Below are 72089 nucleotides of genomic sequence, written 5' to 3'. Positions count from 1 at the left end.
GTACAAACCCAGCAGTGCTATAGCTGGATCAAAGGGCAGACAGTCTTTTAGTGCCCTTGGGGCATAGTTCCAAATTGCCCTCCAGAATGGTTGGATCAATTCACAACTACACCTGCAATGAATTAACGTCCCCACTTTGCCACATCCCCTCCAACATTCTTTACTTTCTTTTGCTATCATGTTAGACAATCTGCTAGGTGTTAGATGATACCTCAGAGTTGTTTTGATTTGCATCTCTCTGATTATAAGAGATTTAGGACACTTTTTCATGTGCTTATTAATAGTTTTGCTTTCTTTGGCTGAAAACTGCCTATTCATGTCCCTTGCCCATTTATCAATTGGAGAATGGCTTGATTTTTTGTACAATTGATTTCGCTCTTTATAGATTTGAGTAATTAGACCTGTGTCAGAGGTTTTTGTTATGAAGAGTGTTTCCCAATTTGTTGCTTCCCTTCTAATTTTGGTTACATTGGTTTTGTTTGTACAAAATTAATTTGATGTAATCGAAATTGTTTATTTTACATTTTGTGACTCTTTCTATGTCTTGCTTGGTTTTAAAATCTTTCCCTTCCCACAGGTCTGACATGTATACTATACTGTGTTCACTTAATTTACTTATATTTTCCTTCTTTATGGTCAAGTCATTCACCCATTCTGAGTTTATCTTGGTGTAGGGTGTAAAGTGTTGATCCAAACCTAATCTCACCCACACTGTATTCTAGTTTTCCCAGCAGTTTTTGTCAAATAGTGAATTTTTGTCCCAAAAGCTGGGGTCTTTGGGTTTGTCATAGACTGTCTTTCTGGGGTCACTTACCCCAAGTCTATTCCACAGGTTCTCCTTTCTGTCTCTTAGCCAGTACCAAATTGTTTTGATGACCACTACTTTATAGTATATTTTGAGATATGGGACTGCAAGGCCACCTTCCATTGTGTTTTTTTCATTATTTCCCTGGATAACCTTGATAATTTGTTCTTCCAAATGAACTTTGTTATGTTTTTTTCTAATTCATTAAATTTTTTTTTTAATTTCAATGTGTATGGCACTAAATAGATAGAGAAGTTTGGGTAGGATGGTCATTTTTATTAGGTAGGCTCTTCTTACCCATGAGCAGTTAATGTTTTTCCAATTGCTCAAGTCTAGTTTTAGTTGTGTGGAGAGTGTTTTGTAGTTGTGTTCATATAGTTCCTGTGTTTGTCTCGGCAGATAGATTCCTAAGTATTTTATTTTGTATAAGGTGATTTTGAATGGGATTTATCTTTCTAATTCTTACTGCTGAGCTGTGTTGGAAATATATAGAAATGCTGTTGACTTATGTGGGTTTATTTTGTAACCTGCAACTTTGCTAAAGTTGTTGATTACTTCAACTAGCTTTTTCGTTGATTCTCTAGGATTTTTTAAGTAGACCATCATATCATCCTCAAAGAGTGATAACTTGGTCTCCTCATTGCTTATTTTAATGCCTTCAATTTCTTTTTCTTCTCTAATTGCTACTGCTAGTGTTTCTAGTACAATGATAAATAATAGAGGTGATAATGGGCATCCTTGTTTCACTCCTGATTTTATTGGGAATGCATCTAGTTTATCCCCATTGCAGATGATGTTAGCTGATGGTTTTAGATATATACTGTTTATTATTTTTAGAAACAGCCCTTCTATTCCTATGCTTTCTAGTGTTTTTAATAGGAATGGGTGTTGTATTTTATCAAAGGCTTTTTCTGCGTCTATTGAGATAATCATGTGATTTTTGCTGGTTTGCTTGTTGATATGGTCAATTATATGGATGGTTTTCCTAACATTGAACTAGCCCTGCATTCCTGGTATAAATCCTACTTGATCATAGAATGACCTTCCTGATCATTTGCTGAAGTCTTTTTGCTAGTATCCTGTTTAAGATTTTGGCATCTATGTTTATTAGGGAGATTGGTCTATAGTTTTCTTTCTCTGTTTTTGACCTGTCTGGCTTTGGAATCAATACCATATTTGTGTCATAAAAGGAATTTGGTAGAACTCCCTCTTTGCTTATTATGTCAAATAGTTTGTATAGTATTGGGATTAGCCGTTCTTTGAAAGTTTGATAGAATTCACTTGTGAATCCATCTGGCCCTGGCGATTTTTTCTTAGGGAGTTCTTTGATGGCCTGTTGGATTTCTCTTTCTGATATGGAATTATTTAAGAATTCTATTTCTTCTTCTGTTAGTCTAGGCAATTTGTATTTATGTAAGTATTCATCCATATTGCCTAGATTGGCATATTTATTGCCATATAATTGGGAAAAATAGTTTTTAATGATTGCCTTAATTTCCTCTTCATTGAAGGTAAGGTCCCCCTTTTCATCTATGATACTGCTAACTTGCTTTTCTTCTCACCTTTTTTTAATTAGATTGATCAGCACTTTGTCTATTTTGTTTGTTTTTTCAAAGTACCAGCTTCTTGTCTTATTTATTAATTAGTTCAATAGTTCTATCACTTTCAATTTTATTAATTTCTCCCTTAATTTTTAGGATTTCTAATTTGGTTTTCTTCTGGGGGGTTTTAATTTGTTCACTTTCAAGTTTTTTGATTTGCATTTCCAATTCATTGATCTCTGCCCTCCCTAATTTGTTAATATGTGCACTCAGGGATATGAATTTTCCTCTGAGCACTGCTTTGGCTGCATCCCATAAGGTTTGAAAGGATGTCTCACCATTGTTATTTTCTTCAATGAAATTATTGTTTCTATGATTTGTTCTCTAACAGATTTTGAAGCATATTATTTAATTTCCAATTGAATTTTGATTTTGCTCTCCATGTACACTTACTGATCATTATTTTTATTGCCTTATGATCTGAAAAGGTTGCATTAATTAATTCTGCTTTTCTGCATTTGCATGCCATGTTTTTATAACCTAGTGTATGGTCAATCTTTGTGAATGTGCCGTGTGCTGCTGAAAAGAAGATGTATTCCTTTTTGTACCTTTTTATTTTTCTCCATATATGTATTAACTCTAATTTTTCTAAGATTTCATTCACCTCTTTGACCTCTTTTTAATTTATTTTTTGATTTGATTTATCTAAATTTGATAGTGGTTGGTTCTGATCTCCCACTATTATAGTTTTATTATCTATTTCCTCCTTCAACTCTAGTAGTTTCTCCATTAGAAATTTGCATGCTATACCATTTGGTGCATACATGTTGATTAGTGAAATCTCCTCATTGTCTATACTCCCTTTTATCAGGATGTATTTACCTTCCCTATCCCTTTTAATAAGTCTATTTTTGCTTTGGCTTTGTCAGATATCATGATTGCTACTCCTGCCTTCTTACTGTTAATTGAGGCCCAATACGTCTTACTCCAACCTTTAATTCTGACCTTGTGAGTATCTACCTTCCTCATGTGTTTCTTGAAGACAACATATGATAGGGTTTGGGATTCTAATCCATTCTGCTATTTGTCTACTTTTTATGGGTGAGTTCATCCCATTCACGTTCAATGTTATGATTGTTATTTATGAATTCCCCAGCATTTTGATATCCTCCCCTAATTCTGACCTTTCTTCTTTTACTATAACCTCTTAAACCAGTGATTTACTTTAAATCAGTCCCCCTGGTCCCCTCCCTTGTTATGCTTCCCTCTCTGGCCCCTCCCTTTTTGTTCCCTTCCCCTCCCCCCTCTCCTTTTCTCCCTTTTTGTACACCTTCCTCCCAGACCCCATTAGTTTCCCCTCTCCCTTGCCCTGTTAGATATGATAAAATTCAAGATCCCAATGGATCTTGATGCTCTTCCCTCTCAGAGTTGATTTCACTGAGAGTAAGGTTTAAGTAATGCTAATTAGCACTCTTTTCCTCTCCTTCTTATAAGAGAATTCTTCCCCTCCCCTTCCCATGTGTATCTTTGTGTGACAAAGATTATTCTATTTAATTTATTTCTATTTCTTCAAGTATATCTTAGTACCCTCATTGATTCCCCAACTTTATCTTTCTTTTTGTTTTTCCTCCCCTCCAAATCATGTTAATACCCCGATCTTTCCCTATGAGTGATTCTTCTGTTTACTCTATTATTGCTTACAATTTTTGAATGTTACACATGACATTTCCCCCATATATTAGTATATATAATTTGTTCTAATTGTAGCCCTTATAGAAGAGAGTTTGAATAAAAGAAAAAAAAAAACACTTTTCTCCTTTTCCCTTTCTTTCATATTTACCTTTTCATGTTTCTCTTGCTCTTTGTGTTTGGATGTCAAAGTTTCCACTGAGTTCTGGTCTTTTCTTTGCAAATACTTGGAAATCTTCTATTTTGTTGAATGCCCATACTTTCCCCTGGAAGCATATAGTCAGTTTTGATCGATAGCTGATTCTTGGTTGAAGACCCAGTTCTCTTGCCTTTCTGAATATCATGTTCCAGGCTTTGTGGTCTCTTAGCATGTTTGCTGCAAGGTCTTTTGTAATTCTTATTGGTGCTCCTCTGTATCTGAAGTTCCTCTTTTTAGCTTCTTGTAAGATTTTTTCCTTGGCTTGGAAGCTCTTGAATTTGGCGATTACATTCCTGGGGGTTGTCTTTTGGGGATTTAGTATAGAGGGTGTTCTATGAACCCTTTCTATTTCTATTTTTCCCCCTTGTTTGAGAATATCAGGGCAATTCTCTTCAATGATTTCTTGTAGTATGGCAGCAAGATTTTTGTTAATCTCTGGCTTTTCAGGTAAACCAATGATTCTCAGATTGTCTCTCCTTCCTCTGTTTCCCTGGTCTGTCACCTTGTCAGTGAGATATTTTATGTTTTCTTCGAATTCATTAATTTTTTGACTTTGCTTTATTAATTCTTGCTGTTTCGCAAGATCATTGGTTTCCAGTTGCTCAATTCTGGTCCTTAAGGCCTGGTTTTCTGCTTTAATCTTTTGGCATTCAGCTGTAATTTTTTGGTTCTCTAATATAATTTGTTGGTTTTCTTTTGAACAATTCCCCACTTCTCTTTCCAGAGGGCTTCCATCTTTCTGATGATAAGCTCCATTTGAGACTCTTCCAGGGCTTGTGGACAATTTTCTTTTTTTTTTCCTTTCTTTTTTTGGGGGGGGAGGTTTGCCTTTGTTTGACTTTTGTCTAGTATTTCTTCTGTAGCCCGAGTTTTTCCTCCATAAAAATTTTTGAGGGTGACAGTTTTCTTTTTTGATTTCTTGGTGAGATTTTGAGGCTCCTGTGCACAGTTAGCCATTTTTTTCTGGATGTTTTCAGTTCCCTCTTTAGTCTGAAATCAGAAATCAGAGTCTTCTGAGCAGGTTTGTGTGTGTGTGTGTGTGTGTGTGTGTGTGTGTGTGTATGTGTGTATGGAGTTAGTGAGCAGGCTCTCGATTTTCCTCAGTCCTTTCTCCAGGTACCTTCCTCCAGGGGCCACTCAGTGTCCACACTCTCTTGCCCGCCTGGTTTTCCGGTTTAGTTACTTTTGGGTGTGGGTCCCCAGCACACCTGGTTAATTTCCAAGGACCCAAAAAATGCTCCCTGTTTGTTCCAGCGGGACTCCTGTCTTACTCCCTGGCTCCGGCGGGCGCGCTGGCTCTGGACACCTGAAGTCTGCTCTCTCTCACATCTTGATTTTTTCTGCCTAGCTACCTTGGGGGGGTCCCCCTGCTCTCCTAGTCATCTCAGAAAGGCACAGAAGTGCCCTCTCCTCACTTCAGAGGTGCCCCTTGCTCATTCATCTCAGTGTGTGTTAGCCCCGGCTCTGGCTCTATAGGTGGGGGTGGGGCAGGCTGGATCCACTCGTGTTTGAGTTTGGGTGGAAGCCCTTTCCCCCTCTTATAGGCTGGTAAAGCCTAGATTCTATGCACCTTCACTGCTGGTCCCCATTCTACAGCTCCTCTGCTCCTCTGATACAGATTCTTAAGGCCTTTTGGGGTGATCCTTATGGGTGTATGTCGGTGTGTGTTGGGGAGAGTGAGTAAGCCATGTTTAGCTGGTCGCCAAGCTTACCCAGAAGATTTAAGTTTATTCTTATTGATGGAAAGGGTTGGTTGTTACCATAGTCTTCACAGATCTTTTGCATTTTTTTTGGCTTGCTATCCACAAAAGGATTTCACAAAAATTAATTTCTCTTTAGACTGCTTATTGCTTGACTACTAAACCTTTTGATAACTAGTCTAGACTTAGGTAGGATACCTAATGATAAAAGAGACTACAGATTTATATGTGGTTATTTCTTTACTGTACGGTGAATAATGACAAAGAACACAATGTGGCAAGTTTTTCCTTTATGTTTATTTATATGTAACATTCTTGTTTAAATCTTTGCCTAGTTGCTATCTCAGGTACTAACTAATAACATCACCCTATTTTCTCTAATAGGGTGTTTCCTCAGAAAGCTGACAATAATAGTTCTTTTCCTTCAATGATCTCAAAGTGCTATATTACGAAGAACAAAGACATAGACTCTTTAAAAAAACCCACTTAGTAGTGTCATTAATTTAGCTTATATGTAGAGGTGGTGCTGACGTAACTTTCTGTAGTAGGCTGCCTCCTCAGTCCCTGAGCAGACTATAACATTAAACATTGCATGTAAGGAGACTACAAGCTTCTGTTTGGATTCAGTTCCTCACCTTAGGGTTTAACATTTTTATCTTGCCATTGTAAGTAGCTGGTTGAATGTTGATAAGGTCTTTTGCTCTCTTTCTTTTTGGCACTATTTCTTTCCCTTTGAATGCCAAAGGAAGTATAGTGCTTACCAAAATATGTTTCAGACCACAGGGCTTATGTTTTATAACATTCTTTCAAAAGGAGAGAAGGACAACAGTTTTTGTGCAAAGTTAGTAAGGAAAAAGGGAGAGACTAAACAAAGCCATGTATGTAGTTTTAAAGATGCAGTTAGAGCTGCCTGGCAATTCTGAACCTTTGGTGCTTTCTGTCATAGCATATACTTTCGCTCTATGTGTGATCTGGAATATTTACTACTAGAATTAAAGACACATGTGAAAAAGGCAAAGTAGTTCAACATTTTCTAGCGTGAAAGGAGAGGTCTTCCCCCCTCCCCCTTTAATTTAATGAGCTAGTCTCAAAATGAAGTTACTGCAGAAGAGTAAATTAAGTAATCTGGAAAATGGTATTAATTCTTCCAGGCCACCAAGGCATTGCCCCAGAGCTTTCCTATAACATTGACTCAGGCCCTCTCCACAGGGATATAGACCTACTTCACATCAAATCAGGGTCACTCATACACTTATCAGAAGAGCTATAATGAGACTAAGGCTACCAGGATTATGAGTTTGTGTAGGAATATTAGAGATAAATTCTCCTCTCCTCTCTACTCAGGGCTTAAGAAGCCCATGAAATGCATATCAGTACTGGTAAATGCAAAAAGAGCATTTTATAAACCCAAGTTGAGGAATGAAGGGAAACTCCTCAAGTTAGGTATCGGTCCCTCCACATTTAGCATGGGGATGTTGTGTGGCTGGAAGGAAGATTAGATATCTGTAGTCTAGACGTCCCACCTTTCTCCAGGTGAGACTTCCATTCCTGCCAAGAGGAAGAGCAGAATGTTGGGACAGGAGGCTAATTTGTGCTCTCATCAGAGAGAAGTGGTCCCAGACTTGAACTATTTCTAACTGCTTCTTTAATTATTATTAATCTGGGGGATATGATCAGGTTCAATATAACTTCATCAGTAGGGGAAAAGGAACCCCAAGCTCCATAATCCAAGCCTTGACCCCTTCCCACTAAATGCCAGTTCCTTAATGCATACACCTAGCACATAGCCAAGAAAACTCATTTATCCTAATCAAATAGTAAAAAAGAAATCGAAGAAATTATACATAGGAGAAAGTATACCAGATAATATGGAATAAAGAACCTCTTTATCTGGGAGTGTTCTCAAAGTCTCTATTGTAGCTAGCTGGGAACAGAGACATTGATAAAGACTACCAGCTCCTTTTATGTCTTCCCAGAGACTTTTCATTCAGCAACATGAAGTGAGGTTGGTCTCTTCCATCTTCCCCCTTGAAACTGGAAGCCAGAAGTACCTGAAATGACTCAAAACTTTAATAGTCCTTAAGAGAACTGGATGAGAACTAAAACTCTCTTGCTTTCATTTACTCCATCCCTCCTTTCAACTAGGTCAGGACAGTCATCTCTACAAGTGAGGAGAGTACCACACCAATAGGGTTTGGGACAGGAGTTATACTTAAAACCTGAGAGTTGTACCTCAGGTTATAACTAAATTCATTTTCTCACTTTGAGAGATTTATAATTGGGGAGTTTCAAAATATACTTTGATATTGCTTCTTTAATAAATCTTTGATCTCTGAGATATTTCTCCCTTCTCTTTATTTTTTTTTAAAGTTTATTTGCTTGTTACATTAAAATTCCTAATATCTCCCACCCTCCCTATCATCCCTATACTAGAAAAAGTATCATTTAACTAAGAGATGCATATATATAAACCTATGTCTTGCTATGATTCTATATCAGTTCTTTCTCTGGAGGTCGACATACATACCAGAGAATTATCCAGAAGACTGAGAGACTTAATCACTTTGCTAGAATCACACACAACCAGTATGTGTCAGAAACAAGGCTTGAACCCATATCCTCTTGGCTTAGGGACTAGTTCTTAATCTATCTCCTGCAATAGTCTGTGGACCATATTTTGCCAACCCATGGCCTCTGATGTACTACTTCATTTCAAGCCTAGATAACTTGGGATTTTATATTATTGATAAAAATAGAAAACTCATGAAGAGGAAGCCTGTTTTGTAGGAAGATGAGGATGAAAGAGATATTTAGTAAATCATAGTTTCTTTGAAAGAATTGGACCTAGAAAATACAATTAGTTGTTTAGAATATGCAATAGAAAAGCAAGTTTCATGTCCATCTCACACATCTTACTTTATCTGCAAGGCAATCAGTCATGCCTTTTATTCAATATGTCATAACAAATGAGGTGACTTAATAGTGCACTTTGTAAATCTTGAAGTATTATACAAATGTCCAACTACCATTGGAAGCTAGTTTGTATTGCCAGCTTCTCCTAGGGACCAAACTGTCCACTGGAAATGTTAAGCATTTCAGGACCCTTCAATCACTCAAGTTACTTTTGAATATCTTAACAACCAAGTATTTGGACAGACATTTGCATGTTTCCATAATGGTGCTCCCCCATGGAAATATTTGGCCATCCTAACGGTTTAATGAAAAAATGTTTGCTTTAGCTACAGTGATTGAAACACTGGCTTCCTGGAGTAGCAAATATTTTCTTTTGGAACAAAAAAGTTTGTCTGTTAAAGTAATACCACAAGGCTTCTACCAATGTATTCTTTCCCCCTGGATTTGGCCTTTAGAAAAATCTGGAGAAATATGTAAATTTTACTCCTGACTATTTCACAAATTTTCTCAGTTAGTTTTGTATTTATCAAATCTCTGAGAATAAAAACTAAAATGAATTTAATAGGAAGATGAGAAAAAATCCTATAATACAAAGAAAACTGTCCACTTTAGGAAACAGATAATTTTGATTGTCCTATGTATATTCCAGATTGAGTCTACAATGAAATTAATTGGATTGAAAAGATAAGATACTTATTAGGTCAGTGATTTAGTGGTGAAAGGCTTCAATGCAACTAGCAATTTAGGAGAGAATTATGTGAAAGTGAATCAATAACTTCTGTATATTTTTGATATTCACTTATCTGTGTATATGTGGTTTTTGTCCAGAAGATGCTTCCTGAGGGCAGGATTACTTGACTTTTGACTTCATATCACCAGAATTTAGCATAGTAACTGATACCACAGAGCATGTCCTTAATAAATCTTTGTTGAATAGAACTGAAATTTAGTCATTAAAGGAAAAAATTTTAAATATTATTTTGGATCCACTGCTATTAGACTCCTTTCTCACCTATCCCAACCTATTTGATAGCTAGTTGTGGCTATGAAACTCTGCTGAAGTCACTTAATCTCTCCTGGCCTTAGTTTCCTCTTCCTCTTCCTGAGTAAAATAAGAATATCTATTTTCTCTTCTGCATCGTTTATGGATACAATTCAACATTTATAAATCATAAAGTACTTAAAGTACTATATAAAGTATAAATATTATTATTGCTACCTATGTTTAAGTTTCACATATGCCACTTACTAGCTGTATAACCATGGGCTATACAGGGGCTATACATACGTATAAATATATAAATTGCACACATATATGTATGCACATCTAAATGTGTATACATATATATTGTGTATAAATATAAATACATATGGTTGATTGTAATTATTTTCTGACATCTTGATATTCATTGCAATTTTTATCATTAGCCAAATGAGCTTAATAAGACTGCCCTTACATATATCATGGGGTTGTTGTGAAGATCTAAGAAGACAATATATGTGAAAATGTTTTATGACTGTAAAACATTATATAAATGTAAATTCTATAGACAGCACAATTTTAATACTTCATCCTGAGGCAGAGAAGATCTTGGTTTCATAATAACCTTCTCTGGAAAGTTCTATTCAACATGGAAATCTTCATGCATAATTCTAGTGATCTATTAAGCTCGCCACCTAGAGATTAACCTAACTAAATACCTAGTTTCATCCCCAGGGATTTGGCCACTACACAATGTATTCTTTGGTTCTAGCATCCCACAAAACAAAGAAAAATACCTGCTATGTGGCTAGGGACTCTCTACATTGGGCTCTCAGATCATCTGGGTCTGGGTCCACTCTTAGATTTGGAGATCAGTTTTCCTCTCTGTCTTTGCTCCTATCTGTACTTAAAATGGAACAAAATCTCTAAAAATTTTTGCATGGCTCATATCTATAGTTCCAAATGTGGAATATAAGGTCTCCCTCCTACAGTGGTGTTCATTGTATTATATGGATATTTGGTATGGGGTAGCTTTTTATTTCCTCCATTACAGAAACCACATATGACTCAAAGGACTCAAAGGCATTCACAAACAGATACAGGAAACATAAAACCCTCAAGTAGCCCTTTGCACTCATTATGCTTTGCCTGGAAGGTAAAGACGCTTTGTGGGAATGTTTAACAGATATTTTGCATTCACTTCAGTTTTGTCCTATTTGAATAATTTATATTTTTTCATGGATTTTCATGGATGGTTGGAAAGTCCAGATTTCATGGTCATCTACAATATGGCTTTAGTTTTATACCTGCACATTGTTATTTTTGACAATCTTCTTCTTTAAGAAGGGAAAACTATTATATAAATTGTCTCCCTCTAAATAACTGTCTGACTCTCAAATTTAGGAGCTCTAGACCCAGCAAGGTAACTCCTCTCATTTGAAAATATTCATCTCTCATGATTGCTATTCATTGACTTATGATCCAAGAAGGAAAAATAAAAGACTTAAAAATGGCATCTAGGGGATGGGAAGTTTAGGGACTCAAGTTACAGGCTCTCCTGGGCAAACTTGTGTAATACCACGTATTTCTGCTGTAAATTGCCATTGCTTCTGAGGGTTTTGGTCATGAAGAAATGTCCTCCCATTTCTCTTGTTACTGGAAGCTTAAGGAGAAAGAAAATGACCCCCAAAAGAGGGATTAATTTCAATCAGTTACTCTTACAGGACACATGGAATGGATAGAATTCTTCCTGACAAGTCTGTCTCCTTTGATTACCTGTTGTCAATTTTCTATGCAGACTCTAGTCATTGGAGAACAATGAAGAACTCCCAGTGACATCTCAGGAAGGGGACAACATTCATATCTACATTGCCATTTACTTTTCTGAGCACGAGTAAGCAACAAATGATACTGAGAGACAGACATTTCCAATATAGAGGCCCAAGAGATGGGAAACTGAAAAAGAATCTTAAGGATGGATTACTCCTCAAGACTCCAGAGGAAACAGCTAATCCTGATAAGTATTATCAGGACTTCATTAGATCTTCTCAGTAAAGGCCATTGGGTATGTTCCATGGCAAGTGGCCATGAGGCATGCAAGTCTGCTCAATTTATGACAAAGATCCATGTACCATATTCTTATCAAGTGGATTGGGAGTGTTATGTTTGATCAGATATTCTGTTTATCAGACATATTCCAATATCTCAGCTTTGCACCCCCCAACACTATGCAGTGACTAGTAGAAAAGGGGACAGAGGGTGATAAAAATTATAATTTTTAGATTGTTTATTAGCATTAACAACTACCATTTGCTCTAAATGTGAGATTTTTTTGTCTTAAAACCAAGGAGTTACATATTATAGAAGAACTGGACCATATCAACATTAACATTCTTGAGATAAATGAAACCAGAAGACAAAGGGAAGTTGCAGCATGAAAGATAAGAAGATAGAGGAGGTATCAAAGATAACATCCTGCTCAATTCCTCCTTCTTCCACAAAGACTTTTGGATGAGTTAAGCATATATTTATTTTTCCCTTCTCTGAACTCCCAAAGCATTTTATAGTCTGAGCCACACAATTTGATGTTTGATTCTATCTGATGTAGCCAACAATGTCCCCTACCCCAAATCTGAAGACAGATCAGAATCAGGAGCTGAGATGGAGTATAGGTTACATTTTATCCCCAGTAGTTAGTTTTTGGGGGAAGGGTTTTCTCATATAGCACTTAACAGAGTACCCTGCTCTGAGTAAGCACACAATAGACATTTCTGCACAGTTATAAGAGGAGATCTGTTTGCCTTCAAAAAAATAATCAATCACCTTCCTTCTCCACTGTGATCAACTGAGGGAGGCTCTATCCCAGACTTGGGATTTGCAGAAGCACTTATTCACTATTATATTTAAAACCATAGACTTGGTGCTCTCTATGCTTGTGGTCTAAACATTTCTACAGCCTCCTTCTTCTCTAATCTCTGTAATTCAGAACCATTTTCTGCCTATAAGTCTGTACAAAATCCTTTCCCCTTTGTCTCTTCCTGTGCTCATCCCTATCCAGATTAGCTCTAGTTTTTCCCAGACTTTATTTTCCTCCTTACTCCCTTTTCACTGTACCTGTGGTATCCTTTATTGGCAAGCTCCCATTTATCTTAGATCCCTCCCACTTACATGTCTTCTATATTCTGGTGCTCACTGAAACCTAGATTTCTTTGCCATATTTCTGGGCAAGGCCTTTTAAGGATAACCTCTTCTTCTCATACACCTACTGATGTAAAATGCCAGGAGGAAGAGTTGACATATTCTGGCTTCTTATAGTCACTTTTACATCCTTCCTCTAAAACCATCACTCAGTAGCCTCTTTTCTTCCTTTAGAGTTCTCTCTATCTTGCCCAGACTCATGTTGCTTTGATATCTGGACCTTCAGTGATATCTCAGAGGTATTAATGGATATTATTACAGAGAAGTAGTTTTCTATGACCAATGGAAACCCTAATTTTATAAATGAATTTAATCAAAGTCACAGTCAAGACAACTGGATCTGAGTAGACACTAACTGGTCAATGGGTATAAGAGGGAAAGAAAATTAAATGAGGATATAAGTGTGATAAGAAGGAAGAGAAGCAGTTTGAAATTAACAGTTTCGCAAATGGGGATAAGTATGAACACTAGGGGTTTTATAAAGTTCTAGTGGTTGGCCATGGGCAATGGGCACCCAGTTACAATGGTGAGAGGAGCCTAGTGGTCAGTTTATCATGTTCCTGTTGGCAGACACAGGACTGACTTTTGGCTCAGAGAAGATGCTTAGCCAATCCCATGCAAGGAAACATACCAAGTGGCAAATAAAGCTGACTGATATTCAGAACATTAAAGCTTTCTGATTATTTTAGTCTCATCCCCTCTTCTACCCCAGACCCCCTGATTACAAGAAAGACAGTAATGGTAATTGAATAATTAATAATCACAACTAATCTGTTTAGAAATTCCCATCAGATAAAAGGTCACTTGAAGATTGAAGACCTGAGTCTAAACTCAGTTTCTTTATCTATAAAATTAATGGAATGAACTAGATTATGTTTTTTAAAAACACTTGTAAAATAGAAGGGGAAATGTATGAAAGATACAAAGGGTGGATCCATCTTATTGAAAATGGCATTCACCCATGTGGATTTCTAATCAAATTGGTTTCCATGAGCATTTTGATAATTTGGATATTAGAGGTTGAAGTCTCTTATAATTTGCTTCAAGATCAAGAAGTTAATTCTCTAGAAATTTTTAAGGAAAAAGTATAAATATAGTAAAAATGAATTTTTTGCAATTAAAAAAATAAAATTAAGATTCATTTTCTTTTGGCTGATACTTCACAAAAAACCTAACAGGAAACAGTCCACATTGCCAGAGAGTTGCCAGAAATTGTTCACCACCCTAGCACTTAACTATCTAGTCAGATCTTTTTAATTCCTATTACCTGAAGATCTTCAGATGAAGATTGCTGAGGATTGGCTTTCAGAGTAATGAGAAAGGAAGAAGGGAAACTGAGGCTGCCTCAGAGTTAGCATCCATTCTTGCTGTCCTAAATTAGTTGTTCTTCTCTCTCTAGCCTTTTCTCCATTGTTATTTTATAGTTGGCTGATTGGACTTCTGGTTGCCTGCTTTGGGTAGAAAATTAAGCTGCGAATATTGCAGTTCTTACACTTTCTTACTTTGAATGGAAATTGAACTTCCAATTTTGTTATATCCTATGATATTAGTTCTATTCCCCTATCCCCCACCCCACACAAAGAGACAGCTGCCTCAATCTCTTTATTTGTAAAATGGAGATAATAGCATCTACATTCCAAAGTTGTATATTAAATGAGATAACATATGTGAAACACATGACAAATCTTAATGCATTATATAAATGCTATTTGTTATTACTTTTTTCCTTATTATTCCCTTGGTTTCTGGTCCATCGCTTCTCTAGTATTTTTATGCCTTGCTTAGATGATTCTATTCCTTCTTCTTTCCTAGCTGCTAACTACTCTAACACTCATGGAACTTGTGACTAATAGATACCTTAACAAGGATTTTCTTTACAATGAATTTTGATAGAAAATTATAACACTTTGAATGTTCAACTTGGTTGAAATTGCTCCAGACAATGTGCTTGGTGTCTACTCATGTTTTAGATCTTTGTCCATAAATGACAATAAATGACATCGGAGTGGAAGGTAAATGTTTCAATTAAGACTTTGGTTGACTGGAAATAAAATCATAGGATTCTGTGGCTAGAAAAGTCCATCTGCTCAGGCTACAGGCAGGTCTTTCCCTTAACTATATCTTAAAAAAGTTAATAATTTACCCTTTCCCTTAGAAGGAAGGAAACCTTTTCATTGAAGGAAACTACTAAGGCTACCCCTGGTAACACATCCTTTGGTTTTGTTTATCATCAGGAATGACTAGCTTCCTAATGTCTTATGTAAGAGTCTACTATGTTCAAACCAACAAAGTAGAATTCCTAGACAAATCTGAAAAGCCTAGAAATCTTGATTGTTCCATCTTTTTCCCCCTTTACAATAACAAGTTAAATAAACCATGTTGTCATAGTGGAAAGAACTTTAGTTGTATACTCAGAATTTTGTTTGAATTCCTATTCTGCTGGTTATTTGAGACAAATAACAACCTCATTTTCCCTGTCATAGGATTGCATTCAAGTCTCAGTTCTTAATTATAGGTTAAACTAGATAGCTGCTGAGACCTTTTCAAATAGGAAATTCTATGAAATTGTAGAAAAGGTCTACCTTTTTAGAAGGGAAGAGGTATGAGGAAGAAAACTATATTTTTAAAATCATTGAAATAATGATAATAACAATCAATTTTCAGGGGTTAATTAACCTCCTTCAATATCTCTTTATGTGAAAACCTTTTTTGTTTGTTTGCTGGATGGTTAGTGGATTTCTGTTTTAAAGCATTTAATCAAAAATATGCAGACTTTTCCTTCATAACATTTTGAAGATTGTGCACTTTGTCTTTTAGGTCCTCAGATGCCCTTTGTTTCTGTATTTTTCCAAAACCCCAATTGTACCCCTTTGGGCAAAAAGGGACCTTCTCTAGAGGTGGAAGATTGGTTTCCCACCTTGTTCATTTTCATGTCCTTTGAGACAGAGAAGGATCAGTTTCAGTCATTTATATTCACAGAATTGATCTGCTGCTGAAATTTAGCTATCAAGCATTTTCATTTTATTTCTAATTATAAAATAAAAGGCTTTTTCTTTTGTTAAAGAAATTTCCACTATCAGAAAGTAGATGGGATCTTATTGCAAGTTTCCTCTAGGTCTCCTCAAATGCTATTAAACATACTCATTGGCCCAGAATATATTTAATATTTTTAAAGTTACTAGGGGAGAGGAGCACAGAATTGATTTCATTTTGCCCCTTCTAAAATGGATAAATACCCTATACACACATATCCACCCCCTATACCCCAGCTCCCACAGTCATCCTGCATCCTGCATCTCTGAATTTTATTTGAATACTCTTCATGAAAGTCTGGTCCTAAATACTATTGGTGGAAAAGCAAAGCAAAACAATAAAAAAAAAAATTCCAACCAAACCAAATCTAAAAATCCTGTTTCTCACTGACTTCTCCCAGGACCTGGAACCCACCTCGCCTTGAATAAGTCTATCATTAGACTCTCTTACCCCCTTGGTGCCTGAACATTACAGTCTCCTCCTTCACTGCCTCTAACCTTAACCCAACTCCTGCCCTGCCCTCCCTCTTCCCTCAAACTCCCATATACATTTTGTGGTTTCTGGCACATTTGACACTATTTTAGTTATTAGTTAATTATTTTTCTTACCATAACTCCCCTTATCTGATGTTCTGGAATGTAGTCCTATGCCTCTTGTGTTATTTCTGTCTCTGATTATAAAATTTCTGACAAAGAAGCCTGTCTTTGGAATGCATCCTCTTTGTTAAGAGAGGTATTAGCATATTTCTCTGAAATATAAATGCCATTAACTGCCTATGACACATTGGCTCAGGAGTTTTCCTATCCTTCTCATTTGATCTTTGTGACTATTTGTTAATTTCCTTATTTTTCTAAGAGTCAGATGTTCAGGAACATTTCCCGAGGGGTTAGGAGTAGGAGTAAAAACTTTAAAAAAATACTTGTATAAACCACTTATAAATCTTGACATAAATTCTGTTGAAAGGCAGTGAAATGAATACCTAGTAATATCCTACTGAATTGTAAGCTAATGATGGAAGACAGGAAGTGTCTAAATCAAAGCAATTTCTTAAATGCTTTTATTTTTAATGACTCACTTTTCCCCCAAGGAAATCTTCAGTATTTTTTTTCTAAGTTTGGATCTCCCAAATCCTTGCTCCCAGAATAGGAAGGGTTTATCCAATGGTGTGGACCTACTCTCATCAGTAGAGGAGCTTGGCATATTTGGTCATCTGGGTCAATTCGTCCTCTTTAGGTAGCCTATTGATGCCCCCCCCCCCATCTAGTAGCTCATCATATTAATGCCAAATTTAGTGAGGCTCCTCAGTTACATGGCATATTCTATGCAATTTTAGGACTCCTGAGTCCAAGAGATATACTAGCCTTAGCCTTAGCCTCAGTCTCCCCAGTAGCAAGGATTATAAGCCTGCACCATCAAACATTACCATTGTATTTTGGCCTCCAGCATTATTTTTACAGCACAGAGAATATCCCAAGTTAGGATGAACTATTAATGCCTTGAGATAACTTTTTCTGAAATTACCTGAAACATAGATATTAAAGATAAAAAGGGTACTAGGGGCTAAAATTGGTAGATATGCATGGAATTGAATTATTTGGGACTAGTGATCTATATTTCATTTCTATGAGAAGTTCCTGGTGGGAATGTGGTTTCCTCAAATCTCTTTAGACCTGTTCATTGTCTCTACATGTAAAATGCAGTTGGGAAAAGTGGAATTAAAAGCTTGATGTAGAGAATTTCAGAGTAGAAACGTGGTGACAATCAATCATTCATTTAGTATTATAATAAGATTCTCCTTTATAAGAACATAATAATTCCACCAAACTCTGTAGTTTAACAATTTAATTCAATAAATATTTATTGTGCCTATTATGTGCAGGGCATTCTGCTGTCTGCTAGATTTACAAAAATAACAACAAACCACCAAGGAGTTTACATTCTAAGTAAAGTACTTCGTAATCTCAGTCTGTTCTCAAAGACTCTCAATGAGGAAGAAACTACCAACAGACTCAAATACACACTCAAAGAATAACTTTTGGATAGTTTCAATTTATTATGGAATTTTCCCCTATATTGAGCCCAAGTTGGCCTGTTTGCAGTGTCAACCAGTTATTCCTAGTTGTGCACTGTGGGACCAAACCAAACAAGATGGTGGATTTTCCCTAAATATTGCTTTAGGTTACTGACTTGTAATTGACCAGAGCATCATAGAGAGGATAGTTAGTTGATAGAGTCTGCCATGATGGCAGTTAGGTATCTCTCTCTGAAATATACTAGCAATGTGACTAGGTGTATCACTTGAATTCTAAATCCTCCTCTCCCTCCCTACTCCTGCAATTTTCTAGATTGCAAAGTAAGTAGAGATCAGGATGAATAAGGGGGTTTGTATTCTATATATCAATAAATTTATAGTTCTCCTATACGACCTCTAATGAACACATTGAATTCTAGGAGGAAGCAAGGAGATTATTCAGTCTACCTGCCTCATTTTACAGATAAAAAAACAAATTTAGAGAAATGAGGTGATTTACTAAAGATCAAACAACTAGTTTTAATTGGTAAGTTGGGGGTTCTGCCTTGATTCCTCAGGATGTTTTTTTTTCAGAGGCACAAGTTATCTAAAATAACATTAAATGCATTCACCATCCCTGAAGTTGATTGAATATTATCAGCATTTCCTGAGTCTTATAGATGAAGCTGAGAAATGATTCGGTCTGTTCAAATTAATAGGCGAATGATCCATAGACACCTCTGTGGGGTCATGGATCACTTACCTAGTGAACCTGAAGAAATTCCAGGCCCCTTCATGAGGACCCATTCAATGAACAAGAATTAACCTCCAAATCATGTGGAAGTTTGCCCTGGGTCAGCACCCACATGCTTGCCTTTTGGGACCTAATTCCAGGGGATACTATCAATTTACGTCTGCCATGGAGAGCATCTTGTGAGGCCAGTCTTATTCATCCACCATAATTACAAAAGGGCAAAGCTGGGATATTGATTTTTTACACCCAGGGCACAACGAGGGAAAATTCTCCCTGCCACCCAACTCCAAAGAAAACACCAAGTGAAAATGAGCTCTGTTGAAGAGAAAATATATATCGCAATTTCAATTCCAGTTTCCATGGAAGCTTTTAACTTTTCCCATTGCTTCAAATGAAGTATGAGTTTTTCCTAATCCTCAACATTTCCTTCTGCGTGGAGAGCATTCAGAGAGTGGATTAAGAAGAGTTTGAGGACATAAATAGTCACAATAGAGACATTTTAAACTTGCTGTTTCTGAGAGAGTTTGATATTGAAAGATTTGGTTTTAAACAAACTTACCAATGAAGTAGAAAAACCACGGAGACTTTGTAAAAAAAAGTCTTAGCTGTCAGGTTAACTTTTCCATATTTTCATCCTTTAAACTCCTCTTTTTAAAAACTTCAAATGGGACTTAATTTGTTTTGGTTCAAGGTTTGGTGGGTGTCAGATTCTCCCAAAGGTTCATTTATACATTTTTCTTTCTAATGGCAATTTTCTTAATATGCAAGCATGTTTCTCTAAGCAGGCTAGAATGTTCACTTGCCAGGGGCTGCATGCACTCCCATCACTCCTAAAATCTGTAACAGGGTGTCAGTGTTTCACCACAGATTGGGAAGATTATGTACTGCTAGTAGAGATCTCGTGCTCATTTAGCATAAGCTTTGACTGAAACAGTCCCTGATTTCTGGGTTTCAAAGATCAGCCAGTGAAAAACTGAGAGACTGATTACCAGTGGGCTGATCCATTCTTTGACCATTCTAATCTCTGAAACAAAGAAAAATACAAAATATATTCTTCAGTCAAATTCCACATATTGAATGACTTTGGGCAAAACACTCTCTGGATCTCAGTTTTCTCATCTCTAAAATGAGAAAAGTAAAATGGGTATTTTCCTTCTAGCTCTAAATCGATGATTCTCTTAGCCTAAAAAAATCAAGGACATAATGGTAAATGCTTATAGATTGTCCAATTTAAATAATTACATGCTTTAATGCCTAAGCCAATGTGGAAGACTCTCAAATCATTTTTTAGCCCTAATTTCTTTACTGAACTTCAACCTACTGACTTCAAATGCCTTCCTGAAAGTGTCTCTCACAACTTAAACTCATCAGATCCCATTTTTGAAACCAATCTTCCTCTTTCCCCAACCCCAGACAAAATTGGTTCTTCCTTCTAGCTTCCATATTTCTCCTAATGTTCTCAGGATTATGATGTCCTACAACTCAACCCCTATTAGAAGTTAGCTGCAACTCCACTGAGTTCTGATTGCTAAGTCTTCAATGTAAGCACTTACACCTTGGAAATCAGCAACTGCCATAAATCAAGGCTTGATTATTTTGTTGATTAACTAGATTTAAGAAAGTGATGGACCGAATGTTAATAATGCAGATTAAACTCAGAAGTGTGTTGTGGGTACATTGTTTTCCCTTCTGAGAGCTGATAATATATTTACTAATATAGTTCTGCCCCAAATCCAGTTATTTTATAAGTTCTGTCAATTCCAGCTCTTCAGAGGTTGTTAAGTCTATCCCTCTCTCCTTATTCTGAAAGTCCTCAGTCTAACTCAAATTATCATGACCTCTGACACCCTAATATCTCTTCTGTAATAGTTAAAGGGATTGTAGAAGAATTAAAGAGGGATAGGGGGTAAGGAAGGTTTTGTAACAGGGATGGAGGAGTTGAAGGTTCAGAGGGAATATGGATGCAGGTGAGGTAAAAGGAGAGATACCCCTTGCTGAGAGGCTAACTTTGAATAATGGGGTTCCCAAGAAATGGTTCACCTATGATAGCCTGAGGGGATGTCTTTGCTATTGATGTTGAAGATACCCCAGAGTAGGAAAGCAAGGACCCCCCTGAGAGACAAGCCTCCCCCCAGACCATGGTCACCAGGCAGGCATCTGATAAGGACCTTTTATGGTTGAGTGACTGTCCTGAGTTCAGCTCCTTCTATGTCCCCCTGAAATGACAATCCTCTTATCTGGCTACAGGTTATTTAAATAAAGATGAATTTAATAACAAGTTTGGACTGGGAAGATATCAGGGAAGAGGGAATCAGGATTTCCCTAGATTGGGTTTGAGTCTCTCTCAGCTTTTGAGCTGAGGCCAGGCCTCAAAGGCAGGCAGGTGGAGGGTTTCTTTTATTCCTGTCTATGCTAATCTATGCTATCTTTCTTAAGTTCAAAGTCTTAGCAGTAGATAGCAAGCAGAAGAAAAGATTCTGACTTTCAGAGCTGGTTGGGCCTGTCTCTTCAGTCTGACACCCCTAAAGACTGGTCTTAGAGTTCAAACAGCTCCCCTTAGATCCTTTTGTTCAATGACATGATCACAGGAATCCAGGTAGATCACACAGTTGGGAAAATCCAGGAATAGAGGTACTTTTATCCATTCAGGGAGTGAGTATTCCTTCTGGTCCAAGGGCCAGGAAAAAGAGCCCTTCGAGAGCAACTGTCACTCTCCAAGTTGTGCCTTCCCCCCCCACCCCCCCCCCCCACAACTGTTATTGCTATCCATCAATTTCATTCTAACCTTCCAACTGCTGTTTGCTCCAACTTGGCAGAAAGTCCAGAGCTTGATTCAGTTTCCTTTCCACACTTCTCATGTCTAATGCCTCTCTGCTTGAAATCATCTTCCCCCACCCCCCCACTGTCAGATAAATCTTCTTTAAAATATAATGCATTTAGGGGGCACCTGGGTAGTTCAATGGTTTGAGAGTTAGTCCTAGAGACTGGAGGTCTAGGTTCAAATCTGGCCTCAGGCTCTCTCCGTGTGACCCTGGGCAAGTAATTTAATCCCCATTGCCTAGCCCTTAGCACTCTTCTGCCTTGGAACCGTGTTAAAATAAAATAAAAAAAAATGCATTTAATGTCACTTCTCACTCAATATTCAATGGATTGCTCTGAGAAATTAAAAAAAAAAGACTAAACTACTCATCATATGGCATTTAAGAAACTGCCTAATAATCCCCGACTGATCTTCCTAGTTTTATCTCTCACATTTTTCTTATATAAACATTACACTTCAGCTAAAGTGGATAGGTCTTTATGAATTTTATATATCTATGTTTTCTTTTCTTTTTTTCTTTTTTTCCCCTTACCTTCTGTCTTGGAGTCAGTACTGTGTATTGGCTCCAAGGCAGAAGAGTGGTAAGGGCTAGGCAATGGGGGTCAAGTGACTTGCCCAAGGTTACACAGCTGGGAAGTGTCTGAGGCCAGATTTGAACCTAAGACCTCCCATCTCTAGGCCTGGCTCTCAATCCACTGAGCTACCCAGCTGCCTTATATTTATGTTTTCTAAGTGTTGTTCATGGTGCTTCCTCCTTTGACATCTCTGCTGAAATCCTAAACCATTAAGACCCATTTCAGATGGACATTTTCACTTATTTTATGTCTTTATCCCCCAAAATTGGATAAGATCTCTCCCTCCTCTAAATCCTGAAACATTTTCCCCTTTCAATCTCATCATATTTTCTCCTTAGCTTTGTTATGTGTTCACTTATTTTTAATGACTGTTCAATCATTTTCAGTTGTGTCTTCTTCATGATCCCATTTGGAGTTTTTTGCAAAGATCCTGGAGTGGTCTGCCATTTCCTTCTCCAGTTCATTTTTCAGATGAGGAAAACTGAGGCAAACAGCATGAAGTGATTTGCCCGGGATCACACAGTTATTGTCTGTAAACTAATTTGAACATAGGAAGATGAGTCTTCTTGTCTCCAGGTTCAGCATGCTTATTTTTAATACCAAGTTCATGTTGTGACTTCTTTCTCACTCATCTTTTCTTACTCTTTTTCATATTATTTGTAAAACCTAGCACAGTATCTATACATAGTAGGATTGAGTATTAATTAATTTGTATTTGCTAAATTGACATTGGATCTCTAGAGCAATAGATAAATCAATAAAGAGAACTGCATAATTAGCAGAGGAGATTTTTATGGTAATGAGAATTCTAGGAAATGCTTAGAAATGCATTCATTTGAAGATGGTAATTTTGGCATGTGCCCATTATCCACCTATGTAAGGGTCATTCATGTGGGGAGATACTGGCAGACCTGGTTTTGTGAGACAGATAAGAAAACAATCACATATGCAGTCTGAATTTGTCTTTAATTTCCTTGGAAGTGGACTTTCCTCACTGACTGACTAGCTGGAACTGTCCTACCTGACTAAGAATGCCCTGAACTTAACATGGAAGATGAAGACTATGAAATACAAATGAAGGGGGGGGGGGGGGAACGACCAGACCAGATTAGTCAGGTAATTTTAAAGTGATCTATACTTCTGGCTACTCAGCCAATAGAAAAAGACTGCTCCCATTTATGTTGTGTGCTAAAGGAGAATGTCTATGTCTGCACTATCTTCTGTCTCCTAGAAGCAAGTCTCCTACATGGATAATTCCATTTTGGGTCATCTGGGCATTGCCAAATGTCCATTATACATTCTTTAACTCATATAATTTATTTATTCATTCATATAGTTATTTACTCTTTCATTCAGCTTTTCACCAAATACACATAAGTGCCAACTCTATAAAATTCCCTGTTAATAGACAACTGACTCATAGATCCACAAAAGAATCATCATTTGGTTGTATATACCATTTGCTCTTTTTCTCGCTTTCTAGGACTAATTGAATAATGTAAAAGTATTTTATATGCATTATCTCATTTGAGCATCACATGAGCTCACATGTGCAACCCCATGTGGTAGGTATTAGAACTATTAACCCAACCTGAGACTCAGCCTGCCCAGGTTCCTAAAGCTAAGTTTTGAAGTCAGGATTCAACCCCAGATCTTATTGATTTAAAAAATGGCACTCTCTCCATTATTCCATGTGGGGTTACTAACCATGGTCACTACCCTCATGGTAATTTTTAGCAAGGTCCTTGCTTTGTATTCTCCATATTGGTTGTTTCTGATAGAAATGAACCAGCTGTTTTTCTGAGCCCAGTTTTTTACCTTGGATGTGTAAGGCTCCTGGTCTCAATGTGTAGATTGATAGGGAATCCTGAATTATTCATTCTGTCCAAGGCTTCTGGGGCAAGAATACAGTAAGGATGAATGGGACTTTAGGGAATTAAGATAAAAATTCTTTTATCCAGATAAGGATACAGATTAAAGAGGGGGTGGGGACAAAAACATTTTTTTTCAAATTTCAGGTTGCTTTGTTATAAACAGATGTGGGCTATTATAAGTCACCAACCTGTTAAAGAGCTATGGAATCTAGAATTCTGGTAAAAACATGTTGAAATGCCTGATCAGATAGGACAGGCTGGCAAGGTAGCAATAATGCTTTATATTTATAAAGTTCATGGAAATATATAAATATTAGAGGATTTTCTTAGCCACTGGAAAAATGGCCCTGGGTATATATTTGGTGCATATTTTACTTGAATTCCCAGCACTTTGTACAATGCCTGGCACAGAACTTAAATGGTCTCTGTTTCTATCTTTCTGACCCAGTAACACTGGCCTCTTTGGTGTTCCTTGAACAAAACACATCTGTGTCTCCTGACCAAGCATGTTCATTAGCTTTACCCCCTGTGTGGAATATTCTCCCACCTCATCCTCACATTCTGGCCAGGATCAATGCCAGGATCCAAAAGGCCAGCCAGGCACTCGGGCGGCTGCGCTCCAAAGTCCTCCAACACAGCGGTGTAAGCACTGCGACGAAGCTCAAAGTGTACAACGCAGTGGTCCTCAGCTCGCTCCTGTACGGTTGTGAGACATGGACACTGTACCGGAAGCACATGAAACAGCTGGAGCAATTCCACCAACGCTCCCTCCGGTCAATCATGAGGATCCGATGGCAGGACCGAATCACCAACCAGGAAGTCCTCGACAGAGCCAACTCCACCAGCATCGAAGTCATGGTCCTCAGAACCCAGCTACGATGGTCCGGACACGTCATCCGCATGGACCCACAGCGAATACCAAGACAGGTATTCTATGGTGAACTGTCAGCTGGACTCAGGAAACAAGGCCAACCAAAGAAGAGATTCAAGGATCAGCTAAAGTCCAACTTGAAGTGGGCTGGCATTACACCAGAGCCCACATTCACCATGCCGCCGCCACCTTTGAAGATGAGCGACGTCGAAGTCTTGCTGCTGCGCGTGAACGCCGACACCAGGCCACAACCGCACCTCCCGTAACAACTGGCATCCCATGCTCCATGTGCCACAAACTCTGCGCCTCAGCCTTTGGACTCCAAAGCCACATGAGGGCACATCAATAGGTGATAATGCACAAAGACAATCGTCATTCTCGGACACCGAGAGACTACCACTATATACATCCTCACATTCTGGCTTATCTTCCTTTAATTCCCAGCTAAAATTTTATCTAAAGAGGGATAAGGAAGCCTTTTTTATTCTTTTTTAATTCCAGTATTCCCTCAATTTGTTCAGTCATGTCCAACTCTTCATGACCAACTGGTCTTGCCAATGGAGTTTTCTTGCCAAGGACACTGGAGTGGTTTGCCATTTCTTCCTCTAATAGGTAAAGACAAGCAAAGATATAAGTGATTTGCTTAGGGTAATGCAGCTAGTAAGTGTCTTGGGCAAGATCTGAACTCAAGTCTTCTTGACTACAAGCTACTGAGCCCCAAGCTGCCTCTATTCCCACAATAGAGAGAAATTTAACTTGTTTCCTCCATAAAACTGTGAGTTCCTTTAAGGGCAGAGATATTTTTTGCCTTTCTTTGTACCCCCAGCACTTTGCATAATGCCTGACCCACAGCAGATGTTTAATACATGTTTACTATCTTTTGGAAGCCCTTTCAACCTCTCTTTCTTTCTTCATCTCTGTCTCTCTCTTTATCCCTTCACCTCCATTTTCATCTTTCTCTTCATCCCTCTATCTCTTTATTTCTTTTCTCCCTTTCTGGGAATTTACCTTGCAGTCAGATCTTAGATGAAGATGATTTGCCATAAGAAAACATGGAATATTATTTTTAATCACTGAGATATGGCTATACATTAAAATCACTCAGCATGTTTTTCCTCTGACTTTAGAGAAAAGCCTCAAGTGAGGAAACCTTGTAACAGCTTTAGCTACACAGTTCACTAGCATGATGTCATATAAGTCACAAATGAATATAGAACTAAAGTTTCCATTTGATTTCAACTGACTTTGTGGAGACACTTACTCATCTTGAGTTCATTACCTTAAAATAGATAAAAGGTTAATGGCTTATGAGGTTAGGACATTGCTGCTCTGCTCAGTGATACCCAGTGAGCCTTTTAAAGTATTCATTTAAACTGCAATTAAATGCTTAATGTAAAGCTCTACAATTCACCACCTTGAAAATAATGCTAAAGAAGTATAACTATTTACTACCAAATGATTCTCTCTTTTTTTTTTCCTTTTGGCTAACAAATACTGACTGGAGTTGAACTGGGATTTTTCTTGGCCTAGCCAATAAATCTAAGTGACAAGTGAGAGCTGTTGATGTAGGCTGGCCTTTTTCCAAGGGAGGTGAGAATTCTTGACATGTCTCAGTTATAAAGCAGATCTCAGCAGCTCACACTTGTCTATAGTCCTGAATGTGAAGAGCAGGTCATCTGCAGTGTCTGGGGGGGTAAAGCGGGTTATTTCACTCAGATGGTGGAAACCCAGTTGAGGTGTGGAGAAAGCATCCCAAGCTGAACAGGCTTCTGAACCAGTCTGTTCATCTGGCACTGGCAGAACTGAAGCTCTATCATCATTAGGAAAAGGGGATGAGAACTCAAGTTTTCAGTCCATGTGGCATTTTGTCCTTCAGGGTTTAAACACCAACATACAAAACAACTTGGCATTCGGAATATATTTATATTCCTGAAGCCACATGTGCCTAGGTTTACACACATGAATTAGCAGACATGCTCTACTGGAACATTTTCTCAGGAATGTCTCACAAATGAGAACCGTGCCCTAAATGCTCAGCAGACATTCGAAAACTGTCGGCAGCCCTTTCCTATCCCATTAGGAGTGGGAGCTGTTGACTCTGACTTCTCATCTTGGAGCAGATTGGAAGTAGGAATCTCTCTTTGCAAACTAAAGCCAATGGCAGCATGTATAAAGACCAAACCCAAAAAATGTTAATAAACTTCAACAAGGCATCTTGTTGACAAAATGACAATTTCCTCCGCTTCTTTCCCTCTTTAAAAAATTACAGCCTACCTAGTCTTGGGTGTGAAAACTAGTAATATAACTTGCCCCTAAATTTTGTTTGTTTCAGGTTTTTAAAAACTCTGCTCTTTTATATTTCAGGGAGGAGAACCCCATAACTAGGATGAATATGGCACTTTTCTTGATTCCTTCTTTTAGTGAGAAGATGATATTATATGCATAGGAACATGAAAGAAAGTAAACTTTTTTATATATGGTCTGTTTTTTTTTGGGAAACAAATATATAAGTATGTGTTTTTAATAAGACAGTGGCAAAATTGTCCAATTTGTTTTGCTCTCTTTTTATTTCTGTTTTTTTCTTTTTAAACTCAGGGGACAAATCAACTAATTAATGTAAGAACCATAAGAAGATTCAAAATTTGAGGTACAAAGAAGGATCATTTTTCCTCTCATACTAAACAAATTCTCTGGGGTATATGAGACTAGATGTGGGAGTTATTATGATGGTGAATGTGGAAATATAGCTAGCTGTAAGTTTGGGAGTGAGAGAACATAGGAATGTAGGGCTGCAGTTAAAATAGGGGAGGCAAGGAACAAAGTGGCTAGGGTATGAGTTGGCATGGGAGTACAGGTAACATCATGGGCAGCTCTTCTGAGTGTTCCATTGGAGAAGGAATTTCATTTAAATTGATTACCTCTGTATTTATTGTTGCCCATTCATTGTATCTAACTTTATGTCATCTCATTTAGGGTTTCTTGGCAAAGATACTAGAGTGGATTGCCATTCCATTTCTGACGCATTTTATAGATATGGAAACTGAGGCAAACATGGTTAAGTGATTGTCTTGGGTCACACAGTTAGTTAAGAGTCTGAACTTAAGTCTTCTTGATTCCAGGTCTGGCGTATCTATCGCACCACCTAGTTACTCTTGCCTACATCTGAGAATGGACAATTTGAGTAGCTTCTTGTAAGAAACTATTTTCAATAATTTAAAATTAGATCATATAGGGAAGCTTATAGTTTTGAGACTTTCATATGTCTAATTGGGTGTTCACAAAATGTATATCTTTGCCTTAAAGTAGTAGCTATGAAAAGTATAATTTTTATCAAAAGAATAAATTAAAAATAATAAATTAATTTGGGCGGGGTTGGAGGCAAGATCTAGACATATAATTTCAGCCCCATATCTGCCAATTACCTATAATTTACAATCTTTAAGTTCTCTGCAAGCACTGAGCCCTTGGTGACTTCTCCATGGTCTGGGCAGTTTCCAGTTCTTGTGGATTATAATTCCACAGCATATCTCTTCTTCATTTCTTCTCTTTACTTATATCACCACCATTCTAGATAACTTTTATCACCTTTTACCTTATCTTCTGTAATAACTTCCCAATTGGTTTCTTTTCCTTAAGCTTCCCCCTTTTCAAATATGTCCTGTATCCAACTCCTAATGTGATTTTCCTTAAGAACAATTCTGATCCCTACTCAATAAACTACATTGGTCTCTATTATCCATAGGATTAAATTCCTTTATTTAGTATTTAAATTCCTTTACAACTTAGCTTTAACTTACCTTTCCCATATTCTTATATATTACTCTGTTTTATGAACTCTATGGTCTAAACAAACTGGAATGATATTTTTTTTTTCCTTATACCAGAGGTGTGTCAAATCAAAGGTATCTAGTCCAAAGCTCACAGTTAATAATTTTTCTAACTCCCAATCAGGTCAAATGTTACTGGGAAATATTTAACAAAATAAATACAATAAAAATAGATGACATTACTTAAAACTAAGTCAATAACTGGACAACAGGGATCTTTATGTAAGGGTTAGTAGATTTCCATTTGAGTTTGACACCATTATCTTACCCAGTCCATTCCATCTCTCATCTTTTTGTCTTTAGGTAGGTGGTCTGCCAAGCCCAGAATGTACTCCTTACGTTTACCTCAAAGTTCAGCTTAAGTAACATCTTCTTCACCAGATTTTGCCTTATTTCTCTGCTTCTTGTACTTCCCTACCTCCTCATCACAAAAATATCTTTTGTTCATTTTGTAAACACTTTTATCAAATTATGCTCTCTTCTCTAACAGAATGGATACTCCATGGGGGCAAGTTTGGTTTCATTTCTAATTCTATCTCTTCTACCTATCTTAATGCCTGACACATGGTAGACACATATTTTTGGACTGACTAATTTACACATACAGTGACAGAAGTCAGCCTCAGAATCATATATTCTTTTTTTTTTGAATCATATATTCTTAACTAAAACTCTCTCCACTACACCACACTTCTTCTCTTGGATGAGATGGAAGGTTAGAAATGTGAAGTCATCAGAAGGAATAGACATAGGCAAAAAGACTCTCCTGAAGGCAAATGTTGGCTGAACCCAAGATAGAAAGTAATTTGATACTTGCATTCTAGTTATAGAAAGAATCCCGTATCCACTGATTGGAAATTTGATTTTTGTTCAAAATTTTGTCAATAAGACAATGCTTCCACGAAATTGAACTATTATTTCTAGTTGAGAAAGCTGTCCTTAAAATAAGTTATTCGAAGTCAGGAGCTGTTTTTTCCGTCTTGTTTGTATATTCAAAGGATGTAATGTAGTGCTCAGAGCTTAACAGATATTTAATAAATATTCATCGATTAAATTATTTTAATTCATGTTATTTAAAACTCCTTTTATTTTGAGAAGAGTATAAAGTTGTCTTGTGTAGATGAAGCTATCTATGCCTCTTACTTTCCTATGAGAAATGGTATGACATAATGGAGTGATAGATGGCACAAGGAAGACATATTCCACCTCTAACACTTAGCTTTGCAGTCTGTGGACAAAGTTATTTAACTTTTCTGAGCTGCCATTTCTTCATTTGTAAAATGAGGTGAACACCACCTACAGCACCTACCTCATAGCATTATAAAGCTCAGGTCACACTGAAATGTAAAACCCTTTGCAAACATTAACATCACTATGTAAATGTCAGCTATTATTATTATTTCTGTGATGCCCCAAAGTAAGTGAGATAGGGTCATGGGCTAGTGGGAGAACACTGGTGTTAATGGACTTTTAGCAGTCAGGAAAATTACATAACAAGTCCTCTTCATGGGTGAGATGCCATGCAATTGCTATTTGAGAAAATAATGATACTTGTCATATATTTCCTCCAAATAAATCTGGTTTTAATACCAAAAGTTACTGTTTTCTTCACTTATATTTATTTTCAGTCACTCAAACTGACGCTTGCTGTCAATATCTCCTCACTGTAAGTGTAAGCAGAAGTATTTAAAGAAAGCTGCATTGTTTTATTTGGGGGTTAGCAATTTTCCAAGGCCTACTGGCAGGAGTGCTTAGCGCTAAAGAATTACATGTGTTTGCTTTGTTCTAAATATAGGGCTACACAGAATACGGCACAGCTTGAAGGCTTCAGACCGAGACACTTAGGACAACCCCAAACTGGGTGAACCAATATCTTATATTCAGAAATAAACAAATAGGCAAAATTCTGCTTAGAATGCAGGAAACTGACTGATGGAAATCAGATTTTGTTCTTAAATCTCCTGCTATTCTTTTAAATTCATTTAAGGCTGGGAAGCCAAAGCTATCCAGTCAGCTATGCAACAGCTCATTGCTATGCTGGAAAACTATATTTTGTATGTGTGTGTGTGTGTGTGTGTGTGTGTGTGTGTGTGTGTGTGTGTGTGTTGTGGAGTAGTTCTCTTAATTGAATTTTATTCATTCATTCACCAAATATTTATTAAGTATTTACCATGTGTAAGTTGCTGTGCTAGGTACTAGATTCGATGCAAGAACTCGTGTTTCCTACATTACCAGACTAGACTAGAGAAAATAGATACTCTAATAATGACAGATGATAATTATATCTGCATTGGAAAAGAATGCTTCCTGGCAGATCTATAACTAGGACAGAGTGATTGAGGGTCTTACTCCAAAACTTACTTTCAGGATTTTGTCATCATGTAAACAACTGAGTTGAACATCTTGTAGGTAAGACTAATTAGTAAAATATATAGCCCAGAATAAATTGCTTGCCAGCTTTGGAAGGGAAGAGGGAAGAAGAGGAGACAATTTGGATTATATAACTTCAGAAAACTTGTGAAAATTAAAAAATAAATATATAAAATAATTAGTTAAAATGGGAAGCTATTAGTGGTAGCTTCTTTCCATCTCCCTCATGAACAACTTGCAATGTCTTGAAGTCTACACCAAATCCTCCAGTGACTAAATGTATCTTAAAAAAACTTCAAGTACTTTGAAAAACCAATATTTTCCTAAGAAATGGAAAATAATGCTGAGATGCTCTTTATACAAAAAGTTCTATGTTTTTCCATTATTTTCTAAGAGATATATAGTAAGGAGAGCTTCTCTCTCTGCTCCAGTTCTGGCCCTCCAGACTTTATCTCCTCAACAGGACCTGAGGACTTTCTGCTCCTCTGATTGGTGAGTTCCTGACTGGTTCCACTATTTCCTGAAGTGCCTAACACACACTTCTTTCCTGGTTCTATTGCTGTGATTTTTCAGACTTTTCCATTTTACTCCCATAGTGGTGCCCTTGGACCCTTTCTCCCTCAACTTTCCCCACTTTTTCAACTCTTTCATTTACTGTCTTCTCTCATTAAAATGTAATTCTTTAAAGATAGTGACTGTCTTGCTCACATATTTGTATTCCATGTAATTGGTACATAACCTGGCACATACTAAGGACTGAATAAAATGTGTTATCATTTCTCTCTCTTTCTCTATCCAATCAATCATCGATCCATCTGTCTTTCTATCAATCTTCTTTTAAGAAGTAGTGATATAAATAATTCAAAAGAGCAAGTAATATAAATATCATTTACATTCAAAATTGAAGGAAGATATTTAGGCACATATGTGTCTATATGCTAAATGCAAATAAGATTGGGAACATCTATACACTCCTTTTATATACATAGGAGTTTGAGAAACCATGTTCTTTTAAAAAAACTAACTCTAGAAATGTTTCTTTAACTATCTGCCTCAAATAACCAATTTGTCTGATTTTTAAACTTCCTAAGTTATATTCTAACAAAACATGACTATTAAGGAATTACTATTCCTTAATAGTAATTATTAGTAATTAGTAATTAATAGTAATAGCATGTTTAAAACATAAAAATACAATCTTAGTTATATTTCAACTAAGTTCAAAAGCATTTTGACCCAAGTTCAGGTAGGCAGGTAGGTCTTCATCTTGGCTTATCTTTGGATACAGAGAGAGGAAATTCATTTTCAAGGGAGAAGGAAGATAAGGAAGAAATTTGAGCATTTTTTTCATGGTTCATTTTTCAGACATCTGACTCAGTGCTGAAGTCAAGAGATGAGGATTTTTCAGTGAGCACATCATAGGCCTTGGCTTTCAATACCATGTTTTTTTTTTCCCCCCTCTCTTTAAATCATGCAGTGTATCCCCTGCAAACTTAACAGCAAAGCACAATGAATCACCCTGGGTGAAGTCAATGTGCAGAGGCCTCCCTCAGAATGTAAACCTGAATGTCTTGCACATGGCCTTGAGAATACCAGAGGCTTCAATGGACCACTGTTCCTGGAGGAGCCGGGGCTTGAGAAGCTCGAAAAAGCAATGGGACAGCCCTAACATGATTAAGCCACATAAAGACTCACAAATTTAGCACAAAAACAGAAATGTTGATACTGGCACCCCTGCACCCCCCAACACTGGAAAAGAAAGATCAAGGGCCTTCTCTCCCCCTGAAATTATTAGCCAGGAGTTTGTTTTCAGATCTTGAATGGAAAGTCGCATTTGCTTTCAAAGTTTTCAAGGCTCTCCACTGTGGTCTTATTGTTAGTTGGGTCAGCAGGGCTTCTGTAATCAGGGAGTGCCCTCAGATTTATTTAGCTAACATTGCTTCTTGGGAAATTTAAGAAGATGAAGTCTGACAGGAAACTGATCTTTTTTTTTTTTTAAAGGGGCTAATTTCTTTGAGAATTAGACACTTACTATTGTTTATTGAACTGTCTCTTTGCCTGCCTCCTCTTCCCCTATGTCATCCTGCTTGCTAAAACATTCCAAACACTGAAGCAGACCCAATGCAAATCAGAAATTTAGTTGTAGTTAAATGGTGTATCCAGCTTGTTTCCATTTGGAGATAGTCCTTGATTGAAAATGTGCTTTGCAGTGTCGTTTCAAAGATTTGGGTTCATGTTTTGCTTTGGCTGGTAAGAGCAAAGATCAGGAATTGCATATGCAATGTGGTATTTAACTACTGCCGGTCCCCAATCTGGCAGTCATGTCTAAGCTGTTTCCCATTGCTGTTGGTGTTATTTGGGAACCAGCAAATGTGAAAGACATAATTTATCGTTACTCAATAACTGCCTTATCTTATCAAGGCTTCCAGCATAGGAAATGTAGGGAGAAAGCTTGGTTATATCAAAACATACTTGGCTGGAGCAAAAGAATCATAAACTAAGGGAAAGAAGAATAAGTAAAGTCTGAATTTTAATGACTTTTTGCAGCTTGTTTGCAATATACCATGGGATTAGATTTCAGGAATTTATTTTATGCTTTTCTGCTTTGACCTTGGCCATGGGATGTTTGGGGAGGAGGGGTGTCATGGAGTGGGGAAGGATCCCTTCAGATTGGAAGAGTTTTAAAGCCTGGGGAGCGAACATGTCTTCGGCTGGCCTTCCAGAAAGCCCATCTGCTGCTAGAATGAGGAGTGGGGAGCAGAATGGTAGTGTGTGTGTGTATATATACACACACACTATTTTTTGTATGTGTGTGAGGACACATGGCCCAAGGCACAGTTTCACTGGGGAGAAGGATGGCATTCCAGCTCTCTGTATCTACAGAGGCTGGAGAACTTAAAGTTTCAGACACAATCCAACCAGTCTATGGATATATTCCTTTGTGCCAGAGAATGGCAGAGATTTTTAACTTTTTACCAGTTCTCTGTCGTTAGAATTACAGCAAAGTCAACCTGATTTGTTCATAATGTATCCTGCTGTCAAAGAAGGATTTTACTCATCTGGCAGAAGTACAGTTATGGTCTTCCCCAAACTGGGTAATAAAGAGTATTTCATATGACTGGGGAGAAAACTTTGCAGAACATACTTGGAAAGTGATACTTGTGTGGAACCACCAAAAATGTAAGCAATGGATGCCGTATCTGTCAACACACTTTTGTGCTCCTGAATGATATTAACATGTGTATGCTATATACTTCTACATTGAATTTGTTTCTGCATTCGTTCTTTGTTAAGTTTGGAGACTGTCCTTCCTCCACTCTCCCTACTTCAACTCCCTCATTTCTTTAAAATTATAATTGATGGAATGTAAAGCATTGGAGGGATAGGAAAGGACATCCATGTTCATCCAGCCTTGCCTCCCACTGTTTAATATATAATTGCAACAAGCTCCAATCAAATGGTTTAGTTTATAACATTAGTTCTTCAAATACCTTTTACTTAAAAAAATTCTTACTTTCCATTTTAGAATCAATTCTGTATATTGGTTTCAAGGCAAAAGAGTTGTCAGCATTAGGCAGGGGGTGGGGGGTGATTGAGGTGTTAAATGACTGGCCCAGGGTCACACAACTAGGAAGTAGCTGAGGTCAAGTTTGAACCCAGAATCTCCTATTTTGGGGTTTGGTTCTTAATCTACTAAGCCACCTAAGCTGCTGTAGCATTAGCCTTGTCTTTGCTAGTTTTTTAAAATAATCCTCCAATCCTAAAAATGCTTTTTTCTTCTTTCTTCCTATTCAAGGATATCTGAGCCTAATCTTCAAAATCTAATTAAATTTTCACCTCTTTGAGGAATGTGACCTGAGCATATTAGCTATAAATGAGAGCTATCTCCTCTGAACTACTTCAGGCCTGAATACTTAATACCTGGAATGGCCAGTGATCTTTTAATCATGGCTATTTCTTTCTCCAGGTAGATTGTAAGTTTCTTGGGAAAAGTCTTGGGTTATATCTTACATTTTTTCATGTCTTCCACAATGCCTACCATAGTACCCTGGAGAAAGTCATTTCTCAACAAATATGTCTTGATGATTATGATGATGACAAAAATTTAAAAAATATATTGATATGGTACCTTGATTATTCCCAGAAGACTTTTGATATGCATAGTATATGCCTTTGATATATATGATAAAGGAACTATGTGGAGCTTTGCTATGAAGGAACAGAATGCAACAGATTTCCTCATGTCCCAGTGGAAATATGAAGATAACACTGAGAATAAGGATCTCCTAGTTCAAATCGTGTACTTAAAATGGGCCAGTTCTAGGCAAATGTTTCCTACTTTCCTAGCCTTTAGATGCTTTGCTCCTGATTCTTTCACTCTATGATCCTGCTACAATGGCCTAATTGTAGTTCCTCAAAGAGGACACACCATTTCCCAGCTCTATGACTCTGTATAGATTGTTTCACATACCCACAGTACTCTGCCTCCTCACCTCCACCTTTTGGTTTTTCTGGATTCCTTTAAGACTCAAGTCTCATTTTCCCCAGGAGGAGGCTTTCCTTGGTACTCTTAGTAGCTAATCCCTTTCTCTATCAGGTTACCTTCTATATACTCTGTATATTATCCTGTATGTAGCCAGTCTTTACCCCTTTACAGATTGTTTCTATTCCTTAGAATGTAGGCTCCTGGGATCCAGGGACTATTCTTTTTAATCTTTTTTGTTATCCCCAGAGCTCAGCATATTACAAAGTACTTAATACATATCTTCTGCCTTCTTTCTTCCCATTCTCTTATGTCTTAAGGCCTTCTGCCTTTGGTCAGAATCCTCAAGAGAATATGGTCAATGCTCACTCAGGCTCTCCAAATATAAAAAGTCTGAAGGGATGTCAAAAGTGATCTAGTCCAATTTATACTTGGCCAGCAATCTCCCAAAATAATCCTAACCCCAAGCAATCATCCAGTCTTTATGTGAAGATTTTTAGTGATGAAGAATCCATTAACTTCATAGCATTTCATTCTAGTTTTGGAAAGCAGCTGTTAAGTAGGGTTTATTTGTTTTTTTTTAATGGAGTTGGAATCTGTTCCAAAATTTTCTCCAAAATCTTTCTTCTGAGGCAAAGAATAAATCTAATCCATCTTCCATATACTTTAACACTAGAAGACTAGAAGCCATCTCTTTAAATTTTCTCCAAGTCAAAGATATATAGCTCTTTCGATTGACAGCATGGTCTTTAGTCGACTAACATGGTAGTTATTTTCCTTTGTATACATGCTAAGCTTCCTAAATTTGAGACCTGGAATTGAACAGCACTTTAGATGTATTGTAGGGCTTAGGGCAGAAAATGGCAAGACTATCATTTTCCTTGGCTATGATTCTAATAATGTATCCCATGACTGTTTAGTTTTTATTTCTTTTTCTAATATGTCACAATACTCACACTATTGAGTCATCATGTGAGAACATAGAATTATATGACTTTATATTTGGGGAAGACTATTTAAAGACTGTCATGGTCCATGATGACAGGTTTGATCTGTGTATTGACTTGTTACCCCCTTTTATAGCTAAAGAGTGCAATACTATCTAGCCATCTCTGAAGATGATAAGAAGAATACAGCATAACATGCTTCCAGGAGCCTGGTCTTCAGAGCCTTGATTTTTCGAATGTGGTTGGGATTATTCATTGAAATTCATTTGCTGCTGGAGGTGGAAGGAATTTGAGAGATCATTTACTCTTTGTGATGACAACTTGGTTTCCTAGAACACTCATCTGAACTTGCCTTTTATAGTTACTAGCTCCACTGCCATATCACCGTCATTTTCCCTTCCCCATATTTAAATTTTCTTCTGTCTTCCAATCTGATATTCAGCTAGAATGAGAAACTATAATTCATTCTAATAGGAGAGGACCTTCAAGGCCCTTGCTCCTGCCCCAGGTCACGCATACATACATTTAGAAAGAATTACATTGATTTCTTTTTCTTTTATATTGCCCTAATTTTGGGATCATTCTATCCCTTTCCCCAACTAGCCATTATTTGAGACAAAGAATAAAAATATATAAGAAAAAAATCTCAGCAAAATTAATCTACACATTAACTAAGTCTAAAGTATCCACATTAACTAAGTCTAAAGTATCTATGAGGTTCTATAGCTATACTCTCCCACCTCTACAAAGAGATGTAAGTGCATTTTCATTCAGTTGTTTTTTTTTTACTGATTCTATCTCAATAAAATCCAGTCTTAGACACTTGCTAGCTGTGTGACCCTGGGAAAATCACTTCATCTCTATCTTCTTTGTATTTTCAACTTAAAATGGGGTTATAATAGCTCCCACCTCATAGAATCATGAAGATCCAATTCGTTTTTTGGGAGGGGGAAGGGGTAGGGAATAGAGGTTACAGGATACATTTATTTTCACTTGATCACAGATGTTAAACACCACTTGCACCCCCTTTTGCGGGGATTGTAAATTACAAGAAACCTTTTCCCCAATCCTATGCACAAAGGGCACAAGAGTTCTCCCTTTGTCCAATCCTTCCCACCTCACTGATCCCTAGAAAACAGCTAAGAAAGGCTAACTAATAGACGTGGGGGTGGGTGGGTGTAAAGGGAGTAAGGCCCTAGTCTGGGGTGCCTGGGAAATGAGGGGCATGGGCACGGAGAGAAAAGAAAGCACCAGGAGCTAAGAGAAAGCAAGTGAGGAGGTAAGAGGGCAATATTTATAAAAAATGCTTTTCATTTCGTTCCTTAAGATTTTAGTACGGAATGTGGTGGTAAATTCCCACGATACAGCCCTGATTCCTACCCTCTCCAACAAGCTCCCATAACACAGCTTTGGTTTTTCAGGCAAAACAAAATAAACAATTTAAAAAAATAGCCTTCATAAGCCCCGAGGGCAACTGAGACAAATCTCCGATTGACGATTCCCCTCCCCCCAACCAAAAACTTCCAACAGTGGTTTCACAGACCTCTTCGAGATAAGACTGCTTCTTCCGTCGTTGCCCAGGTTGTATGTACTCCCAGGCTCATGGAAACAGGTGGATGGGGATGGGGGGAGGGGGAGACACACACCATTTCCGTTTCCTTTTTTGTCTTTTCCTTTAAATAAAAGAGGTTGGGGGAGGGGAGGAAGATTACAGGAAGGGTGTGCGGAGAAACCCCTAAATATGTGTGAACTCCCAGAGGCAGGCGCTGAGCAGAGTCCCAAAGAGGTGAAAAAGGTGAGAGGAGGGTCAAGGCAGTGCCTGCAGCATCCAGTTCCTTAGGAGTTTCTGTCGACCCAACTCATAGTCTTCCTCATCCACATTCACCAACAGCTTGATAGCCTCGTGACCCACCGCCTGTTTAAGTGAGTCTGTGATGAAGACGCCTTTGAGCGCCTCCAAGAGGGAGCCATTGATGTAGTCGCGCCAGAAGGCATCCAGGTAGGTGAGCTCGGAGAATTTGATGTCACAGATGATGGAACCCAGGTCCCGGGATTTGAGGATAGTGTTGGCCTGGTTGAAGCGCTCAAACTGGCATTCCAATGGGTCCTGCTTGTTCGAGAAGACATTGCCATGCAGAGCCGTCTCATGCTGGCAGTACTCAGCCCTCACCCGAAGCCGGATGTCACAGGTCTGTTTGTCCTTGGGGTCCGCTGTCACTGATTTCCGGCGCTTACGCTGACCAGCAAGTGGGGTTCTCCCTCGAGCTGGCCGTTTGCTGCACATCCGTGGGCTGGAAGCCAGGCAGCGCACCGTAGAATAGTAGGGAAGCGCTGATTTTGGATTTGGGGAGGTTTTGTCTCTTGGGGGAGGCGGGAGGTGGGGCGGGTAGGGTCACTTAGAGTAAGATCCTCCAGCTATTTCTCTACAACGTCTGGGTTTACCGCTTTCCTCCGCTGAAGTGAGACATCAGGAGTCGGGTCACGTCGAGTAATGAATGATGTGTGGCAGCCGTAGCACTTAGCCAAAGTAACTCTCATAACAACCAGCCTGGTGCTCCAGCAGGAAGTCACGTCCACTTTGGCAGGGGCCGTCCTCATGGTCATCAATTACATCAACAAAAGGAAGGAGAGGGCACGTACATCAGTGTGTCCAGTGGGTGTCCACAATGTCAAAAGTGCTACGTGGTCTTTAGAGCTCACACTCCTGCTTTCCTTGGTCCTCTGGTCACAGAATTGCCTTCTGGGTCTGCCCCTTTGCTACAGTATCCATTGTACCACGGTGGAGCCATTACCGCTTCTTTCCTGGCCAGACTGCTAGGTGGCTCAGTGGTTAAAGAGGTAGATCTAGGGGCAGGAGGTCTTGGTTCAAATGTAACCTCAGACATTTCATAGCTTTATGACCCTAGGCAAGTCACTTAACCCCCATTGCCTAGCCCTTACTGCTCTTCTGCCATAGAACCAATAAGCAGTATTGGTTCTTAGAGAGAAGGTAAAGGTTTAAAAAAAGAAAAAGAAATGAAGGAAAGGCATGGAGCCAGGTAGACCTGAGTTCAAATCCTTTCACTGAGACATACTAGCTAAGTGACCATAAGCAAGTCACCTAAACTTCTTAATGCACCAAGCAAATCACTGAGACTATAAATTGTGGAAGAGTGGTCAGTCTGCTTATCTGGAGAGAAGTCTTTACTAAGAGCTCCCTTCACCGATAAAATCATGCCTAACCCCCCCCCCCAAAAAAAAAACCTTTCTCCCCACAATCTAGCTTTTAGCATAATGTCAAAGATTCTGGAACCTTAGAAAAAACACATTGTGAATATCTATCCAATAGTGTTTTTTTTTTGAAGGTGAAAGCCTCATTGTGAAACTTTTCTTATAGTGGAACTGGATATTAAAGCATTTGTATTTTAATAACCCGTGTGGAAAATTAAATTTTGACAGACCAATCTATATCAATTTAGATTTCTCCTAAATTTAACATATTGAAATAAAAAACTATTTTAAAAAATCAACAACCTGATACCAGGAGACTTTGCTAACAGTCAGTTTTTACACACAATGTTTTCCTTTATCTACCAATAATGAATGAAATTCTTACATAATATAGGATAACTTGAAAGAGGCATAGGGAAAAGTTTCCATGCTATGTTGTCCAGAGCCAGAAACTTGAGATAATGATATTGAAGGAAATATGTCAGAATATCCTGACTGCTTTGTACTTACTGAACTGTGATGAGTGAACAATTGTTTTAAGCAATATGGCTGCCATTGAACTGCGTTCCTTTAACATTACATGATTCATAAAAATTGGATTGAAAATTCCCTAGTGCCTTAATCTCAGACTGAAATGGCTTCAGGCTGGAGTCTTCTGTTTTGAAGTTGTAATCTCCAATTATGGTAAATGGGTCTAGAACTAGGTGTCTCTCTTGAGAATTGTGGTAGTGGGTTTTCTTCCCCTCTGGCAACTGAATTTTAGAACTTTTGTTAAACTTATGGACACCTTTCAAATACAACAGTTGAAATCAATCAGGATATTTACTGATCAGCTTGCTTTTGTTATTTATTTATTCACATGTAATTTTAGGTTGCTATAATAAGTATGGCAATTATCCATAGAAAAGTCAAATAAAAATGCTGTCTCTCTCTGTGTGCATGTATGCATATTCTTTCAACTTAAAGAACAGGAGTGTAATATTTTATAAAACTGAAGGATAAGAATATAAAACCACAGTCTTAGTGTAGACCATATTATAATACCATTTTATCTTATTCCTTCAATATCTAACAATATCATTTATATCATAAAGTCAAGAATGAATGTGATATTTGTGTTCTGTATTAGTTATAAATGACATGTTATATAAATTTTTACTAGATTCATCTAATGATTATTCTTTAAAAACAACCCATGAAAATTAACTTGGTAAAGGCAGGCTTTTTACTCACTTCTGACAAGAACTGATTAGCTATATGATGTAGAGTAGTGAGCTTGAATTAAGGGATATTCAAATTCAAATTTTGTCTCCTTCACTTCCAAGGCTTGTAACTCTTAGTGAGATAATTTGCTTTTTTGTATGTAGGAAACTTCCTTGTACTATCTACTAAGTCTTATAGGTTGTGATTTTATGATCCTTCATGGTAGTTCCCACACTAGGAATTCCCTTCTCTGACAAAATCACATAACTTTTCTGTATTTTCATTGGGGAAATATTTGCTACTTTAGATATATGACTTCTCAGTAGAGGAGTTATGGGGGGGAAGATTATGTTCAGGATGTTTATAAGACTCACTTTCCCTACCAACATGGTGCCAACCAGGCTCTGATTGAACACTGATCACAATCCACTGTTGTCTACCAACTTAATTACTTTCCCTCAGCAAAATGCTGTATCTTGCCCATGCTGTTTCCATTGTAGCAAACAAAATCTCATGCTGAGAAAATGACTTTTATGTGGAAACCATTAAAACAAATGGAGGTGAAACTGCAGGCAATTTTGCTCTTAATAATAAAGGCAGCAAAGGAAAAACTGGTATTTGCATAGTTTAGTTCACCATAAAAAGTTATATATTTGAGATAGTGGCAGTAGATATTATATTAAATTCTGATGTCTTAGTTTCATTATCACTCAACTTTCTGATTTTTAAATAGGGAGAATAGCCCCAGCAATATATAGTCTTAGAGAATTAAATTAAACTTTTAAGAAACTTCTAAAAACTGAAGGGACAGACCTGGAATTCCCATTTCCTGGAAGAGAAAAAAATGAATAAAATTCCTTACTCAGATAAAAATTTCCCATGTTTGCATGTTCCCTCTTCCTCATCTCTCATAAATATACTTTTTGCCTTCATTGCTACTTCCAGTCTTTCCTCCATGTCCTATCACTTCGCTATCTTCATTTGCCTTACCTTCTCACTTTCATAAAATGAACCCCATAATCAACTAATCCTACAAGAAAATTTCTTTCAACCTTGATTAATTTGCCTTCTAGTTCTGTCATTCACTTACATCCAGTACTGAAACAAATCACATACATTATTAGTTATCAAGTCATAATACTGAATTGCTCAGTGTTACCAGAGAAGTAGCAAAACAGCAATGATTTGGTCTACTTTAAATCTGTATAATTTAACTTCAACTGGCCCCTAACTACTTCATGACAATCATTTTACACATTCCTAATCAATATCTCAATTATATCTTTCACAGCACCTATTTCAGACCTCTTCCTGTCTCACCAAGTTTCAACCTCCAACTCCTTTAGTAAATGTCTTTGCTCCCAATTTAGAAAACAAAGGCCATGCATTCCCTTCCTCATCTCCATTCTAGCCTTAAAATCTGCCTGCATTTTTTTATTTTTATTTTTTAATTAATTTTGTCAATTTAGAACATTATTCAAGAATCACATTATTTCCATCCCTCCCCTCCTCCCCACCTTTCCCACAGCCAACGCACAGTTTCATTGGGTATTACATGTGTACTTGATCAGAAACTATTTCCATGTTTTTGGTGTTTGCATTAGGATGTTCATTTAGAGCCTACATCCCCAGCCATATCCCCTTGACCCATGCATTCAGGGAGTTTGTTTTTCTTCTGTGTTTCTGCTCCCACAGTTTTTCCTCTGAATGTGGATAGTGTTCTCTCATAGATCCCACCGGGTTGTTCAGGATCACTGCATTGCCACTAATGGAGAAGTCCATTACATTTGATTGTACCACGGTGTATCAGTCTCTGTGTGCAATGTTTTCCTGGTTCTGCTCCTCTCGCTCTGCATCAATTCCTGGAGGTTGTTCCAGTTCCCATGGAATTCCTCCACTTTATTATTCCTTTCAGCACAATTTTATTCCATCACCAACATATTACCACAATTTGTTCAGCCATTCCCCAATTGAAGGGCATCCCCTCATTTTACAATTTTTTGCCACCACAAAGAACGCAGCTATGAATATTTTTGTACATGTCTTTTTCCTTATTATCTCTTTGGGGTACAGACCCAGCAGTGCTATGGCTGGATCAAAGGGCAGACAGTCTTTTAGCGCCCTTTGGGCATAGCTCCAAATTGCTCTCCAGAATGGTTGGACCAATTTACAACTCCATCAGCAATGCATTAATGTCCCTACTTTGCCACATCCCCTCCAGCACTCATTACTTTCTGTTGATGTCATGTTAGCCAATCTGCTGGGTGTGAGGTGATACCTCAGAGTTGTTTTGATTTGCATCTCTCTGATTATAAGAGATGTAGAACACTTTTTCATGTGCTTATTAATAGTTTTGATTTCTTTAACTGAAAATTGCCTATTCCCCTTGTCCGTTTATCAATTGGAGAATGGTTTGATTTTTTGTATATTTGGTTTAACTCTTTATAAATTTAAGTAATTAGAACTTTGTCAGAGGTTTTATTAATGAAGAGTATTTCCCAATTTGTTGCTTCCTTTCTAATTTTGGATGCACTAGTTTTGTTTGTACAAAACCTTTTTAATTTGATGTAATAAAAATTATTGATTTTTGTTATTTTTTTCTAGCTCTTGATTGGTTTTAAAGTCTTTCCTTTCCCAAAGATCTGACATGTATAGTATTCTGTGTTCACCTAACTTGCTTATAGTTTCCTTCTTTATATTCAAGTCATTCACCCATTCTGAGTTTATCTTGGTGTAGGGTGTGAGAAGTTGATCCAAACCTAATCTCTCCCATACTATCTTCCAATTTTCCCAGCAGTTTTAATCAAATAGTCGGTTTTTGTCCCAAAAGCTGGGATCTTTGGGTTTGTCATAAACTGTCTTGCTGAGGTCACTTACCCCAAGTCTGTTCCACTGCTCCTCCTTTCTGTCTCTTAGCCAATACCAAATTGTTTTGATGACCACTGCTTTATAGTATAGTTTGAGATCTTGGACTACAAGGCCTCCTTCCTTCACATTTTTTTCCATGATTTCCCTAATATCCTTGATCTTTTTGTTCTTCCAAATGAACTTTGTTATGTTTTTTCTAATTCAGTAAAAAAGGTTTTTGGTAGTTCAATGGGTATGGCACTAAATAAGTAAATTAATTGGGGTAGGATTGTCATTTTTAGTATGTTACCTCATCCTACCTGTGAGTAGTCAATGTTTTTCCAATTGTTTAGATCTAGTTTTAATTGTGTGGAGAGTGTTTTGTAGTTGTGTTCATAGAGTGCCTGTGTTTCTCTTGGCAAATAGATTCCTAAGTATTTTATATTGTCTAGGGTGATTTTTAAATGGAATTTCTCTTTCTAGTTCTTGTTGCTGAGATGTGGTGGAAATATATAGAAATGCTGTTGACTTATGTGGGTTTATTTTGTATCTTGCAACTTTGCTAAAGTTGTTGATTATTTTGACAAGATTTTTGGTTGATTCTCTAGGATTCTTTAAGTAGACCATCATATCATCTGCAAAGAGTGATAGCTTGGTCTTCTCATAGCCAATTTTAATACCTTCAATTTCTTTTTCTTCTCTAATTGCTACAGTTAGTGTTTCGAGTACAATATTAAATAATAGCAGTGTTAATGGGCATCCTTGTTTGACTCCTGATCTAATTGGGAAGGCTTCTAGTTTGTCCCCATTGCAGATGATGTTTGTTGATGGTTTTAGATATATACTATTTATTATTTTTAGGAAAGGCCCTTCTACTCCTATGATTTCTAGTGTTTTCAATAGGAATGAGTGTTGTATTTTGTCAAATGCTTTTTCTATTTCTATTGAGATAATCATGAGATTTTTGTCAGTTTGCTTGTTAATATGATCAATTATGTGGATGGTTTTCCTAATATTGAACCATCCTTGCATTCCTGGTATGAATCCTGGTCATAATGAATAAATCTCGTGACCACTTGCTGGAGTCTTTTTGCTAATATTCTATTTGAGATTTTTGCATCTATATTCATCAAGGAGATTGGCTTATAGTTTTCTTTCTCTGTTTTTAACCTGCCTGGCTTTGGAATCAGTACCATATTTGTGTCCTAAAAGGAATTTGGTAGAACTCCTTCTTTGCTTACTCTATCAAATAGTTTGTATAATATTGGGATTAGTTGTTCTTTGAATGTTTGATAGAATTCATTGTGAATCCATCTGGACCTGGGGGTTTCTTCTTAGGGAGTTCTTTGATGGCTTGTTCAATTTCTTATTCTGATATGGGGTTGTTTAGGTAGTTTATTTCTTCCTCTTTTAGTCTAGGCAATTAATTTTTTTTTGTAAATATTCATCCATATCACTGAGATTGCCATATTTATTGCCATATAATTGGGCATAATAATTTTTAATGATTGCCTTAATTTCCTCTACATTAGAAGTGAGGTCTCCCTTTTCATCTTGGATACTATCAATTTGGTTTTCTTCTTTCCTTTTTTTAATTAGATTGACCAGTACTTTGTCCATTTTATTTGCTTTTTCAAAGTACCAGCTTCTAGTCTTATTTATTAAATCAATAGTTGTTTGACTTTCAATTTTATTAATTTCTCCTTCAATTTTAAGATCTCTAATTTAGTCTTCATCTGAGGATTTTTAATTTGCTCACTTTCTAGTTTTTCTTTAATTTGCATGCCCCAATTATTTGACCTCTGCCCTCTCTAATTTGTTAATATAGGAACTCAAGGATATGAATTTCCCTCTGAGTATTACTTTGGCTGCATCCCTTAGATTTTGAAAGGATGTCTCATCATTGTCATTTTCTTCAATGAAGGTATTAATTGTTTCTATGATTTGTTCTTTAACCAATTTTGGAGAATCATATTGTTTAATTTCTAATTAATTTTTGATTTGCCTCTCCATGTACCCTTGCTAATTATTATTTTCATTGCATTGTGATCTGAGAAGGTTGCATTTATTATTTCTTCTCTTTTGCATTTGTTTGCAATGTTTTTATGCCCTAATACATGGTCAATCTTTGTGAATGTACCATGTGCTCCTGAAAAGAAGGTATATTCCTTTTTGTCCCTATTTATTTTTCTCCTTGTGTCTACTAACTCTAATTTTTCTAAGATTCCATTCACTTCTCTTACCTCTTTCTTATTTATTTTTTGGTTTGATTTATCTAGTTCTGATAGAGGAAGGTTCAGGTCTCCCACTAGTATAGTTTTTCTATCTATTTCATCCTTGAGCTCCACTAGTTTCTCCTTTAGAAATTTGGATGCTATGCCATTTGGTGCATACATGTTGAGTACTGATATTTCCTCATTGTCTATCTATACTGCCTTTTATCAGGATGTAATTACCTTCCCTATCCCTTTTAACTAGATCTATTTTTACTTTGGCTTTGTCAGATATCATGACTGTGACTTCTGACTTCTTTTTATCAGTTGATGCCCAATAGATTTGGCTCCATCCTCTTACTTTTACCCTATGCGTGTCTATCTTCCTCATGTGTGTTTCTTGTAGACAGCATATGATAGGGTTTTGGATTCTAATCCACTCTGCTATTCGCTTGCTTTTTATGGGTGAATTCATTCCATTCACATTCAGAGTTATGATTACCAGCTTTGTGTTTCCCAACATTTTGATTTCAACTCCTAGTCCTGCCTTTTCTTCTTTGTAAAAATTAAAATAGTCTCTAGTAATAAAATATTGTATTTTATGAGGTTTATTAAAGATTATTCAAAATCAAGGAATAAAGAAATACACAATAAGAAAACCATGTGCCCATAGCAGATTAGCCACTTTAGAAATCCCCACGCTTAGCTTACTTACTACATCTTGCAAATGGAAGAGAAGAGCATTGAAGAGCAAGAGGTAGGTGTTACTACTGCCAGTTAAATATTCATTGTGATCTCGCCCAGGTGGAAACTCAGGTGTGATTATAGGGACTTCTGGGAAATACCAAGGACTTCTGGGGATTGAAGTCTAGGGTTCAAAACTAGTTTTCTACTTAGAAGGTAAAATTTGTATACACCTGCAGTTAGAAATTTTTGGGGTGTTTATGTTTAGGTTATAGGACGCTTATGTTTAGTGATCAATTGGGGAGACTAGTCCCCCAATCATCATCAGGGGGGATTATAATTTTTAGATTTTCTCCATCTTTCTTGGACTAGCACCCAGAAATGTGCAGACCCACATTACACCCACATTGGAGATAGGAAATCAACTCTTATGTGCATTGAAATTGACTCAGAGAGCAAAGAATAATCCAATCCATTGGGGCAGAGAATTGATTTGCGCCCTATAGGGAAGTAGAAGGGTAACAAATGGACTTGGAGGAGGGAAGAAGTACAAGGGAGGGAAAGGGTCATGTGCTAGCAAATGGCAAATCAGAAACAACTAACTGCCCCCCTGGGCTGTCCTAAGGCAAGCTTGAGCCACCATTGGCACATGTGAGATGCAGGAAGTGAAGTAGAGAATAGCCTTTGGAGTTCTCATGACTTCCTGTGGAGAGGGCTAAGCGCCAGTTCGATCCTGGAGCTCGAGCTTGGAGGAGCCCCACAGACAGCTTTCCTTCAGATCAGTCACGTGATAAGGACTGAGTCCCTTCTTTCCCTTGGCTCTCCAAGGCCTTAAACTCCCACCTGGTTCAGCCTGAGCCAAAGCAGTTTTGAGTTAACTCTCTTAACTCTTTTTCCCTCTTCCCCCCCCCACTCTCTCTCTCTCTCTCTCTCTCTCTCTCTCTCTCTCTCTCTCTCTCTCTCTCTCTCTCTCTCTCTCTCTCTCTCTCTTTCTCTCTCTCTCTCTCTTTCTCTCTCTCTCAATTTCTTCCTCCTGTTGTAATTAAATCTCCATTTTACATCTTTCACTATTTCCTTTTATACTAATGTTTTGTTTTTTAAGCAGTACCCCTAATTCCCACCCTTATTTTACTTCCCTTTCTACCCCTTCCTTCTTATTCCCCCCTTATTTTCTTTACAGTCTTTTTAAACTACCCCCCACCCTTTCCCTCCCTTGTACTTCTTCCCTCCTCCAAGTCCATTTGTTACCCTTCTACTTCCCTATAGGGCGCAAATCAATTCTCTGCCCCAATGGATTGGATTATTCTTTGCTCTCTGAGTCAATTTCAATGCACATAAGAGTTGATTTCCTATCTCCAAACTCTTTACCCATTCAGTGTAATGATGTTCTCCACCCTCCTACCGTGACCTTCTTTGTGACCTATAAATGTACCCCTTTTTGTTTCTTTTCCCATTTCTTTTAGTATTAACTTCGTTTTTAACTCTATTTGTATATATATACATATATATATATATATATATGTATTTGTGAATACATATATCTCTATACATATTCATGTCTTGGCATTTCATCCTATACTGTTTCTCACTATTCCCTCTAAGAGTAATTGTTCTAGTTGCCCAGGTGATAACAATTTTTAAGAGTCACCAATGACCTCTTTTCTTATAGGGTCTCTTAAAAGAAGGTTGTTTTGTTTTGTTTTTTTCTTTTTCCTCTCTTCTTGAATTAACTTTTGATGATTCCCTTGAGTTCTGTGCTTGGGCATCAAATTTTCTGTTCAGGTCTGGTCTTTTCTTTACAAATGCTTTGAATTCTTCTATTTTGTTAAATGACCATACTTTCCCCTGTAAGAATATAGTCAGTTTTGCTAGGTAGTTGATTCTTGGTTGTAGACTAGTTCCCTTGCTTTCTGGAGTATCATATTCCATGCCTTTCAGTCCTTCAGTGTGGATGCAGCCAGATCCTGTGTTATCATCATTGTGGTTCCATGGAATCTGTATGACTTATTCTTAGCAGCTTGTAATATTTTTTCCTTGGTGCAAAAGTTCTTGAATTTGGCTATAACATTCCTGGGGGTTGTCAGTTGGAGATTAAGTACAGGAGGTGATCTGTGCATTCTTTCAATCTCCACTTTTCCCTCTTGTTCTAGAATATCATGACAGTTTTCTTGGATAATTTCCTGTAGTATGATGTCCAGGCTTTTTCTTGTCATGGTCTTCTGGTAGATCAATGATTCTTAAGTTGTCTCTCCTCAAACAATTTTCTAAATCTTCTGTTTTGTGAATGAGGTGCTTCATAATTTCCTCAATTTTTTCATTTTTTTGATTTTGTTTTATAGTTTCCTCCTGCCTTGTGAGGTCACTTGATTCTAGTTGATGTATTCTGGTTCTTAAAGACTGGATTTCATCCCTGGCTTTTTGGTCATCCTTCTCCTTCTGGTCTGATTTTCGTTGGAGGTCATCTTTTATCTCCTTTGACTCATTTTCAAGCTGGTTGATTTTGGCTTTCAAGACACTATTTTCTTTTTTTAGTTCAAGTGCCTCTGTTTCCAGATGACTTATCTTAGTTTTTAAGTTCTTTTCCCAGTTGTCTTCAGCCTCTCTTAATTGTGTTTTGAATTGTATTTTGAGTTCTTCTGGAGCCTCTATCCAATACATTGGGTTTTCTGTTTTTGTTTTTTGTTTTTTGCTTGGTGTTCCTTCATCCTTCTCTGTTCTGTTTGCTCTTTGTTCATTGCCTGTATAGAAACTGTCGATTGTAATTTCTTTTTTCTTTTTCTGCTCTTTGCTCATATTTACCCCTTCTTTACTCCCTGCAGTTGCCTGAGCTCTTGCTCCTCTCATTTTTTGAGGTTTTGGGCTTTTCTTTCAGCCTTCACCTTGGAGTTTTGTCATTAAAAAAATCTCTGTCTACATTTTCACTTGCCCTCTCTTCCTTTGCTTCTATCTTATAGGATAAGGTGACCTTTCTAAGCCCAGTTGTTCCCTTGTTTCCTTCTCTTCCTAGATCTTTCAGGAGCTTGAATCATCAACTATTTCCTTTATCATCAATTTTCCCTGTATACATAGGATGCTACTTTCCTTGTCCTAAAATAATAAAAAAAATACCAAAGAGAAGATAACCTTGCTTTCACTAGACTGTGTTATTCCCTCAAGTTATTATCCTATCATTTCTCTTCCTCTTCATTGCTAAATTGAAAATAGTGTACTCTTACTTCCATTACTTCATTAGCAACCACTTGGCCACAAAATCCTTGAAACTTGGCTTTCTCTTTACCACCTTATTGAAACTGCTTTCTCTTATTAATGATCTTTTAATGGCTAAATCCATTGGCATCACCTCCAGCTCCATCCCCACTAACAGTTTTGAAGCTTTGATAGTATTGTTCACTTTGTTATCTTGAATATGTTCTTCTTCTCTTGAGTCAATTAATTACTCCTATATTTTTCTTTTCCTTCAGGATGATTGACTACTCCTTAATTGCCTTTGTTAGATCATCATCTTCTTAAGAATAGCTCTCCTGTAGGCATCAGTCCTAAGACCTTTTCTCTTCTCTATGTGCTTTCCTTTATCTGCATAGTCTAATGATTGTTTCTGTGGAGATGACTTACAAATCTATATAATTTGCCCTTATTTGTCCATTGAAGTCTAGAACCACACTTCCAAATGCTTTCTAGATAGTTGTTCCTGACTGTCTTAATAGGACTTTAAATTCCACATGTCCAAACAAGTTGCATCATCTTAATCATATCTTCCTTCCTTTGTTCTTTCTTTCTCTCTTTCTTTCTCTCTTTCTTTCTCTCTTTCTTTCTCTCTTTCTTTCTTTCTTTCTTTCTTTCTTTCTTTCTTTCTTTCTTTCTTTCTTTCTTTCTTTCTTTCTTTCTTTCTTTCTTTCTTTCTTTCTTTCTTTCTTTCTTTCTTTCTTTCTTTCTTTCTTTCTTTCTTTCTTTCTTTCTTTCTTTCTTTCCTTCCTTCCTTCCTTCCTTCCTTCCTTCCTTCCTTCCTTCCTTCCTTCCTTCCTTCCTTCCTTCCTTCCTTCCTTCCTTCCTTCCTTCCTTCCTTCCTTCCTTCCTTCCTTCCTTCCTTCCTTCCTTCCTTCCTTCCTTCCTTCCTTCCTTCCTTCCTTCCTTCCTTCCTTCCTTCCTTCCTTCCTTCCTTCCTTCCTTCCTTAAATTTTCCTTAGTTAGGCTGATGTCATTATACCAATCAGAAGAATTCAGTGATCTCCTATAAAGAAAATGTATCTATATCTATAGTCTTTTGAAAAACATTCATGGCCCATCATCTAGTCTAGTTTTATTCCACATTATTGCCTTTCATGAACATTATATTCCAGCTAAACTGGAGTACTACTTTTTTCTCCAAAAATTTACTCTCTTTCTTTTATATGTTCTACATTGCTTCACTCTGCATCTGTAGCTCTGTCCAGTTTCAACTCCATAAAACAAGATGCTTCTTCTAGGATAAATGAATCACTTCTAATCTCAACAACATGCTATTAACTCATGCTTTGACACCACTTTCTGTCTCCTCTTTCCTCAGATTGAAGAGGTCTAGAGGGTGGAGTACTCCTTTTAAAACCGTTCTTTACAGAGGGAAGAAATTGGACCTCCAAAACACTCCACTCTGCATCTGTAGTTCTGCCCACTTACAATCCCATTTTAACAAATACAATCCTCTGGAAGCTTTTTAATTTTTAATTTAATTTTAATTTAAAGTTTAATTTAATTTTTAATTAATTTTAATATAATTTTAAAAATACTATTTTATTAATCAGGTGTCAAGATTTGTAACTAGCCAACAGACACCCTCCACAATCCAAACAATTCAAACAGCCAGAGAACTCAAAGCAGGTAGTCTGAGTGGGGTGGGATGTGTTAAGGGGGGGTGGGGTTAAGAGAGTAAGGAGGAGAAGAAAGAGAGAGAGAGAGAGAGAGAGAGAGAGAGAAAGAAGGCCACAAGCGATTTTCTCTCAGGCAAACCAAAATATATTCCTTCTGCTGTCATCATTCAGTACCTCCTGAAGACATCTCTGATTGGAGAACAGTCACACAGGGACAACTTCATTATCTAATTAAGTCTTTGTTCACAGATAAATAAGGATCAGGTCTTCACTCTGTTCATAATAAAGTTAGCCCACTGATATATCTGTAGCTTTGTTGTATCCAATCTAATTTCATAGCCTGGAGGAGAGATGGTTTTGTAGTTTAAAAATTACCAAATTCAATATTAATTTTCTACACTATGGACCAATATGCTATTATAGGGACTGGCTTTCTTTTTTTTTATCCCCAGTGCCTGGCATTTAATAGGTTCTTAATAAATATTTATTTTAATTGGATTGAGTTGAAATCTGCATATTTAGATTAGCCACTTCACCTTTCAGATTCTGTGTATTCCTTGAAGGTTCAGCTCAGGTGCCAACATTTTTTGTGTAGCCTTTCTTGATGCCTTTAGCTATTAGTGTTACTTCCTCAAATCTTCAAATATTTGTAGAGTATTTTTGTGATCTCCTCTTTGCCTCCTTCACTAACTTGTCTTATATTACTATCTGAAGATATATTCTATCTCCTTCAGAATAATATAAACATTTTGAAGCAAATATTGCTTTCTTCTTTAAATGGGAGAGTGGCTACGGTTCATTCTAGCTCTAATTTTATGAATCTTAGAACTTCCTTTTGTCTTTTTGTCCCCAGTGCATAAGATCTTGCTCATACTAAGTGGTAATAAATGTTTGTTAAATTAAATGGAATGAAACCACAATCAGTCTAGTTCCAGGAGTACCTGAAAAGGGAACCTAGGGTATAAAGAAAAATGACTTACAAATGCCTAAGGAGTGGGACTGAACCAGATTGAAATATAATTGGGAAATATTTTTAAAATAAATAAAAATATAATACAACATAGTTTAATGCTAATTTGTGGATTTCTAAGTCAATATATGTTATGACTCTTGAGAATCTCTTTCTGTTTGAGCTTGATCATGGTGCTCTAGATCATCTATAAACATTTAGCTCTTGGTGCTCTGAGTATGAGATCTTTGTCTCACTGTAAATGAGAAGAATAATGAAGTAAATGGCAACTAGAAAGTTATATTACAGTTTCTATATGAAGGGGCAAATAAAGGAGTTAGCAGAGTTGATTTTCATGTGTCTCTAAAGGCTACAAGAAACATCATTTCATGATATAATCATTATTAATGTATCTTAATTGTTCATGATGAATTTACAAGAAAACTGTAATGATATTATTAAGTATAGCATATGGGCAAACATCTATTGAAGAGGATGAAGCAGACACCTTATGTGAATAATTGAATAAATCCTCCAAATTAAATTAATAAATATTTTGATAATTGATAAAATAGTTAGGAATGATGAACATGGATGATGAGAAATATATCAGAAAATATTAATCTGGTAGAAAGAATTATGGAAACCATAGATTTGTAGACCACAGAGAAGTCTCATGCATATAATCATGAATATTTTCTCTGAGAAAAGAATAAGTAGTATAGGTAGGTGTGGTCATGGTGAGTATCAAATTATATGTCAAAATAAAAATTGAATATTTTTAATATATAGAAAATTAAGTGAGTCATTTCTCTATCAGCTTTCTGTATACAGTTCATATCACTAGCCATTTTGATTAACAACTGAAGTTAGTGTAAAGCTAGAATGAATAAAAATGAGAAAAAATAGAATGAAGTTGAAACAACTCAGTCTTGATCTATTCAAATAAATAGTTGAAGATAAAAATGGATTATACACTGATTTTAAGGGTATAGAAAAACTATAATAATTTCAAAAAGAAGTTAAATAAATGGAAATCAGTTATCATATTCAGGAGAGCAAGGGAGCCTAAAAATCACTGTATAAACCTATGCTTTACTTTCCAAGTGGGGAGAGAGAGATGGCAGCTACGTGCAGTAGTTTGGAATAGCAACTCATTTGTAAAATCTTATGGAGAAGGATTATGTGTGATTATTAGTAGCATCATTTCACAAAACAGAGAGAAGTGGTGGAAGATAAAATACATTTTAAGAAACAATGCAGAGAGACCATAATAAACAGTCATTCTGTGGATATTTAAGGATGAAAGGAGAACAACAAACAGAAGACAAATGGAAAACATCTGCAAATTATTTTATAACAAACTTTCTTCATCATAAAAGACAAAAGACTCACCTGGATTCTATCATTAGGGTCTTAGATGTACTTACAGAGTTGACACAAATGGCACCAAAGAAAACAGATAACTTAAGTAGCCAAATTAAACCAAGTATGTTTAGAAGAGGTCTATAATGGAAGCAACATAATTCTGAGGGCATTGAGGGACTGACCAATAATATAATCCAAAAGAGGAAGTGTATCAAGTATAGGAAAAATTTCAGACCTTATTTATTGAAAAATTGCATTAATTACAAAAGGTGACCAAGAGAACATCAACAACCACTGACCTATATACTATTTTCTTGTAAGCACACATTGGGAGTTTTTTTTTTATTAAAGTAATACTAAGACATTCATAAGTAATATTCTACAGTATACTACATCTTTACCAGTGTATAGTTAGTTAACTAAAAGAGGTTATTGACTATATGTTGAAAATATGATTCTACTTCATAATAGTGACTATTATTTTTAAAACAGATTCAGTAGAGCAAAATAACTATTTAAAAAGCTTTTTCAACAAGATTTCTTCTCTCCATCTTGAAATGATTAAAAATTCCACTAAAGCTATAGTAGAGATAATCTTGTTAAGTGAACCTTTATAGATAAATGTCACTAGAGGTACAAAACAAAATATATGTTCATCAAAGGTGTTCAGAATTGTAATGGAGAAGTTCCAGCAGAGGATCTGAGTTGAAGGACTGCCTTTAGATAGTGTAGTCCTACAGATATTCTTATTTTTAGATAACATTATACTAGTTACCTAAATCACCAGATTACAGAATCTCCTAGATGATATCTGTAAGCACTTAAAAGTTTCACCTAAAGATGGTCGAAGGAAAAACCGGTACTGATAAAGAATGTCTATTGTCCAAATTATGACATGCAGTTGGAAGGATAACTTGCTCTCTCTCTCTCTCTCTCTCCTCTCTCTTTGTCTTCTCTCTCTCCCTCTGTCTCTCTCCCTCTCTCTCTCCCCTCTCTGTCTTTCTCTTCTCTCTCTCTTTCTCTTCTTTCTCTCCCTCTCCCTCTTTCTCCCCCTCTCTCTCTCCCCTCTTTTTCTCTTCTCTCTCTCCCTCTCTCTCTCTCTCTTTCTCTCTCTCTCCTCTCTCTTCCCCCCCCTCTCTCTCCCTCTCTCTCTCCCTCTCTCTCTCTCTTTCTCTCCATCCTTCTATTCACACAATAGATATATCTATATATTTTGGGCCTAGAACTAAAGGAGAAGAAAAGGCTAGGTTACATTCAGAGAATCATAAAATTCCTTGAAGAATCCCAAACTTCTGTCTTACTATTCTAGTTATATGGATGTGAATCATAAAATAGTACAATATCTGAAGAATTAGAAAGAAGTTTTACATATAAGACAATAGAAAGGACTATAGGGGATGTGAATAGGCTTCATCATACATCCACAATCAATGAATTTCAAAGAAAAAGTGGAGTAAAAGGAGGCATTAGAGAAATATGTGGTTTAAAAAAATGGACTGAGCACAAGGAAAGAAAAGAAATAGCTGATGGAGGCATCTGGATAGTGGATTGAGAGCCAGGCCTAGAGATGGAAGGTCGTAGGTTCCAATCTGGCCTCAGACACTTCCCAGCTGTGTGACCCTGGGCAAGTCACTTGACCCCCATTGCCTAGCCCTTACCACTCTTCTGCCTTGGAGCCAATATGTAGTATTGACTCCAAGACAGAAGGTACGGGTTTAAAAAAAAAAGAAAAGAGATAGCTGGTAGATAGATTACGTGTTCTGTTGTTATCCTTAAAATATTAGGAGAATGTGAGTAACTTGGTCTATTTACTGGATGGACTCATTATGGTGAATTTTATGGCATGGACAAGAGTTTTATATGGTGGGCAGACATGGATAGATTGTAGTCTGCATTATGAGAGAAAATTCCTAACTCAATTAATTGATCAACCAATAAACATCTATGTACTGGGAATACAGATTCAATGATAAAATATGCCTTAGTCACAAAGCATTTACATTATAAGAGAGGAGATAACTATACATGCTATTCATGTAAGCATATTCAGAAAAAATGTAAATTAAATAAATGAAAATAAATAAAAAGTACTTCACTTGGGAATGCACCAGTAGTTAGGGGATTAGGAAAGGATTCATTTATTTATTTATCTAATTTTAAAAATGTACACCAGTTATATGAAGAAAGGTTTCATCTAGAAGGTGATACTTGAGTGTCATCCTAAGGAAGACAAGTATGTTGAGAAGTGAGAGGAAGGGAGGAAATATTCCAAGTATTGGTGACAGCCAGTACAAAGGCACAGAGAAGATGAAGATATCATGGATGAGGCACAAATGTTCATTTTGCTGAATCAAGTTTGGGAAGGGGAGTAATATATTTTTTATTTTTGTTGTTTCAGTCAGGTTCAACTCATAACCCTTTTGAGGGTTTTCCTGGCAAAAAATACTGGAATGGTTTGATATTTTCTTCTCCAACTCATTTTATAGATGAGGAAACCAAGAAACAGGTTTAAATTACTTGCCCAGGGTCAAACAGTGTCAGAGGCTCAATTTGAATGTATAGAGGGGCTGGAAGGAAAGGTAGTAGCCAGATAGTGAAGAGTTTTTTTTTTTTAAACAAAGTAAAAATGTTTATATTTTATTCTAGAGACAGTGATGGACCACTGGAGTTCTTTGACAGAGTCATATCTGTATATAAGGAAAATTATTTTGGTAGTGGTGTTTAGATGAACTAGGGTGGTGAGAAATGTGAGTCATGGAGACCAAGGTGGAGGTATGAGAAGTGCTGTAGAGGCTGAATTGGCAAGATTTAACATCTGATGGCATTACGTGGAGTTGGAGAATGAGAAAGAGGATAATGCTGAGATTACAAAGATGAGAGAGTTGAACATTGGTGGTACATTTGAAAGAACCTGTTAAGCCATTCAGGAAGAGGGGGGAATAAAATAATGAGATCAGATTGAATTTGAGATATGTCCTTGACATTCAGTTTGAGATTTCAATGGGCAATTGGTAGTTTAAGGCTGAAGTTCTGGGAAGAAACTGGGTCTTTGAACAAAGATTTGTGAGTAATCTGCATAAATTCATAGAAGCTGGTGAGAGTTCCAAAAGAGAATAGAAAGAGACCTGGAGCAGCTTTAGGATATACCCACAGTTGGAGGGAATGATATTATTCTTGATCCATCAAGGGAGAGAAGGAAATTCCAGGCAGGTAGGAGAAAAAACCAAGAGAGCTATGCCACAAATGACCAATGAAGCAAAGGGTAGTTTTATTTGGCATTGCACTGAATAAGTAAATTATTTAGGTAGTAGTGTCATTTTTATTATATTAGGTTAGCCTACCCAGGAACAATTAATATTTTTCCAATTGTTTAAATCTAACTTTATCTGTGTGAAGTGTTCTATAATTGTTTTCATATAATTACTGTGTTTGTCTTGGCAAAATGGATTCCCAAGTATTTTATATTGTCTAGAGTGATTTTAAATAGAATTTATTTTTCTAACTCTTGCTGTTGGACTTTGTTGGGAAATAAATGCTAGTGATTTATGTAGTTTTATTTTGCATTCTGTAATTTTACTAAAGTTATTATTTTAATGAGGTTTTTTTTAGTTGATTCTCTAGGATTCTCTAAAGTATACCATGGTATCACCTCATCAGTTACTTTCTAACAAGGAAAAACCATAAAGTAAATATACAAATTAGGGCAATCTGCACTTTTTATTGATTTAAGAGTAAAAGTAAGACTCCCACTCTTAATTAAGGTGGTCACACATGGGGATGTTGGTTGAGTCTTAGAAATGAGTTTTGCATTCATAATATGATGTCACCTGATGAGAAGTGCAGAAATTTAAACATCTGTGGCAATTCAGATTTATTTTCATTTGCATATGGACACTACTGGACTTAATCAGCCCAGAACATATTAATTCATGAATTTGCTAATGGTCCTTCCTTTCTACAGATGTTAGCCAGGATTTCTTTCATTAGATTTTGTTTAAGCACCAGCATAGGGTTGTCAACAGCAAATTATTTTTTAAAAAAGGGAAGTTTTAATGACACCACACTATCTATTATGCTAAATTAACATTTTTGAGAGGAGAAGGAAAAGGGGAAGGAATGAAAGTTGAAAAATTTTTGTCAGTGGTGTTTTTCAGAATATAGAGAAACACATTGCCTAAACCCAGCAACCAACATAGCACCTAGTACACAGTGGACCTTCAATTACTATTTGTTTTTCCTTTATGACCAGAGTCTAGCAAATTTCTTTGAATATAATGTTACTTAATCAAAGCTTATTGAACTTGTTTGGATTGAATAGGAATAGATTGGAATGTATCAGAAATGAATACTGGAAGTTCCAGGACTATCTAATGGGGCTACTCTTGGGAACTTCACAGAGCAAGAGGTTCTTAATTTTTGGATGTTTGTACTATGGACCCCTCAAAAGATCTTTCTGGTGAAGTCTATAGATACTTCCTCAGTCTTTAAAGACAAATATATAAGATCACCAAAAAAACAAAAACAAAAAACCAATCATGCCAAAAATAGTTATCAGAGTATTAAAAACAAAACAATAAACAATTCACTGACCCCTGGTGAAGAACCCATGGGATAGAATTTGCACAGTGATGAATGACTAGAAGCTTGACTGAAGAGACATCAACCAGAATCAGGGAAAAGCTTCTTCCTTTTTCTAGATAGTATCCAGAAAGGGTCCTGAGCTCTGCATTAAAACAACAACAACAACAACAAACAAACAAAAAACAACCTTTGGATACCATTGCTCTGTTGTTGCCTTCTATTCTAATAGTCACAGTAGCCATAATTGTATACTGGATGGACATATAGTTAGCCCCTGGCCCATCGGGCCCAAGAAGAGAGTCTAGTTTACAGTCTATCAATTAATAGGAGGTGGTTTATTAGTATGACAATGTCATATCACAAGGCCAGTGTCAACAGAATAATATAGATGCCCATGTGATGATGTTTAATGTCAGTGTACCACTGTCCCGATGTCTGTGCCAATTTCAATCAATCAACAGTTAGATATGAAATGATAACTAACACAAGACAGTATATGATGAGTGCTGAAGGAGCAGTACAGATAATAATGACCAGAGGAGTTCATAGGTTGGACAGATCACAGCGCAATGGGTTAGGAGACAGGAGACCTGGTTTCTAATACTCTTACAGTAATTAGTTCTATGACTATGGGGGAACCATTGCCCTCATTGGATAGATTAGTAAACTGTGGCCTAGAGGCTGGGATTTGGAGGAGATGATCTCTAAAGCCCCATCTAGTTTTAAAGTTTTTGTGATTCCACAGAATGGAGGGAGTATAATTTTCAGCAGGATCTTGAAAGCTGGGGAGTATTTAACTAAATGGAAAGAAAAGATTTTGCTAGAAAAGGTAATGAGGCACATCCACTCAAGATATATTTAAAAGGAGAGGGTGAATAGGGAAGGTTGATGAACATAGTTTTGAGGCTGGTGTTAATTATATGATACTAATTGGGCAGCTAAGTGGATAGTGCTGGACTAGGAGAATACTCATGAGTTCAAATCTGACTGCAAACATTTACTAGCTGTGTCATCCTGGGAAAATCACTTAACCCTATTTGCTTCAGTCTCTTTATCAGTAAATTGAGCTGGATAAGGAAAAGGAAAACTTCTCCTGTATCTCTGCCAATAAAACCCCAAATAGAGTCATAAAGAGTCAGACATGACTGAAAAACAACTGAACAACAACCATGATATTGGTTGGTTTGAGCCCATCAAAACTGATCACCTGGAATCAGAGAATACTTAGGACTAATTCCTCTATAGATAGGGAACAATCAGGATATTAGCATACAAATTATCTCCAGATACATTCAGTAAAAGATCAGTAAAGGAATTGTCCTTAGCCAAAGAATATTTGGGGGTAACATGCCTCTTGAACCATTGAGAGACTGTAGTTACCTTGTTTTCTTCATTTAGTAAACCTTCAGTGAATATGTATTTCGTGCCAGACTTTGTCTGTAGACAGAGGTTCTATGAAAGATTCAAGGATATGATCCTTTGCCCTCAATGAACTTAAAGTCTAACATGAGAGGAAAAGAGCAAATTCATTTAAAACAAGGAAAATATGTATTTAAAAGGTATAGAACTCTATGGAAATTTGGATACAGGGGTGTTCGTATGCATATAAAGGAGAGATAAGGAAAAAATTAATGGAAGAATTGGCATATAAGCTGGTCCTTGAAGAAAAAGTAGTATTTCAATTTGCAGAGATGTGAAATCTAAGTTGGGGAATAGCAGGGAGTCCTGTTTGGTTGGAATATAAAATGTACAAAACAGAATAATGAGAAATAAGACCATCAAGGTTAACTATAGCCAGATGAGGAACCTTGAAAGTCTAGAAGACAGGTAAATAGAGTGCTAGACCTGGAATCAGGAAAAGTTGAGTTCAAATTTTACCTCAAATTCTTTTTAGTTGTTTTACCCTGGCTTAGTCATTTAACTTTGGTCTTCCTCAGTTTCGACTACAAAATTGGGATAATAAGATAGAGTGGTCAGCAGAGTGCCTGGCACAGAATAGGTACTTAATAAATATTTGTTTCCTTCTTTCCTGAGAAATATACTCTTTGTAATCAGCTTAGATTTTTTCCTTTGTATTCCTCACCCCCAAAGGTGATTTCTTTGATTTTTCTTTGGAATCACTTTCTATTTCTTTTTCAGATCCAATCAAATTTTCATCCTGATAAAGTGCATAGAAAATGTCTTTGTCCCTTTTATCTGCTTTAGAACCATGTATATGTATGTATGTAGAACCATATATATTCTTAGTCCCTTGTATTCTGTACAGCCCAGACTTCTGCTTTGGCAATGGAAGGACATCAGCATTAACTCCTCATTAAATTACTAGCATAATATTGTAATTCCCTTGGAATTCCCATCTATGGACAATGGCCGCCTGACAACTTGGTCTCTCAGTTCCTCTTTGTGTTGTTTATTCACCCCTCTTGTTGTAAATTCTCAGTGACAAGTGATTTCTCTTGGACTTTACTAATGATATGTTTAATAAGGAAAAGGATGGAAAACAAAGGGCATCGAGGATCACAAATATTTACATCTGGCAGAAGGATTGGGAGGAAAAATGATTACAGCTGCCTTTGAAAGTTAATGTTATTAAAATGTTCAACATGAAGTTTCTATTTTAAATAAGAAACACTTGAAAGAAATGGTCAGGATTAACAGGAACTTAAATTGAAACCATGTTGGTTGGTAGGTAATAGAATGCTGGAGACAAACACTGCCTTGAATATAAAAGCATTCTTTTGCCCTAAGTTATGCGTTATGCGTGCGGCCCTGTTTAGGCCACTGGTATTTGATTTGGTTTGGCTTTTTCAGGAAACCAGGAGGAGGTCAGCCTCACCCACTTAAAGCCCCTGTTAAATGGTTTATTCCCTCCTTAAGCCTTTGTGTTGTTCACTTTATTAAACCTTTTTGAAATATTGGTCTGTAAATTTCATTGATGATGCACCATCTCTATGCATGCCTTTTGGACTCCCTTGCAAACTTGCATGTGATTGGACCAAAAATGGGAGTAATAGAGTCAACTTATAATCGAGGACCTTGTTAAAAGCCCCAGTTGGTGGGTAACAGCTCATTGTTTGGACCATAAGATTGTTAGCAGAAACACTGAGTGTTCCCATCTGGCATCTCCTTCAACCTGCATCTGTGCTGTCAACATACTGTAACTTTTTCTGCTGAACCATAGTCTCTGGCTGTAATTTTCCTAATGTGTGTTAGGGCATGAGTGCTGCTTATTAAACTATATATATATATATATATATATATATATATATATATATATATATATATAATGACTATACTAGCTTATGTTGGGCTAGGATGAGTTGATACTGACTTAGAGATCTTACAAATTTTTCTGCCTCTGACTCTATCCTGTCAATCCATAAATTTCTTTTATAAACTTCAATACCTGGCTTTTACAGAATTTCAAAGAACAGGCCATTTTGTGACACTTTGCAGTAGAGTCCTGGGTACTAGCTAGGCATTTCTTAGATCTGGCCAGCATATGCCTCAACCTTCTCTCTCAAAAGGAAGCCATGGATAGGGACTGCTTGTTGTGTGACAATGTCTTTTTTGGAACCAATAGACTTTCCTCTGCTTTCTCACTATTTTCTCATTTTTTACCTCTGGGCTTTGTCTCAATGCTTCAATGCCATCCATCTGGTTTGGAGTTGATTTTCATGACTTCATCTAGTATAACTTGACTTCCTCTCCACCATGTTGTCTTGGCTGTGGCATCTTCCAACTCTCTCTGCTAACCTATGGATCTCCCCAACAAGTCCAGCCTAACCTGCTCAAAAGTCTGATTTTTCCTTCCCCATACCCTTCCTTATTGTCTTCTCTTATAGGGTCTTGTGCTTTAGACTTCTCATTTCCTATTGCAGAGCAAAAATGCTTTGGTATTTCATGATGTCCCAGAGGCAAAGAGATGCTGCATCCTCCTTTTGCTTTGCATGGAAAACAACCCTGTACAAGCAGAATACTGTCCCAAAGGCAGCTCACTCCTGTGATTGAGGAAAATGTGGAGTAATGTTTTTGATAGAGGATCTACCTCCTTTATATCTGGGCAGATCAAAACAACTCTGATCTATCCTTTTCCCCCTAATTATCACTTAACTCATATTCCGGGACTAATATTTCAGGTTGTTGGAGATTTTCTCAGTGTTCCTCACTTAGTTCTTTGGTTCTCTGGTTCTGGGAACTAATGCTAGTGGAGGGCAAGGAAGGATTTCTATTGAACCATTTATAAGGGCAGACCATTCATGATTTACCCAGTATATTAGAGAGACTAGCCTTTACCAGGTTATTAGAGAGACTAGCCTTTACCAGCCAGAATGACAAATTGATAGAAAATCTCTCACAAGCATTTGGCAATCTCTTCTAAAAGGAAGTTGGCAACCAAAGATTCGGGCAGCTCTAGCAAGGGTGGAGTTTTCATGAGGCTACACTAACTCATTTTGAATGCTCAGTCAGAATAACTATTTGGGGGATTGGTCATTTATTTTAGAAATGAACAAATCTATATGTAGTCATTAACCACCAAGTCTGATTAGATTACTTTGGAGCAATTACTGACTTTACTAATATCCAGATCTTATTCAGGACCCCACACAATCATTTTAGCTACTCTTTGAGCCAGACCTACTCCACTTAAACCCAAGAAATTAAGAGATCTGGGGGAGGCCTGACCTCCCCTAGGAGTAGCTATGTCTATTAGAAAACTGAATGTCTATACTACAGAAGTACTAGCCATTAGTCTACTAACTTGTCTTTCAAAGAACATAGGAAATTCAGTAGAATTCAAGCTTTCCTAATAGAATATCAACTTCTTAAGGATAGCAGCTTCTAGTCTGCCCTTTTATAGACTGCTTCCAGTACAGTTGGTATTCAATAAATGTTGTCATTTATACATTCCATGGATAAAAGTATAGGTATATTTATGTTCATTAACCTACAAATGACACAAATCTAAGAGAGTTAGCTAATATACTGTATGACAGGATCAAAACCAAAAGAGAACTTGACAAGGTAGAAGACTGGCCTGAATCTAATAAAATGAAATGTAATGGGACAAGGATAAAGTTATTTCTCTTATGAGCAATTAAAAAAAAAGTTTATATGGGTAGTCCCAATGTTCTATTTACCACCAGAAACAACTAGTTAAGGAGAAAATCTGGGGGGAGATATACATATGTGTGTGTGTGTGTGTGTGTCTGTGTATGTATGACTTGAGGGGAGTGGGAGTTAGGAAATGGGAGTTGTAGTGGTGCCATTCTTATAAATTATATAGCTTTCTCTCTCAAAGTTATCTAGACAAGTAAAAATGACTAACTTTTCTTTTTGAATTCTACATCTTATAAATGAAAAAAGGAGGATGTCAACTATGGAGATGCTTAAGGATTAGGTAAGCATTAGATACTCATAAACTACCCCAGTATTTGAGCTAGAAAGAACATTTATTTATAAACTTGGAAACACACAAAGTTCATTTCATTTTATGGTGGCTTATGTAGACCAAACCAAATGTTTCATTAGATTTTCTGATGGGGTTTATGTATCATCAAGACCAATATTTGCCTTTAGTATCCCTCTATTTCTTTTCATATTTAGTGCTTGTCAACTCCATATATATGTTATATCAAGGATCTTCAGGTATAATTTTGCTGCTCTTTTGATCTCCAGTCTGTTGTATTATTCAGAAAGGCAGTGCTTCATGCTCTTAATATTTCTTATACCCCTCCTCTGCACTTAGTGGACTCTGTTGTCCATACTGATGGTCCCTCAAACTCTCTAACTATCCAATTACCCAGTTTCCTTAAATTCCATGACCCATTTCTTCTTTCCTCTTTAGCAATACATAAAGATGCCATACACTAGATCTCACCATTATCTACAAGTATTATACTTCCCTAATTAAAATCTCTGGCATTCCACTAATTGACCATAATCTATCATTCCTTCTCTTTCTATGCCACATCCATCCTAAACACATTCATTGCCCTAATCAAGACTTCCAATATGTTTACTCTTCCATACATTCTCTGACTATTAAGCATTTTCTGACTTAACCCATTCTCCCCTTCAAATCATTACCCTTTTGAAGCCAATGCAATGCCACATTGTCATCTACTCTCAAACCCCTCAATCCTTTGGCTTATTGATACTCATTCCTTTCTAAACAGCAGCCTTAGATTGCTCCTCATCCACCTTCTCCCATCCTATTAATCTGCTTCTGAAAAGAGCCAAAGGAGTTGCACACTGATGCTAACTGTGTATAATTTCATGTTATCAATTTCAACTGGCTTCTCACTGCAACAAGGTAGACTCTTTTCCTCCTATTTATTCCCAATTTCACTCCCCATAAAACCTTTTCTAAACTCCTCCCTTTTCAATGATTCCACTTTCCCTTACCCACACCTCTTAGAAATGCACCTCTCTTCTTACTTTACTAAGAAAACTGAGGTCATTCAAAATTATCTTTCTTTTCTCTCTTCACCTCCTTGACAAAACATCATTAACTCTCCTTCCCCATCCTAAACCTCTGAATAGATGTCAATTCTCTATGCCAAGACCAATGCCTCTACATGTGCTCTTAATTATATCCTTCCTCTTTCAATATTTCCTATATTCCTGATACAAAATTTCAAACTCGTGTCCTCTTCCCTTCTTCAATGTCTCCCTTATTCCTTCCTCCTTCTCTACTGTTTTCAGTTCAGTCCACATCCTTCCTACCCTTAAAAAAATTCCCTTATAATCCCTTCAAACCATTGTCCTATATCTTTCATATATTTCTCAAAAAAAACTCCTAGAATAAATTTGTCTATATTTGTTCTTCTTACTCCCTCTGCTCTCTCTTCTCAGTCCTTAGTATATCCTATCTTTTGACATCATCACTCACCTAAAGTTGGTTTCTCCAAAGTTATCAATGAACTCAGAAATTCTGCTTTTCTTAGCCCTTACCTTTATTCATCTGTATCTTGCATTTGACACTCAACTACCCTCTCCTCTCAAATACTTTCCTCTCTATGTGCTTTTATGATAATACGTTTCTAGTTCTCTTCTTATTTGTCTAGTCAATCTTCAATCTCTTACTGGTTCATCATCCAAATCATTCTATAGCATTTAACACAGGGTACCCTAGAACCAACCTTCTGGCTGCTAGTTCTCAGTCTCTTTTGCATACATGTGTGGATGTTCTCAAGGGCCCTGTCCTAGATCTTCTAATACTCTTTCTTGATACTCTCTGCTTTGGAAGCCTCATTAGCTTCCATAAGTCTAACTATATAATCTTTGTGCTGATGACTCTATAATATCTGACCCAAGTTTCTCCCCTGAAATTTAATTCATATTACCAGTTACCTGTTGGACATGTCAAAGTGGATGTCCAAGAGATACCTCAAACTCAACATGTTCTAAATAGAAATCATCATCTTTACCACAGAACTGATCCTTCATATTTTTGTTGAAGGCACTACCATTCTTCCACTCTTCCAGGTTCATAATTTCAGCATTTTCTTTGAGTCCTTTATCTCCTATACCCCATATCTCCAACTAGTTGTCAAATCATGCCATTTCTAACTTAAATCCACATCTTTTACTTCTGAGCTCTTCTCTCTTCTTATCCATGTACCACCAGAAATGGGTAGAGGTCACAGTGAGAATGAAGACCAGAGTCAGGGGTTCTAAAGCAGGGGGAAAGAAAGAATGACAAATGTTTATGATTATAAAGGAATTTTAGGATTCATGAACATGGAAATGTAAATACATATCGGGTGATGGCAAATTCAAGGGTATGATCCTCTTTAACCATAGCTCTATGCAAGAAGTGGAATAGTTCATGAAAAAATAAGCAAATTGAGAAACTAGGAATTTTGAATATATAAGGGTGTGTCAGCATTTATGATGAAGTCCTCTAACATGAAAGTAGGAGAGGAGAAAAGTCCATGAGCCAGGCATTAAACTCATTGAGGAAGGTAGGGAACATCCTGGAGGTTAATAGATAATAGCTACCAGAAATCTTGATTAGGTGATAAATATGAGTTAAATGAAACCTGGAGCTAGAAAGATTGCTGAGTCATGTTTATAGGGGAAGAATCTGGAAGTGAGAATGGGGAGCAAAGAGTATTATGGCTTGGCATGGAGAAGGTATGATCAAAAGGGCAAAATGCAATGGAAATGGCAACCAGGGATCCTGTGTCATTAAGAGGAACCAGGTCTTAATGAATACTGAAAGATGGAAGAAGAAAGGAAAAGTTTTAAGATGAAAGCAACTTTGTCATATGGACCAGGTATCCCAGAAAGCATAGTGGAATGGGATTTTGTCGGAAGGGCAGGCTGAGGGGGATGCTAATAAAGGAATGAGGTTTATACAATGATAGCCAAAGGTTCAGAATCACTATGATGAGAAGATTATGACAGGGTGGCTAATCTTTGAGGAATGAGTTCAGGCAGATTATCATCCCCAGAGGGCAAGACAACTGGTATGAGGTGGGGCCAGTTATTGAAGGCATATGGAGCTGCTTTCCAGAAGGTAAGTGAACAGTATGGCTGAGACTCAAGATAATATGGGAAATCTGGGTGAACGACCCTTTTCCAGGTACAAGACACCTCATGAGGACTTTGAAAAGGGCATTGGATTTGGCTATTTGGAAATTATTGATCTAAATAATTTATTTAATTTTGGAATTAGATGATATTTAAATGTTTGGTAAAATTCACTTATAAATCCCTCTTGTCCTGATCCCTCCCCCCCCCCCCCCCTTAGGAAGTTCATTTATGGCTTGTTCAATTTCTTTTTCTAAGATATGTTTATTTAGATATTGTATTTCCATTGTTAGTTTGAAATTATATTTTTGTAAGTATTCTTCCATCCCACTTCAATTGTTAAATTTGTTGGCATCTAATTGGGCAAAATTATTCCTAATAATTGCTTTGATTTCATCTTTATTAGTGTTGATACAAAAAAATAGAGGACAGAATAAAATTGAATTGGTTTAAATGAGATATTTGTAAAAGTACTTAGCATAATGCCTGGCATACAGTAGGTACCATACAAATGCTAGCTATCATCATTATTGTTATTATTGTTTATTGAAGAATGTGATATCAGGAATAGGAATGGAGAAAAGTGAAGCCAGACAGACAATAGTCTGGGGGAGCATTAAAGAGTGAAGAGCCTGGAGATTACTGTAAAGATAAGAATAGGTTTATAGTGAATATAAGTGAACTCACAGATTTTTGGGGGTGGGGTGGTAGAATACCTCTCCCCAGGTTTAGAAAAGAGAACAAAATATAGTAAACCTCTTAAAATATTTATTCCAAAAAATTAAGCTATTGATTGGATTTTCCCCTACCTTTAAATTATATATTAATTTTAATTAACTAGATTAATTAAAATATAAGATTTTAAAGGAATAGATCATGTTTATAAGACCCATAGTGCCTTATATTCAGTTTTGCATAGTCAGGCTCAAAACTTTTGATGACTGTTAATAAGTGTTGGTATAAAATAAGGGCTAGAACTCTGATTTACTTGGTTTGAGAAATTTCCAGAAAAGGAAATTCTCTCAAATAATTCAGTGCAAGAGTTTCCTAGAACTTGAGAGGTCATATGACTTTCCTAGTCATGCAGCCTTTACAAATGAAAGGTCACATTTGTACAAGAAACTGTCCAGAACTTCTGAACACAGAAAACAAAGCACCATTCTAAAGAATTCACAAATTACCTGTAAAAAAAAGTGTGTGTGTGTGGGGAACCTGTGTTGCGAACTTCAAAGATATTTAATAGTTAAATTTAATAAGTATGATAATATCTTATTCTGCAAGTTTGCATAATAAAGATCTTTAAATACAGAGGAAAATAAATTTGAACACAAGGCAGTAAGTGTGCAACCACCAGAAACTCCAGAAAGGAATAGAATGTAATTGGAAGAGAAATGAAACTCAAAATGCAACTCAAGGTGACATTCTCTGCAAACGAGCCTAATTATCAATGAACCAGACCTGAGAAGATTGCTAGCATTTTAGGCACTCCAACATCAAGGAATCACATGTAACCAAATAGAATATACCAGAAAAAAAAGAGGGAAAAAACAACTAGAAAGAGAAAGATACCCATGGAGTAAAAAAAGCAACAGCATCAACAGTAATAGAATAACAACAAAGAATGGGGGAGAGATTTCTGAAATTGCACAAGAGTGAAAGCAGGATGTAAATGGGAGAACCAATGGCGGAACAATAGGCCTGAAACATTATGGAATCAACCCAATACTAGCCTATCTGGTTGTGTGTGTATGAATAATTAAGGTAAAGATAAACAATGAAGGAAAAGAGACTCCTGAAGTCTCTCATGAATAAAAGGGCCTATGGAAGAATAGATTATGTGGGGGGGAAAAGACTGAAACAAAAAGAAAGATGAAAAAGGAAGAAATCTCAATTCAGGGGTGGAATCCTAATGAAGAATGATAGTAAATGAGTAAAGAGGGATATTTTATAATGGAAATGGGAATTTATTGCTTAGAGACATCCTGACTAACTCCATTAACTCAATCCTATCTCAATACAAGGGGAATCAGAACTCCTAGGAATAATGGATAATTATGATTGGTAAAACCTATATTAATAGAGGAAATCTTGTGAGAAATGAGAAAGGAAGACAAGGGAAGAGAAAAGAAGGGGAAAAAGACTTAAGAATGAAGATATGGATGGAAGAAGTTAAGACTGAAGGAAAGAAGCAGGGAAGGAAGCATAGGAAGAAAAGAAAGGAGGGAGAGAAAAAGGGAGGGAGGAAGTAGAGGAATCTCTAGGGCATAGACATAGACTTTTTATTTACTTTCATAATTCTAAATTGTTTTCCAAAAAGGATATACTGATTCAAATCTCCATCCAAGATGGGCTAACCAGCTTCTAGATGATGTAGATAGAGCACTAGCCTTGCAATCAGAAATATTCCTTTTTTAAGGTCAAATCTGGCCTCAGAAATCCTGTGTGACCCTGAGTAAGTCACTTAACCCTGTTTGCTTCAATTTTCTCATTTCTAAAATGAGCTAGAGAATGAAATGGCAAACCACTTCAGTATCTTTGCAAAGAAAAATGAAGTCAAAAGAGTGGGACACAATTGAAATATTTAAACAGCACATAGTAGGTCCTAAATAAATTGCACTGCTAAGCACAGATGGCAAAGATGCCATTGATAAAAAGAAACTCCCATATACATTGAAATATTCAGAGCTAGGTCCCTATTAGTGTGATAATGAATCCCATGAGGTAGTCACATGTATTCAAATTTGCAATATTAAAGTTACAATTATGTAAAATATCCGTATTTGTCCCAAGCCAATGAAAATATGTAAAGCAAATCTGAACAATCATTCCATAGTATTTTTTATTTGCAATTTTTGAGATCTACCTCTACTCTATGAAATGACATATATACTGAGAAACATGGAAATGTTTACTTGAATTGATACAAAGTGAAATAAACAGAGCCAAGAAAGCAAAATGCACAGGCTACAATAATATAAATGGAAAGAACAACCACAAACCATCAAAACCGAATATTGCAGAATAACATAAAACAAGCACATTTCCAAGTAACACCTATGAGAAGACTCTCTCATCTCACTCCTTAATAGAGACGAGATGTCCATTAATGTGGTACATATACTTTCAGACTTTTTTGGTGTATTGATTGATTTTGCTGATTTTTCTCATTTTTTCATTTAAATGTGATTTGTCATGTAAATCGACTTTCAGGGAGAAGGAGAAGCAATACTGGGAAATGTTGGTAATGTTAAATATATGTCAGTTAAGTTTATTTTTAAATTATTCAACTTATTAAATAATTATTTATTTCTAAACACTTGAGCTAATTTACTATAGCATAAACCTTGAAGCATGGAATACATTTTAGGGTCCCACTTGGACTTTTTCCCAAGGAATCATCAGAAGTACCAGAAGCCCTCCAAGGATGATGATGGGGAATTCTATTAACCTGCTTTTCAATTCAAATAAATTCAACCAACATTTATTAAGTTCTTTATTTAGAGCAGTATGCTAAGGGCTGTTAGATACAAAACTCAAATGTAAGGTGCTTCCTAGCCTCACAGAGTTTATTATCTAAAAAAGGTATAATATATATTTACATATACATTAATACAATACACCATAATCCCATAGGAGTGCCAATTTCTTTTGGTCCTGTGATTTGGGGACCATGAGAGAAGTAACTACCAATAGAGAGGGTTGAAAGAGAAATGTATCCTCAGGGGAAAGACAAGTTTTTGTTAAAAAGAGAATTTCCCTCCCTCTTCTCCCCTTTCATTTCACCTTGAAATAGGTAAAGCAGAGATTATGTCTCTGTTAAGTAGGAAATGAAGATGCCTTGCCAGGAATCATATAGTTGAAGAATATGGATAAAAGTTGAGATTGGAAACTGACTACCTAACTTCAGTGCATTTCCTATTATACTGTGCCATGTTCCTGGCTGGAGCTTGAAAGTAATGAACATTATGTTTGGGCAGATTAATACAATTATAAAAGGAATAGCTCTTTGGGAAACTCTGAGTTACACTAGAGGCAAATCTTTCTCCTGCTGATTTCCCTTAGTTGAAAACAAAGCAATTTGTAGTTGAAACAGCCTTATAATCTTAGCCATCTGCTTCTCACTCTGTCTTTTTGTTCCCCAGGACTACAAGTCCAAGCTTTAACACAGGATTGCAAGTTAGATGAAATGACGCTCTTCATGTTGCCAAAGCAAGAGAGATTGTGCCAGAGATCTAATCAGGTGGTGACATAGAGGACTAGAAAAAGATGTTTATAGACATGGAAAAGGTATATCTCCAAGTACTTGGTGCCAGCTTTCTGTTTGCAGACTAAGTTTCAGTAGTGAGGAAAAATTAAAATTTGTTTGCAATTGTGCTGGTTCTTCAGAGTAATGCAGATAATGCAAGGTGCAAAGTCCTGCAGGACCCTTGGAAATGCAGGCTTTTTACTGTGAAGTTTTAACATCACTTAGCTGTTTATAAGCATTCTATAATGAAGATGGACAGTCTAGGTTGCTTATGAGTGCCAAGATTGAAACTGGCCTTCTGTCAGTATACCCTGCATTGCACAATAGTCTCTAAGAGCTGGGAATAGACTAGGGATCCCAGACAGAGATTCTTTAATTGAAAGTTAAGTATCATTGAATAATCATTATGCTAATTAGGTAGCAGAATCTTATTTTAATAAACCTGGGTTAACTGAAACTCTGGATTAAGTTCTAAAGTATCACAAGACAGCAATGAAAATTGTTTTTATTAATTTTAATTAATTAAATATATTTAATTTATATGTAATCATATTAAAATATAATTTAACAAATAAATATAATTAATTATTAGCAAAATATTATATTAACTATATTACCTTACAATTATATGCTTCTCTAATACCTTTTCAAAATATATTTATTCATTAATTATCTCATTTGATCAATGAGAACTGACTCAGTATCTACTATGCCCCATCACAACCTCTCCATGCCTATACACTTATCTTATAAATTTATTATAAGGAAAGGAGCTATTATTATGACTCTGGTCTGATAACTTCACAGACC

The 72089-nt window shown here is 36.8% G+C and overlaps 1 pseudogene; it reads right to left on the bottom strand.

The window, feature by feature from the left end:
- Window positions 1–38247: 38247 nt before the first annotated feature.
- LOC100033286 (death effector domain-containing protein-like) lies at window positions 38248–39210 on the bottom strand (annotated as a pseudogene).
- Window positions 39211–72089: the final 32879 nt, after the last annotated feature.

This window comes from Monodelphis domestica, chromosome 1 (assembly GCF_027887165.1).
Source record: "Monodelphis domestica isolate mMonDom1 chromosome 1, mMonDom1.pri, whole genome shotgun sequence".
NCBI classification, from domain to species: domain Eukaryota; kingdom Metazoa; phylum Chordata; class Mammalia; order Didelphimorphia; family Didelphidae; genus Monodelphis; species Monodelphis domestica.
The sequence above is the reverse complement of the archived record's forward strand: the minus strand, read 5'-3'. Positions and strand labels throughout refer to the sequence as shown.